The sequence below is a fragment of the Nicotiana tabacum genome, chromosome 10, assembly GCF_000715075.1.
Source record: "Nicotiana tabacum cultivar K326 chromosome 10, ASM71507v2, whole genome shotgun sequence".
Taxonomy (NCBI): domain Eukaryota; kingdom Viridiplantae; phylum Streptophyta; class Magnoliopsida; order Solanales; family Solanaceae; genus Nicotiana; species Nicotiana tabacum.
The window spans coordinates 45,928,219-46,000,307 of record NC_134089.1 but is presented as its reverse complement, the minus strand read 5'-3'; the positions used below and the strand labels follow the sequence as shown (position 1 = coordinate 46,000,307).

At 35.7% G+C, this 72,089-nt stretch overlaps 2 protein-coding genes across 4 annotated transcripts; one reads left to right on the top strand and one right to left on the bottom strand.

The window, feature by feature from the left end:
• The first annotated feature begins 35,630 nt into the window (after positions 1-35,630).
• LOC107766760 (regulatory-associated protein of TOR 1) lies at positions 35,631-53,743 on the top strand. Of its 2 annotated transcripts, none has more exons than XM_075222833.1 (23): positions 35,631-36,400; positions 39,731-39,833; positions 41,760-41,842; positions 41,921-42,079; positions 42,157-42,273; positions 42,411-42,571; positions 43,151-43,305; positions 43,393-43,537; positions 43,615-43,693; positions 43,801-43,902; positions 45,196-45,279; positions 45,370-45,480; positions 46,924-47,277; positions 47,370-47,559; positions 48,196-48,792; positions 48,899-49,219; positions 49,377-49,497; positions 50,134-50,258; positions 50,339-50,484; positions 50,889-50,990; positions 52,268-52,353; positions 52,724-52,808; positions 52,990-53,743. In XM_075222833.1, the coding sequence occupies exons 1-23, from the start codon at positions 36,065-36,067 to the stop codon at positions 53,326-53,328; spliced, it is 4,101 nt and encodes a 1,366-aa protein (XP_075078934.1). In that variant the 5' UTR covers positions 35,631-36,064; the 3' UTR covers positions 53,329-53,743. The 2 variants fall into 2 exon arrangements, with proteins under 2 accessions (XP_075078934.1, XP_075078933.1); XM_075222832.1 differs by having other exon boundaries at positions 49,374-49,497.
• Positions 53,744-56,328: 2,585 nt separating this feature from the next.
• On the bottom strand, positions 56,329-61,836 carry LOC107791855 (TOM1-like protein 6). Of its 2 annotated transcripts, none has more exons than XM_075222834.1 (9): positions 61,423-61,836; positions 60,258-60,336; positions 59,851-59,944; positions 59,412-59,521; positions 58,898-59,061; positions 58,702-58,783; positions 58,535-58,620; positions 58,107-58,388; positions 56,329-57,640 (listed from the first exon to the last, which is right to left on the bottom strand). In XM_075222834.1, the coding sequence occupies exons 1-9, from the start codon at positions 61,605-61,607 to the stop codon at positions 56,572-56,574; spliced, it is 2,151 nt and encodes a 716-aa protein (XP_075078935.1). In that variant the 5' UTR covers positions 61,608-61,836; the 3' UTR covers positions 56,329-56,571. The 2 variants fall into 2 exon arrangements, with proteins under 2 accessions (XP_075078935.1, XP_075078936.1); XM_075222835.1 differs by having other exon boundaries at positions 59,412-59,525; positions 59,855-59,944.
• Positions 61,837-72,089: the final 10,253 nt, after the last annotated feature.

Genomic DNA, 72,089 nt, shown 5'->3' with positions numbered 1-72,089 from the left:
TCCTAAGTTTACCCCGACATAAACATGATTTTAGCTAAGTACGGACTCTCGTCACCTCGTGTATACGTAGCATCCACAACTAGTAACAAATAACAATTCAAGCACCTAGGGGGATAATTCCCTCTTACAAGATTAGGCAAGAGACTTACCTCGCTTCCAAATTCACTTCTTATCCGTCAAACCACACTAATAGCCTTAAATAACACCAAGCAACCCAAAACTTGTCAAAAGTTGTACAAACTAATTAATATATGCTCAATAGTTCATAATTCACTATTGGAGTAATTTTCCAACCCAAATCGGAAAGTTCCTAAAAATCACCATGGCCCCACGTGCCCGGATTCTGGAAACTTTCATAGATAAATGTTACATATGACCTTATGAACTCGAATATATAATTTTTACTCAATTCCATAATCAATTTTGTGGTTTAATCCCATTTTTATCAAGCCCTAAGTTTTTCAACATAATTCCATAATTTCCATCATTTCTATGTTAAAATCTACCTATAAACTATGTATTAAACTCACATCGGGTAGAAATCACTTACCTTAAAATGCTAGATGAAAAATCTCTCTCCAAAAGCTCCAAAATCGTCCAAGCAAAATGTAAGAATGAGAAAATGAGCTTAATCCTGACTTTAAAAAGTTTATGCCTAGTGACCACTTATTTGCGATCGTGAAAGAAGCCTCGTGATCGCAAAGGAAAAGCTGCTCCTCGCCCCAAAGGCCTACTTCTTCAACACGGTCAGCACCTCATGATCGTAAAGGCTAGCCCAGCCAATGCAACACGAATGCGACTAGACCTTTGCGAACGCGAAAAACAACGACCTGCTGACGCCCCAGACCTAGTCCCTTCTACGCAAATGTGGGCCTCTTATCGTGAATGCGAAGGCCACAGGTCCTAAGCCTTCACGATGTGCTCCCCCTTCTGCCTGAGATGTGGTCGGATCTGTCGAAAATAGCCCGGCCTGAGTCATAGAATCCATGAACCACAGTATATGGCCCATGACCTCCTGAAATATTGGTTTAGTCATAAAATCTGTCGGGGCCGGCTCGGTTGCAGGCTCTTCATCCTGCTCCTCAATAACAGGATCCTCCACTAGACCTACTGGTGGTACAACAAGAGCAACTCTAGGACGCCCCCGTCCTGTAGCAGAAGTTGTGGCCCTCCATCGGGCTCTGTTGTGGCCTCTAATAATTGGGGGAGCATCTCCTCTGCCGCCGGGTATAGCCGTAACGCACGTTCTTAACATCTGTGAGAAAATAAGAGTAAAATACTTAGCATAACACCAACTGCTTGATAGGAGATGAAGAAAGTGAAGTTTCCTAACACCCTATAGCCTTTCGAAGATAAGTACGAACGTCTCTGCACCGATCCGCAAGACTCTACTAGGCCTGCTCATGACTTGGGAGACCTATATGAACCTAGTGCTCCAATACCAGGTTGTCACGACCCAATTCCTACTATAGTTCGTGATGGCACTCAACGTCGCCACCAACGGTGAACTATTCATTTAATTATGTATATTATTCCTTTTAAAATTATGGTTTTTATTAAAAGGGGAAATTAATGCATAAAAAATCATGGATATGTATATAAAATATAAATAAAACATAAAATGAAAGGGTGATAATATTAGGCAAAACCATAAACATATACTAGAAATTCACAAAACTCGTTGTCATAAGTGCATGAGCAATCTAGTAGAATATACAAAATCACTATACCTACTATTTGAAATGAAATAGACAGAAATGAAAATACAACAAGAAGGAGACTCCGGGTGCTGAAGATTGGAGCATGGAGAACAGCTCACCACTATGTCACCAGATAACGGGGATGCACGCCCGAATGGCCACCAGATGTACCTGCCTTAGTACCGGCACAATTAGTGGAGAAGTGTAGCATAAGTACGTAAATCAACTACCCAATAAATATCTAGTCTAACCTCAAAGAAATAGTGATGAGGGATCGACATCGACACTTACTAGTGGTCAATAAAGAAGGTACAAGAACTATAAATAGGCATGAATTACAACAGTAATAATGGAATAAGAATGGTAAATAACATGATCGTTTAACATAATGACAGTTTAAAAATCCCCATATATCATGTGATATCTCAACAAATAAGAACCATCAAGTAAATATCTAATCTCAAGTCATGCAATAAATATCATGTATATTCTAACCCCCTAGCGATACTACGCAAGAGTTATACCGAGGTCATACGGCCCGATCCATATTGTGTACATACACTACCGAGGTCGTACTACCCAATTCATGGATGCATCTCAAATATACTGCCGAAGCATTCAGTCTGATCCACGGGAATAGAGAAACTCTTTGGACTACGGTTCAAACAACTACAACACAAGGATGGCACACTAAGGAAGCATAATTTTTATCATCAGTCAAGTATTCCGCCAAAACTTAAGGTAATAAAGCTCGGCATAAGACAATCCTTAATTAAGTTTCAATTATTAATTTAAGTAACTTAACTAACAATTTAAGCTCAAATAATACAAATATTGCATGATAAAGTCCTAAGTCTACCCGGACATAAACATGTTTGTACGGACTCTCGTCACCTCATGCGTACGTAGCACCCACAACTAGTAACAAAGAACAATTCAAGCACCTATGAGGATAATTTCTTCTTACAAGATTAGGCAAGAGACTTACCTCGCTTCCAAGTTCACTTATCGTCCCTCAAACCACACTAATAGCCTCAAATAACGCCGAGCGACCCGAAGCTAGTCAAAAGTCGTACAAACTAATTAATATATGCTCAATAGTTCATAATTCATCTATTAGAGTAATTTATCAACCCAAATAGGGAAGTTCCTAAAAGTCACTCTAGATCCACGTGCCCGAATTTCAGAAATTTTCATAGATAAATGTTACACATGACCTTATAAACTCGAATATATAATTTCTCAATTTCATAATCAATTTCGTGGTCTAATCCAATTTTTACCAAACCCTAGATTATTCAGCATAATCCCATAATTTCCGTAATTTCTATGTTAAAATCTACCCATAAATAATGTATTAAACTTACAATGGGTAGAAATCACTTACCTTAAAATGTTACATAAAAAATCCCTCTCCAAAAGCTCCAAAACCAGCCAAGCAAAGTGTAAGAATGAGAAAATGAGCTTAATCCCGACTTTTAAAGAGTTTCTGCCCAGTGACCCCTTCTTCACGATCGCGAAAGAAGCCTCACGATCACGAAGGCAAAGCTTCTCCTCGCCTCAGTGGCCTTCTTTGCGAACGTGGTTAGAACCTCGCGATCGTGAATGCTAGCCCAGCCAAAGCAACGCGAACGCGACCAGAACTTTGCGAACGCGAAGCGCAACGACCTGCTGACCCCTAGACCCAGTCCTTTCTACGCGAACGCGGGCCTCTCATCATGAACACGAAGGCCACAGGTCCTAAGCCTTCGCGAATGCGACCCCATAATAGCGAATGCGAAGAAAAAAAAGTCTCTGCCCCAAGTCCTTCATCTCAAACGCGAGACTTCCTCCGCATTCGCGAAGAAGGAAACCAATAGCAGAAAATCTGCTATTTTGGACTTAACTCCGGATGGTCCAAAACACGCCCGAGGCACCCGGGACCCCGTCCAAAAGCACCAACAAGTTCATAAATATTATCCGGACCTGCTCAAAGCCTCAGAACATATAAAACAACATTGAAATCAAGAATTGCACCTCAAAATCAAATTACCAACCTTTGAACTTCAAACTTCTTCAACTAGCTTCGAATGCGACGAATCACACTTAGACAACTCAGAAGGACGCCAAATTTTATGCACAAGTCACAAATCACCATAAAAACCTATTCAAAGGCTCAGAATCCCAAACAGATATCGATAATACCAAAGTTTACTTCAAACCAAATTTAGGAAACTCTAAAACCTTCAAGGCGCCAACTTTCAATAATAAGCGCTGAAATTCTCCCGGATCACCCGAAACTCAATCCGAACATACGCCCAAGTCCAAAATTATCATACGGACCCATTGGAACCTTCAAATCTCGATTCTGAGATCGTTTACTCAAAATATCAACTCAAGTCAAACTTGACCACCTTAGGCCACTATTATGGAACTAAGTGTTCCGAATTCAACCCGGGCCCTTTAAAAATCAAACCAAGCATCCCCGCAAGTCATAAAATAGTAAAAGCACATACGTGAAGTCTTAGATAGGAGAACGGGGATATAGAAAGTAAAACGACTTACAATCTTCCTCCATAGCAGAGTTCTTGGATCCAGAGAAGTTAAGTAGAGCTAGAGTCTCCTTAATCTCAACATAATTACTTCCACGTTCAGATGTATTGATAAAAGAAATGTTCCTTTTGAGTATGAAGATATGAAAATAGGAGTTGATGCTGACAACATTTGGAATGTTTGTTGTTCTAGAAAGATTGCTTTGCTTCTTGTAACTAGTACAAAGTTTCCAAAGGTAACTTCGAGGATGCTTTCCACATCAACGTAGAACTTAGAATAGCATCACTAGAGGATGTCAATTTGGAGTTTATTTTCTTTGAAGCCATTTCGATATTCTTGAACGTCGTTGATCGAAAATATGAGATGGGAAGGAGAGATTGTCCCACCAAACGTGCCAAAATTTGTAGACAATAAAATTCACGTCAAGATAAAATAGGGACTAAAAATATTATAACAATATTAGTATTTTATTTCAAATAATCTGAGTGTTACAATCTCTATGAATCATCTGATTCTTCTTTCCTACGCAAAAATAGAATAAATTCAAAGGTCTTTAAGCTTGATCTTGAATTGTATGTGTTTCGTTCCAAGGGATTGAAGCTTGATTGTTGAACTTTTGTCTTGATCTTCGAATCCTTAGAATGCACCTGACTCTTCGAATCTTTACAACATTTCTTGACCTTCGAATCCTTAGAATACTTAAATGCTTGCAACTTTTACAAAAAGTTATAGTATTTGATCCACGAGTTCTCTCTTGCTTCTCGTTTGAATTCTGGTGTCTTTTTTGAGTAATGAAGATCTCTATTTATTATTGTGGAAGGGAAGAGTGTCATGAGGTCAAACTCTTTTCCTTTGATTTTATTGGTTGACTTGAATCGCCGACCAATCAGATTGAAGTAGTGACAAGGTCGTATTTGATTGGTCAGAACATATAACTTGTACACATAGTATAATTTATTGTCCTTTTAATTTAACTTGGCATGCTATGTCATTTTGACATGTGGCATGATTTTATTGGCTCTTCTGTTTGACTTGACATGCCACGTCATTTGACACGTAGCACCAAAACTGGCTTTCTAGGAAGATGACATCTTGGAATTAGTGAGGTGGACTCATCATTTGCAACCTAGTTAAATGGGCTAGCTAGATTTGAACTTATTTATTTAATCTATATTTATTGGACTATATTAGTCCCTAATATTTATTTGAACTAATGTGTCTTGAATATAACATATAGTCTAAATTATTTTATGGATTTAAATTCAATAAAATCTGCATGCTTATAACAGTTTTATTTGTTAGCATTCTAATTTTTATTTTTATGTTTGTTTAAAGATGGAGGAATATTTACGCTCCATCGCAACATTTGGTAGTATTGTCAAATGAGTCATGACACCTTCTGTTGTTACTTGTGCACGTAAACGACTCCTTGGCAAGTCGAAATCGCTATAAAATGTTTGGATTTCATTAGAAAGAATTTCACTTAAAGTTGTTTACTACTTTTCTATATATAATTGTGTGAGTTAACGTCAAATTCTGACATAATTCAATCAATTAAAGTAGTGGTTACAGTTTTCCAATATTCGAGATCAACCAATCACAGTATTAAGAAGAATAGAGATGAAGACATGTATAAACACGTGGATATGTGTAGGTTGAAGAATCTATGATTAATCAAAGGTAGCTGTTGTGGAATAAAATGACTAATCATAGAGAGTTTCAACTTTGTGTAATCAAAATGATTTAGAGTTGCTAATGTTATGTTAGAGGCGGATCTAAAATTTCAAGAGGATGATTGCATTATTATAAAGAGATGGATTTAGAATTTATATTGGACGGGTTTAATTTTAGGTTCTTACCGTGAACCCAATGTACTTTTAAAATAATAGGTTCAAAATTATACTTTTTGAAATTTTACTGATTTTTACATATATATATCTATACTCAATGTCGAAAACAGGATCGCTCGGTGCACTAAGCTCCCGTTATGTGCGGGGCCAGGGAAGGGCTGGACCACAAAGGTCTATTGTATGCAGTCTTACTTTGTATTTCTGCAAGTAGCTGTTTTCACCGCTTGAAACATATATATTTATACTCCATGTGGAAAACAAGACCTCCCGGAGTGGGTTTTGAACCGCTAATTTGACTTGTAGAGGTGCACCCAATGGGGCGGACCTAGAGCATAGAATACGGGTTCCCGGGAACCCACTAACTTTTGCATAGACTTTGTACTTATATTAAGAAATTCACTAAATATTTATAAATATATAATTGTGAACCCGGTTATTATTGCATATTAATATAAAATTACGGTAGGAACCTATAAGGCTCAAATCTTGGATCCGCCTCTGTGCACTTAATAATTATTGTACCATAATAGTCCTTGAGCATGAGTTCGCGCACATATATTTAAGTAATTTTGAAGAAATCTAATATTGTTATACACAATTTACGGAGAGGGGCATGAATTCACGAGAACTCATATCCTATGACCTAGATACGCCCCTCGCTAATGTAGTGACATATTTGTATGTGTCATTTTTTAGTTACTGTAACTGTTTACTTTTTGGGGGGTGGCGGGGGGGGGGGGGGCAATATTCAAAAGAAAAGAAGTTAGTAGATACTTTTAAGACGCTTTATACATGTGATTAAATATTGATTTCTGTAGATCGATTTTATATTTCATTAAGAATATTCTTTTAATTATTTTGGTCTTTTTGTAGGACAATTTTTCCTATTAGAATTATCTATATCTATATATGTATTAAAACAAGAAAGTTACTATATATAATTGCATTGTGGTTAAGCCAAGTGGCAAGCTAATAAATGCAAATAGTATATGGTAACTTTATTCTATATTTGACTATATTAGTCTCATATATATAACTAAATTTGAATAAAAAAATAATTTTGAATTTATAGATAAAAAATTTAAATTTGAATTAAAATAAAAAAAGAAATTTATCTTCTTCTTTTTGGGTCAAATTATCATACTTAATTCGGTTAATGATCATATGCAATCATGCTAGGAACTTTTGTTATCTTTTCTGATTATTTAAATACTATTGCGCCTATGGAAAAAAAAAACTATTCCACATAACTATAGAACTCTTTCACATTTAAAACCTTATAATTATAGTTCTTTAAAACAATATAGCTAGATTTGAATAAATTGAATTTCTTTTAAAATAAATGTAACATATAGGGTACACGTCTATGGTTATCCGGATAACAAAAAGAGTTTAAAAATCGAATAAAATTTACTTACATATATAATGAAGTAAACCTATATGTTGGAGAAAGAAACATCACAAAAATTAGTCAATATTCAAAAAAAATACTTTTTGAAAAACATTTGTTTGAAGAGTCAATTTGTATAAATGGACATCAAATAAATAACAAAATTTTGGCTATACATTTGCTATCATTGATTTTAATTTAATACCTACTAGGAATTGAAGGGTTAAGCTGAAACTTCTTCATTTAGCTGCAGTCAAGCTAGCATTGCAAGGGTTTAATATTTTTTTTGTTGAAGAATATCAGTTTTGAATTACTAGATTATGTGAAAAGTTATTTTTATCGAATTCAATAAGAGGGGCATTGGTTTCTAATAGTTTCTATAGCAATTTTCAAGTGTAACAAAAAGTATATTTTAAAAAGAAATGGTATGACATGAATTTTTTTTAAAATGTAAACAATTTATTTCAAAATGGGATTATTTTTTAAAATATAATATAATTTTAAAAATAAAAGGATAAGATATTTTTGAATTTTATTAGAGTTTTAAAATTATTATAATAGAAGTCATATTGTGGATAAAATCTGAAATCTTATGGAATATTTACATAAATATCTTGCCAGATTTATTGTTCATTTTATATAGCTAATATCCATAGATGATATAATAGCAACACACGATTATACACATATTATATATAGATTATATATAAATTACACATTCTTCAACTTTTTAATTTAAGTGGTAAGGCGAGCACTTATTTAGGTTGATTAGATAAAGTCAAAAGAAAAATATAGAAGAATTTCAACTAAAGACTAAAAATATGTATTAAGTTCTTATGTAGACAATTTATATTTAAACTCATCCTTTTATAGAGAAATTAATTATTATTTTTTGTAAAAAAAAAGACATAAAAAGAAGATAAAAGAAAATAAATATAGAAAAGATGTATGAAAAATCTAAAAACCAAAAATAAGAGATGACAACAAATTTCTTCTTCTGTTTCATCTATGTTAAGTATAAAAAATTTGGAAGTTGATATCATCGATTTTAAATATTTTTTTCAACTCAAATACATAGATTATAAGACAAAGATATCTTAGAATATTTTTTTTAATTTACATTGTGTGTCATTTTTAAAAAATCACTATTACTAACAAACTGATATGATATCTGAATTTGAATATAAATGCAACTTGAGTAGTTTGTATTGAGGTTAAGCCAAGTATGGTGTCAAGAAAAAACTACTTGGCAATTTCAAGACAATATATGCAATGTTATATAATAACAATCAACTAATTTAACATTTAATGATTCAAGGAACAAAATTTGTATATATATAGGCAGAGGCAGATGTAGAGTGTTGACAACAGGTTCAATTGAACCCATAATTTTTCACGCTGAGCAAAAATTTATATATAAAAAATTCTTAATATTATAAAAATAGTAGATATGAACCCATAACTCTAAAAATATAATGAGTTCAATGCTAAAACCTTAAAAATTGAATCCATAAAGTATAAATCCTAGATCCACCTCTGTATACAAGGTATTCCAAATTCAAAATCTGTGGCTAGAGATATCGATAAACTCAAAATGACGTCATATTGAAATAAAATTTCACCGGCTAAAGAATCATTTAAATTCTTAGATAGCCGACTAAAGTGAATTTTAAATTAATGATAATATCTTCACTTGCTTCATTATATATATATATAAAGTTTTAGAAATTGGAATGTCAAAATAGAAATATTTTTTGAAAGATAACATTAGAAATTGGAATGTCAAAATAGAAATATTTTTTGAAAGATAACAACATACCAAATAAGAGTTCAAGTCGTAGTAAAAGAGTCATGTCGTAACCAAAGAATCGTTCATATTGTGTCAATCTTTGTGCTTTGACATAAATACGAGTTATTATTTCACTTTTTGGCTATATATATAATTTTAGAAATTGGAATGTCAAAATAGAAATATTTTTTGAAAGATAACAACATACCAAATAAGAGTTCAAGTCATAGTAAAAGAGTCATGTCGTAACCAAAGAATCGTTCATATTGTGTCAACCTTTGTGCTTTGGCATAAATACCAGTTATTATTTCACTTTTTGGCTATTTTTAGGTTCCAATGACACCAATGAGAATGATGCAAAAATAAAACTATCACTACGAGATTTGAGAAAATGTTAGTCTTTTTTCATGTATTGTTTCGTAATTGATATCTAGCGATTATCTAGAAGGTTTAAATTTTAAGGTTATTTACATATCATTCAAATAACTCGGATATTTAATATGGTTAATGTCAAATATCAAAATGGAGTCATACTGGAAAAAAAAATTACTGGCTAAACAATTTTAAAATTTTTTAGATAGCCCTCTCAAATGAGTTTTGAATTAAGGATAATATTTTCACTTACATTATTATAAAATAAATTATTATTTAAAAATAATATTTTAGAAACTGAAATTTTAAAATAGAAATAATTTTTGAAAGATATCAACGCACAAAATAAGAGTTCAAGTAGTAGTAAAAGAGTCAAGTTGTATCCAAAGAGTCCTTCATAGTCTCAACCTTTGATTGTTTTGTCATAAATATGAGTTATTATTTTGCTTCCCCACTAATTTTAGGATCCAATGACACCGACGAGAATGGTATAAAAAAAATAGAATTATATCTAGGAAATTTGAGAAATGGTTAATCTTTTTCATGTAGTGTTTCTTAATTAATATCCAATGATTATCTATATTTAATAGAGAAAGTTTAAGTTTTAAGATTATTTACATATAATCCAAATAACTCAAATATATTACATGGTTAGTGTCTGCGCATTCGCGCGGATAATAATACTAGTAGCTAGTTATAAGAGATCACTTCTTCTTTCAGTCATGGGACAGGGTCTAGGCTCCACGTAGCAGGTGTAATACACTCATGCTTTAAGCTTTGTACTGCGCGCGAGCACATATTGTATTTACTTTGATTTTTTTATTAAATTCTGTATTCGCCTTAAATTTTCATAGTATTTCACATACTTTTACTTGGTATAAGCTTGTATTATATGTAACATCACATATGTATAGAAAATTTTACTGCCTGCTTCGGAAATAAGCATCTTTTCTGAGCATAGATGACAATTTTGTGAGCTCAGAATGCTTGGTTCATTAGCTGGCTTCAGCTATAGAACTCTAGCTCCCATTATTTTATTTTTTTCAATTTCCAATGTGATACTATATTTTTGTGTTGTTTCTGTTATCTCTTTGATAATGTAAGCCTTGAGGCTGAAATGGCATACTACTATAAATGTAAGTAGGGGTATACATAGGTCGGATTGGTTCGGATTTTTCAATTATCAAATCAAACCAATTGTGTCGGGTTATTAAATCTAAAAACCAAATCTAACCAATAAAAGTCGAATTTTTTAGTCTTGATTTTTCTCGGGTTTTTCGCGTTTTCTGGTTTTTTTGTTTTTTTTCTTCATAAAGTCTTCATAGCACAAAACATAGATTTTGTGCTTCAAATATTTCTTTGATCCTAATAAGACATAACTATATAAGGTGTTTTTCAAGAAAATAACATAAAATATGAGATGAATTATGGCATTGTACTAAAATATTCAACAATAAAGATAATAAAATCGCATAAAATAAATATTATAAATAAGCCATAATGAAAATAAACATAATCTAAAATTACTAAATTGTTAAAATAAGTACGAGTAACAAGTACTATTTTTAAATGACTAAACAGTATAAGAAAATAAGTTGTGCATTTTATCTAAATCATGGGAAAACTAAAAAAAATAGATATCCAACACTATTGTCATTTCTATTACAATGTAATTGAATGTCTTTTATTAACATTAATATTGACTATAAAACTTATTATAGCATTCAAAAATTATAAGTCCAAGTTTAAAATAATACGTTAAAAGATAGAATTATGAAAATATTTAAGAAACATTTATAAAATACACTACAATAAATAGTTTTATGTATAAATATATTTAAATCTTCTATACATTTAATATCGGGTTGGTTTGGTTTGATTTGACTTATTTTATTTTAATTAAAAACCAAAACAAACCAATTATTATTGGATTTTTTTCCCAACACCAAACCAAATCATAATCAAGTTTTTTTTTTTTTTATTTGATTTGCATTATTGATTTGGTGTGGTTTATCGATTTCCTCTGTACACTCTTAAATGTAAGGGAAGCAATCTTTTCATATAAGGTGGGAAAAGGGTTGATTTCAACCTTCTCAGATCAAAATATGTTGGTGAAAAAAATCGATACTTGTACAGGTGAGAAATAACAAGTGTCACGTGAAGTTAGTTGAGGTGCGCACAAGTTGCTCCGATACTATGATAGTATCCACGATTATAAAAGAAAAAGCAATTATGTCTTAAGCCTTTGAGATTTATATTTAGATTTTTGTGTGTATGTATGTGTTTAATTTAGCATAAAAATGGATAACAAGTGATAATGATAGAAGATGAGAGATGGATATATGCATGAATGACCTTGCAAAACAGATAATATGACTACATACAGAGTAAGAAATGAAAACGTCAATCAACTTTTTGGGCTAGAGTCCAAGCAATTTGTATAAAATAATGCAGTTTTGGTATATCTGCTGTACTTTATTTCCCACTTTTGCTTCTCTATTATTCAATATTACAAAACAAATTGAATTTTCTATTTTATTAGACAATGCAGATTTCATCTAATAAGATATAAACATAATTAACTTTGGCTACTCCACTAACCACGATTTGCCTGTCTGTACTTGCTTTTCGAAAACGCATAATGTTACGCAGCCTATGCCTCATTTGTTTTATTAAAATTAAAACGTTTGAATTTAAAGACACATCTGAATATTAAAGTATTATATTAAAATTTAAATACTGAATAATTAAAATTATTTTGTTCTCTACATTTGAATGTGTAAATGTTGTCTTTATTTAAAAATTAAAGTATAAATTCAAATCAAATAGTACTACTGAATTTAATATAATATTAATAAAATATTTTTAAAAATTATATCATGGTTGATGGTGATGATGGCTAGCAATGATGGTTGTAGATGCCAACTGGGTAGTAGTTGGTGGTGGTGTTGATTGATAGTGGTGATTATGCGTACTAAACGGTGGATGACAGTGGTAGTTAACGGTGGTGTTTGATGGTGGTAGTGACTCATAACAGTGATGAATGATATATAGTGGTGGTTGATAGTGCTGATTGGTGATTGTTGTGGTAATAGTGGTAGGTGGTGATGATTGTAAACGGTGACTAATGGTAGTGACAACTCATATTCATGCTTGGTAGAGGTGGTGGTTGTGGCTGAGGATGCTGGTTGTGGCTGAGGTTGGTAGTTGTCCATAATGGCAGGGGACAACAAAGTGAAAGTATATGAGTAATAGTGAAATATTAATTCAACAAAAATTGTTGAATTTATAACATCTTACTGATATTAAGACTATGTTATATATCTTGATCATTAAAATATATTCAGACCCATTAATTGATTATAAAATTCAAAAAACAAACAGTCTTAATGGTTAAGATCTGAATGATTAAGATTAAGATCTAAAAAAATGCACTTAGTAGGCGTTTGGACATAAAAATTACAATTTTTGAAAAAACAAATCACGCCCAACTATGCCTTATAAAAAGGACTAAGTAGTCGTTGCACATATAATCCGGTTTACAAGTCCGGAGTCGAATCCCACAAAGAACTAAGGCCTAGTTACAATTGTTCACTATCACTAAGAAGACAAGCTTGAATAGTTCCTAACTTATAGATATTAAGGTTCTTGTTTTTAACTAATTAACTAACAAATTAAAATAGTAAATTAACACTAGAGATACTACATGTTGGAGAAAAGATTAAGGAGGTCTAGAGTTATGATTTCCCCAATTGTCGAAATCTTTTCCGCTATGTCTTCTATAATTTCGCCTAAGTATTCTCTACCGATCATGAGCACTCTGCGTGTTGTAATTCACTCCCGAGTAATTACGACAATTTACTAGACATACTCTCCCGAGTTACGTTAGCTGACTTTAATTACAGCTCACTTAGATCGCACCCAAGGTTTCGTTATCCCTAATCCCACCTTTAAACTCTTGGTTATTGATTCCTCACATACGTCGGGAGTGATGTTGTTCAACAGCTACCTAACTATGCACTCTCTCCCGAGTAATACATACTAAATAGGCACAGCTAATTGAGGGTCCTTAATCAACCACAAGAATAATATAGTTGAACAAATAGAGAAAATACCACGGCTCAATTATATAAAAACATAACAAGAATTTATCTTACAAAAGGTTCCATCAAAACCCTAGATAACAAATTAGCTATTCATAATAGTATGTAAAACAACAATACTAAAAGTCATAACCAACAGTGAAAAATAGGAAGAGGAAGGAAAAACTCGTAGAAGAATTCCCCGCCTTGCTCCTATTGTGTCTCTGCCTCCTTAGGTCGAATTTGTGTCAAAAATTGGCCTCCTCTCCTCAAAATACCGTTTTTTCATGTATATATACCAAGTAGGGTCGGGCCCAAACAATTATACCTTCTCCTATGCGAAAAAGGACAAGTTTCCAGGCCTGGACGTCCGCGGGCGCGGTACGGGCGCGGTACTTTCCTAGTGTACTGCCTCAGTCCGCGTCAAGTCCGCGGTCGCGGTTTTGACTGCATTTTTCACCCTTTTCTGTTAGGAGTTTGGAAAAACATAAAACATGAAAGTTGTAGACCTTTGAGTTAGCTTTCCAACCATATATTGTGGAACTCAAATGGAATTTTTAGCAAAACGTTATGTATATTTTACTAGACAGTGCGTAATATGCCTACTCGATTCTTCGTTTTGTTGCTCTATCATTCGTTAATCCCCGAATACGATCCTGGCTTAATTCCTTGGGATTTTACTCAGACTTCAAAGCTTCAAATCACTTGAATTTATTCCATAACATCTACATAGCTCGGAATCACTCCTACAAGGCATAAAACACACAATTAGTGCAAGACACTAGCGATTAGAGCTCAAACTCAATTAAAGTGCAGTGAATTTGAGTGTAATAAGCGACTAAAATACGTAATTATAGCCTATCATCAACACCCCACACTTAAACCATTGCTCGTCCTCGAGCAATCAAACTACACTTTTTTTATAGACACGACCTTTTTAAACAATTCTCCTAACTCATCACACCAAGAGTATTTAAAATAAACTAAGCACAAAAGCATAACATCTTCACCTCAAGATTTGACTTACAACTACCATGCATTATTCACAACTCACCCACTTACTCTAACATAGAGGTCACTGACATTACCTTTCCCTCATGAATCAAGTGTCTCACACAACAAAAGAGAGTAGTTCCACACAATAAAATTTAAGAACACTTAGTAACTCAAGATAGAAAGAATTCACTCACTCTCATAAATAATATTCATATGCCTCAAAAGATGCACCATAGGCTTGCCCGTAGTATACTACTCGAGCTTACTCAGTCTAGGATCAAGTAGGACTTTATTTGGTTGTAATGTAGGCTGCGGGACGGGTATGATACATCTAGATATAAGAGTGACTACACCTCCCTAAGCACTTTAATACATATATTTTAACATTCAAACCCCCATACTTATGTCAAACCAAAACTCCACCTTCACATCAATGTATATTACTCCATTTTTCTTTAAGTACACTTACATCAAAAGCCACCACTTATCAAGGAATACTTTTTTTTCTTCACAACAATCCAACTATTTTTTTTCTCAATTCAAATGGTTCTTACTTTTTCAAAACAGTGCACCTTTCTCCTTATTTAATTAGTTCCACTCAAAAGTCAAACCAACCACCCCACACTTTAACTTTTACAAAGTTCATAAACAATTCAAGTGCTCATGAGAGGTTACAATGGTTCAAATAGATAGTTAATTCAAACAAATGGGTAAGGCTTGTAATGTGGTTGCCAAAGAAACAGGATTACAGGCTCAAAGGGGTTAACTACTGTAGACATGTGATTTTTGACCCTCCCCAAGATTTTATACATTTTAGCTTTTAAATATTCAGTTCAGGCCTAATATCGCTATTTTAATTAGTTTTGACCCTTTTACTTTATTTTCTCACAAAAAACAAAAATTATAAAAAATAGTTTCATTAAGGTTTTGTAGTCATTTTTAATCTTGAAAAAATATCAAAAATAGGTTTGTTTTAAACGGTTAGTGTTATTTTAATAGTTATTTTCTTAAGTAAGATTAAGTAGTATTTTTAATAGTTTATCTTGTTTGCTATATTATTTTTACATACAAAAAGGAGGAGGGAATATAATTAATTTTTTGGACTAATTTAATCTTGCTTGTAGCCCAATTAAATCAACCTCTTAGCTCATTAACTTAAAAGCCCAAACCTAGACACCCCTTTAGCATAATATACAAGAAAAATAAAAAAAAAAAACTAGACCTAGAGACCTAAGATGCCATCAGCCGTTTCTTTGAATAGGGAAAGACCCTTCATCTTCCTAAGGTGAACAACCAAAAAAAAATCCTAGAGAGAGTCGCCGCCACCCCCGTCTCCTCACCACCACCTCCTCCACGCCCAAAACTCGCCGGAAATCCCTGAACCTCCATAGCAGCTGCCTGTCACCCCACTCCCTCATCTCAAACCCGCCGGAAATCCACACTCTCACCACTACAGCTCGCTGGAGAAGACCCCATCGCCGCACACCTGATCATGATCTCCATTCCAACACCCTTCAAGCAGCGACTGCTTCTTCTTCACGCCATCCCCTACTGCCGACGACCACTCAAACTCACCGGAACACACCCCATCAGAGACAAAGTTCCTCTCTCCCCTCATTCTCAAACACATACACACACATATAGAGGAGAGATGATACAGTAAGGAACAGACAGAACAATGAGGAAATGAATTAGGAAAACCGCATACAAAGAAAATTAAAAAAAAAATTGCCACTGTCCGTCAATTTTGGTCGTTTTTTTTAACATGGGTGTCATCCGAAGTTGAGTTTGACTCAAGGTTTTCGTTGCCAACGTTGTTTCCGATCAGGTTCCTGTTTTCGCTTCCCGGCCAAATTTTAATCGGAGTTCGTTGTCACATTTTAATACTTACGAAGTTGATGTAGCAGAATCGGGGTTATTCTCTTCTCATTCATTTTTGTTTAATTTTAGTTGCTTGTTCAGTGATACGATTTTGTGATTCCTTCAGTTACACATGCAAAGTGCTTGTTTCGTTTAGTTGATTACTTGTAGATTTACTCAAATCAATTATAGTTGAGATATCTGACTAAAAGTTACCCTTGTTTATAGTAAAACTGAAAATGGGATCATGGAATTGATTTTGAACAAAGTTGGAAAATGGCTGAGGCGTTAGAATTTGAAAAGATGAGACTCTCGTCAGTTGAAATTAAATGAAATCTAGGATTTGGTCATAAGTTTATGCATAGAATTCGGTTTAATATCATTTTATTGTATTCCTATTATTTTTAGCCACTAGGAGCATGCTTAGGCCGACCACACTTGGGTAGGCAAGCCTTAGGATTTTCTTAGTATCGAGGCGAGAGGTCGTTTCTTTTAGTTTATTATCCGGGGATGCCCCAAAGGATCTGTGTATATTTTTATCCAGGGTATGCCCCGAAGTATTTGTATTTGGAGGCCAAAAGTAGAACTCGTAGTACTTTTATTCTTGTTTTATATTTATTTTTTATTTTATTAGGTGGGGACGACCTCGAGCCTCTTTTGATTGTTTATTTTCTTTTTGTGAGTTTTTACCTCAATTTAAATATCTTAAAAGCCAACTTAATCGAGTACGCAACCGTACTAGTTACGGGTTTTGGGAATGCCTAACACCTTCTCCCCGAGTCAAATGAACCCCCTTACCCGAATCTCTGGTGCAGACTTAGTTTTGGAGTCTCAAGTGTTTTGAAAGGAAAAAAAATATTTTTTTTTGGAAAAACGGTGACCTGACATACCGAAATCAAATGTCAGATGGCGACTCTGAGTCATTTCCTTTGGAACACAATTTTGTCACTTTTTAATTAAAACCCCTTTTTGAGCTTTGCGAATTTTTTTATTATTTTTAAGAGGGGTTTAGTGGAATTGTAAAAAAAAGGGTGTGACATCTCTGGCGACTCCGTTGGGGAGTTGCAGGTTCGAGCTGATACTTGATCTTGTTGACTTTTAGGATATTCGATTGAGGTGTTTGTTTTCTTTATTTGCTTTGTTTGTTTAGTTTGTTTGTTTTATTTTCTTGTTGTATTGGTTATTTGTTTATCACTTTTTCTTATATGTTTACTGCTTTATAACTGTCATCATTTGCATAACCATGAGTCTTCTTTCTGCAACAAGTCTTCCGGAGTACGTTTGAGCGTACACGGTCTTTTTGTGAGTCACCCGTATCTTTAGGGGGGGTGGCGTGAGAGCGTGGAGTGGGCGGACAGCTAGAGCAGCCACCATCGACCACGTGCCGCCCCGAATTGCCTTGTCTAGTGAACCCTCAAACTTAAGTCAGCTTTTAGGTCATGCTTATTTGCATCATGTCATTTACACTTAGCAAGGCTCGGTCCCAGGCACCGTGTCCCTTTATAGGAGACCTATCCAAATTATGTCAAAATGGGCTCATGGCCCAAAAAGGACATTCAATCATCCCTATGTGATACATGTTGCATCTACGAGGGTAGAAAAGTCATTTGGCGGACCGATGTTTTGAAAAGAAGGGTGAAAAATGAAGCAAGTAGGGCCTAATTATATTTTCTTTCAGAACTTTTTTGAGAAAAAACCAAAAAAAAAATTGAAAAAGAAAATCCAAAAAGATTTTACATTTTCCCATCATTTTCCAAAAAATCAAAAAAAGAAAGAAAAAGAGAATCCAAAAAGATTTTACACTTTCCCATCATTTTCCAAAAAATTTAAAAAAAAAGAAAGAAAAAGAAAATCTAAAAAGATTTTACACTTTCCCATCATTTTCCAAAAATTCAAAAAAAAAATCCAAAAAGATATTACATTTTCCATCATGTTTCAAAAAGACAAAAAAAATAATTTTTTTCCAAATTAGTGTCATTGTTTTAAGCTTTCTCCCATATCCAATCTTCCCGAACTACGTGAACCTGATTCTCGTCTTTCGGGACGTGATACGTAAGCAACTCACATAGGGTCCGGTCTTCCTAGTGAGTCTTAGGTTTTTGGCTTTGCGGGGTCTTAGCCAAATCTTGCATGTCTAGCCACTTTTGGCCACACCGGCCATTCATGCAAAATGGGGTCATTTTCGCAAAGTTATTCAATTATCCATGTCTTAGGATCTCGAGTCCACAACTAGGAGTCATATTACTTTAAGGCACGTCCTTTTTGGGTTTGCATCTTTAGCCACTTTTGGGCACATGGCCATTTTTGCAAAATGGGTCCTTTCTACAAATTAATTTTGGGCCATGATTATTGGGAGTTCAAATCCATATAAGCCTTAGTGAGGTATTTTTTCATGTCTTAGAGGTCACCTTTGTTGAGTTTGCATTAATAGCCACTCTTGGCCATGTAGGTTAATTTTCAAAAATAGCCCAATCGTGTCTTGCATGTATCCAATAGGAGGCGTTGTGGTCTCACATAGTGTCTCGAGTCATTTAATCTATTTGGTCTTATTTTTTCTCATTCAGGTATGAATTTATTCGCCTGAGCTCGAGCACGACAGATACCCCGGGACCATCACATTTGGGAGCTGTTTGATGAGACTTTTATTTTTGAGTCTGTTTTATATTATCTTTGGCTTTCTAGTCTTGTATGGTAGTATTCAGTCTTTTAGTTGGTGTAACAGTTTGTCGTAGTATAGTTGAGTTTGTCAAGTTTCGCGTCATCATATTTCTTATTTTGTATTTGAAAAAACAAAAAAATTATGAATGAAAAATCCAAAAAGATTTTTGTTTTTTTAGCTTATTTTGTCCATTACTTTTCCAGAACTACGCTTGATCTGATTCATGAGGGACATGATACGTAGGCAACCTACATAGGGGTTCGATCAAATCATCATTAAAAAAAAGGAAAAAAAGAAAAAAGAGAATGAAGTTGTGAGACGTGAGAAATGAGAAGAAAGAAAAGAGCGATAATCAGAAAGAAAAGAGGGGGAAAGAAGTGAAAACCAAGCGGTGTTAGAAAGGAAAATGAAGAAGGAAATAAGGTAAGACGAGTGAAATTTGGATGATGCCATATGACCTTATGACCCTCGAAGTCATTCTAGAACCGTTAATTGTGGTTAGGGGCATTGCACGCAATGTGATATTTCTATCTGATAAATGTCCTAACGCTAACATGTTGGCTTTGTTTGCTCCCCTTTGTTACTTTCATTATTATCATAACATAGGGTGGTTAGTTTGTGGCACCTTGACAATTCATTAATACAACACTAGGTCAAAGCGCCAAACAATCATGGCTAACAAAGAAACAGACACAAGAGTTGTAGACCCACCAAGGGAAATTGTTGAATCGGAATCGGAACTACAAGAGGAGGTCCGGAGGTTGAAGCATCAGATGGCGGAAATGTATCAAGCCTGGATTAAGGGACACCCTCCACCCTCATTCCCTACTAACTACACAGAAAACCCTGCTTCCATTCCACCACTCTCCCAATCCTAGATGCCCAATACCGTTGATCTTTCCCCTTAACATGCACCGGGCTTTACGCCTTACCACAATTACCCTAGCACTTCCTCCCAAAATTTTCATGCTCCACCAGCCAAAACAACCTCATACCCTGATCCGACATCTGCTCCTATTTTTGTAGCTCTTCCACCAGCTACCCTCCACCAACCCTCTAGTGAGCCCAAATTCCAAGCTCCAGATACCCAATACTATGCCCCGGAACCCACCTTCAAAGTCCCAAATCCTTCTCCTACACTCCCCACCTTGAGCCTCGTGTTGAAACTGAGAAACCACCCAAGAACGCGGAGCAAGATGAGATATTTAGGAAGGTAAAGAGTCTGAAGCAATCATTGAGAAATATGCAAGGGTTAGGAAGCCAGGTGAGTGTGGCTTATAAGGATTTGTGTTTGTTCCCTGATGTCCAACTACCTGTCGGGTTCAAGATGCCCAAGTTTGACTTATATGACGGATATGAGGATCCTGTAGCTCATCTGAGAGGTTATTTCAGTAAAATGAGAGGCACTGGGGGAAAAGACAAATTACTGATGGCGTACTTCAGCCAGAGTTTGAGCGAGGCATTTTTAGAATGGTACACTCTCCAGGACGCCAACAGGTGGTACACATGGGACAATTTGGCTCAGGCCTTTGCTCGGAACTTTTCAGTACAACGTAGACATTATCCCGGATCGCCTGTCCCTGACCAAGGTAGAAAAGAAGCCCAGTGAAAACTTTAGAGAATATGGGTTCTGATGGAGGGAGCAAGCTGCACGGGTCAATCCTCTGATGGAAGAAGATGAGATGGTTGAATACTTTCTTCAAGCCCTGGAGCCTACTTATTTTAGCCATTTAATCTCAGCCATTGGTAAGTCTTTCAATGATGTGGTAAAGATGGGAGAAATGGTGGAAGAGGGACTGAAGTCAAGCAAGATCATGAGCTATTCTGTCTTAAAAGCCACAACACAGGCAATTCAGAACGACATAGGAAGCTTGTCGGGTTAGAAAAAACATGATGATGTTGCCATGGTTGTCTTAGGATTGCGACATGGCCCAACGGATCTACCTCACCAATATACTCAGCCTCGACCCCAACCCCAAGCCTATCCCTGAGTTACATATAATCCACCTCAGTACTATCCTCCTAACAATGTTCGGTCCTTTGTCCAACCACTGGGTCACTCCTTATGGCAAGCATCAGCACCGTATAATACTCTTTCGCCTTCACAATATTTTCGAGAACCCAACAACCCTAGGAAACATGGGCATAAATGGGAACAAAGTCAAAGAAATAGTTTCACGCTAATTGGAGAATCCTACACAAGCTTGTTTGAAAAGTTAAAACAACCTGGCCTGATTGAGCTGCTCCCCGGCTATACTCCGGACCCATATGCAAAAGGTTTTGATCCTACTGTACAGTGCATGTACCACTCTAATGTCCAAGGGCATAACATTGAAAATTGTCGTGCTTTGAAAAGGGAGATAGAAAGAATGATTCAAGAAGGGATAATTGTGGTCCAGGACAGTGACACCCAGAATATCGCGCAGAATCCTTTACCTGCACATGATGATGCACACTTTATGGGGAAGATGCGTGGTGATAGGGAATATGAGAATCCTCTGGGGAACTTGCTGACTGAAGTTAATGATATTGAAATTGGTGAAGGTCCCAGTAATCTTGATATGCAGCCTAGTGGCTAAGATGTCGAGCTTGGTAATTGGAAAGACACTCCTTTCTTGGCTAGCCAGGGAGGAGTTTTGGTGGTTTATTGTTGTCATTTCTGTTTGTCTGAGTTATTTCAGGGTTGTAATCCGGATATTGTCTTGTGGCTCAAACTCTTCTTCTTCTTCTCATTTTGTTTAGTTCGTTTAGTTGTAGTAACTCGTCTAGTGTTATTTAGGATTGTTCTAGGGTTGTAACCCATGTCTATTTTGCTTGTCTTGTTCAAACCCTTTTCACCATCTATTTAATGCAATCTCCTATTTTCTGTTAGTTCTAGTCAGTTTTTGTTTAGGTCATTTTTTCTTTTATAGTTCTTTTCATGCCGACTCTAGTGACATGACATGCACGCATAATTCTCAGCCTGATCTTGAAAGTTAGTTTAATCATGAAGCAATGTCATAGTTTTGAATATGATAAAAGGATGCATTTGAGGAAACAATTAAAGATTCACGCATTCTGAGATGACCTGAACTTTGAGTTGAGTGAAACTGAGGTAGTAAGTTTGGGAAATCAAGAGGTTGATAAGAGCATACAACAAGGAAATGTCTCTCAAGCAGTTTGAGATAAATCAGTCAGTGCTGAAATGCATTCTTCCATACCAAGATAAGGTTGAGTCAAGTCTGTTTCGAACTGGCAAGGGTCATTCATTGGGACAAAGTTATTGCCCATTGGCACTTTTTGTTTGTGTTGTTGCCATCAATAGATACTATGTGTGATTTTATTGCTTATCTTCAATTGCATGTTTGTACTTAGCACTTTTAAGTTTGGTATGACGAACACATTTTATTCTGCTACCCAAACACTTTTATCCTTTGTTACCCATTTTGAGCCCTAATTTTTGTTTCATACCCCTCTTTTGGAATCAGAAATAGAGTTAGGAACTAGAAAGGGAAAAAAAGAGAAAAAGAAGAAAAAAAAGGGGAAAGAGAAAAAGAAGAAAAAAAAGGGAAAAGAGAAAAAGAAGAAAAAAGGAGAAAAGAAAAAAAAAGGAAAAAGGAAAAAGGAAAAAAAGAGAGAGAAAACGAAAAGGAAAAGGAAAAAAACAACTTTATCGTTTGAACTACGTTTGACCTGATTCTTGACACCTCAAGATATGTAGGCAACCTTACGGTTCGGTCGCACCAAATAAAATATTTCATAATCCCACGAAGTCAAAAGTGGGGCATTTTTTCTTAGAAATCCCATCAAAGCAAAAATCCAAAAAAAAAATTCCCAGACTCCAAGAAATTGGGGCAGAAGTTTAATTTTGCCAAAAGGCCTGATTCTAAAAGTTGTAATTTTGAACCCTTTCATCTTAAATTATTTTGAGCCTTCATGCCACCCTTTCTTTCCAATCCTGTCTAAAAGCCTACATTACGGTCCAGAGAAAGACCTTCCGACCAATCTTTGAGGATGCCAAATCAAGTGTGTGGTGAAAATATGATCTTTATACATCATGGGCAATACCTTGTTCTCATCGCAAAGAGAGAAAATGATAAATGAGAGAGTCTTATAGGTGAAAACCCTCATGGGCACCGTAAGGTGACAGTGAGTTGAGAAAAAGAGCAAAATGAGAGAGGCTTGATGGTGAAAACCCTTCAGGGCACTGCAAGTCGACTAAGCATTGTTGATCAAATGGGACAATTGGAGTACCGAAGCCCAGTTTCACAGCTTAGAGGCAAAACAAGAGTTGAACATTAGACTTGCTTAACAGATTAGTCCACTCTAATCCAAAATGCATGTCATAGTCATTAGAGTTGGTATCTACATCTGACAAGTTTCTACTCGGTGATTTTCTTGTTAGATGTCATCTCTTTCTGTTGTCCCCTTAACTCTGTTCTTCTTGCTTTGTTTAAGTTCTCTAGAGTCTGTTTTGTCAGAACAAGTAAAGAAATGACTTCAAAATCTACTACCAGTTTTCCAATTGCACAAAGCGGAGTCTGGCTAGCACATCAAAGTGGCATAAGTCGGGAAAGAATAGTATGCGAACTGAGTTGGTAACAATCAAATGCTTTGGGATTCATGTGAAATGCAAAAGTTTGGTAAATGTCAATTCATGAGCAAAATGCAATAGATAGATGATATTGGGATCGAATGGAGCAGAGGTGTTTTCTGTGATAAGGGTTGAAAGAAAATGGGTAGCCGATAACAGGCAAGTCTTCCAAGTTGAAATCAAAGTTATCTTGGCAAGTGCAGAAGCAACTGCCTTCAAGGTTAAGGCCACAAACTAACCACCGTGTTTTAAACTCACAAGTTTTCTTTATTTGAAACAAGGATGAAGGCTATGTTCATAACAAAGCTTGAATTTTCCAGGTGTAATGTCCCAATTCTTCTTGCACAAAGGTTATTGAGAAGATCACACATTACCCCTAGGAGAAGCACTTCCTAGTCTGGGCCTTTCAAGTTATATTTTGTTTTAGGAGACACACTTCCTAAATTGAGATTTTACCCCTAGGAGATGCACTTCCTAGTCTGGGTATTTCAAGTTATATTTTTATTTTTAGGAAACGCACTTCCTAATGTTGGTCATTTAAATTCATTCATAGGAGATGTACGTCCTAGTTGGAGTCATTGAAGTTTTACCCATTAGGAGACGCACTTCCTAGTAGGGGTCTTTCAGATTATACTTGTTAGAAGATGCACTTCCTAGATTTGGCCATTTAAGTTCATTCTTAGGAGACGCACTTCCTAGTTTTAGTCATTGAAGTTTCACCCCTAGGAGACACACTTCCTAGTCTGGGTCTTTTAGGTTATATTTTTGTTTTAGGAGACGCACTTCCTAAATTGAGGTTTTACCTCTAGGAGACGCACTTCCAAGTTTGGGTCATTTAAGTTCACCCCTAGGAGACGCACTTCCTAGTTTGAGTCATTGAAGTTTCACCCCTAGGAGACGCACTTCCTAGTCTGGGTCTTTCAAGTTATATTTTTGTTTTAGGAGACACACTTCCTAAATTGAGATTTTACCCCTAGGAGACACACTTCCTAGTTTTTGGTCATTTAAGTTCACCCCTAGGAGACGCACTTCCTAGTTTGAGCCATCGAAGTTTCACCTCTAGGAGAAGCACTTCCTAGTCTAGGTTTTTCAGGTTATATTGTTTAGGAAACACACTTCCTAAATTGAGTTTCACCCCTAGGAGACGCACTTCCTAGTCTGGGTCTTTCATGTTTTAGGAGGCGCACTTCCTAAATTGAGTTTCACCCCTAGGAGACGCACTTCCTAGTTTTGTGTCATTTAAGTTTATTCCTAGGAGACGCACTTCCTAGTTCGAGTCATTCAAGTTTCACCCGCAGGAGACGCACTTCCTAGGCGGGGTCTTTCAGGTTATATTTTTGTTTTAGGAGACGCACTTCCTAAATTGAGATTTTACCCTTAAGAGACGCACTTCCTAGTTTTTGGTTCATTCAAGTTTCAATCCAAAGAGACGCACTTCCTAGTTTGAGTCATTCAAGTTTTATCCTAGGAGACGCACTTCCTAGTTTGGTTTGTTCAAGTTTCTTCCCTAGGACGCACTTCCTAGTTTGAGTCATTCCAGTTTTATCCCCAGGAGACGCACATCCTAGTCAAGTCTTTAGTTTTACTCTCATTATTGCATCAATAGCATAGGTGATTTACAGTTTTACTAACAACTCACAAATCTTCCTAGTGCAAACTGGGGAAGAAAACTTTGTTTGTTTTGTTGTTTTAATTGCAGGCACCCACCTGGAGAACGAGGGAATTCGTTTCGGAATTATTTCAAGTTTTGGCAATCAAGCGCCCACCTGGAGAACAAAGGAATACAATTCAAGTTTTTGGCAATTAGGCGCTCACCTTGAAAACAAAGGAATACATTTCAAATTTTGGCAATCAGGCGCCCACCTGGAGAACACGGGAAGTCATTTCAGAATTCAATTCAAATTGGAAGTAGCAGAAGCTCGCGGCAAGAATGCGAGTCAACAGTCCGAGATAATCAATAGAAGTAATCTCAATCCAGAATAAAAAAACAAAACAAAACAAAAAAAAAAAGGGAAGTGAAGTGAATCTAAAATGCAGAAGCTGAGACAAGAGACGGATTGCTCAAGACATGACTAAAGTCACAAGCATGGTGTGTCTGGTTTGATCCGAAAAGCTGAAGAAGAATGAACTAGCACCTGCAACTAGTAAGCGTCAAGGTTCAAATCTAAAGTCTGCATGAAGAACCATTCAAGACTCAAGATCAAGCTTCAGAAGACTTATAGATAGGAATCTTGCAACTCATAGTTGACAGACTTCGTTAGTCTTTTTCAGTTTTTGATTTTGATGTAATAACAAGACCGCGGACCGGCACCTCGACGGAACGACACCTCGACTGGCTCTCCACCTCAGTATACTCCATCATTGTTCCTACTTCTGAACTACACGTGACTTGATTCCTTTATAGCCAAGGATATGTAGGAAGCTCAGATACCAGGACTCGGTCACATTCTCCTTCCTCTTAGTTTTGGTCTCCCTAAATAAGGGTCGGGTCAAAAAATCTATCTAGTCGTTCTTTGTCTGAAAATACTTCGTATTTCCAGTCAAAGAGGGGCAGCTGTAGACATGTGATTTTTGACCCTCCCCAAGATTTTATACATTTTAGCTTTTAAATATTTAGTTCAGGCCTAATATCGCTATTTTAATTAGTTTTGACCCTTTTACTTTATTTTCTCAGAAAAAACGAAAATTACAAAAAATAATTTCATTAAGGTTTTGTAGTCATTTTTAATCTTGAAAAAATACTAAAAAAATAGGTTTGTTTTAAACAGTTAGTGTTATTTTAATAGTTATTTTCTTAAGTAAGATTAAGTAGTATTTTTAATAGTTTATCTTGCTTGCTATATTATTTTTACATACAAAAAGGAGGAGGGAATATAATTAATTTTTTGGACTAATTTAATCTTGCTTGTAGCCCAATTAAACCAATATCTTAGCACATTAACTTAAAAGCCCAAACCTAGACATCCGTTTAACATAATATACAAGAAAAATAAAAAATAAAACCTAGACCTAGGGACCTAAGAAGCCATCAACCGTTTTTTCGAATAGGGAAAGACCCTTCATCTTCCTAAGGTGAACAACCAAAAAAACCCTAGAGAGAGCCGCCGCCGCCCCCGTCTCCTCACCGCCGCCTTCTCCACGCTCAAAACTCGCCGGAAATCCTTGAACCTCCATAGCCGCTGCCTGTCACCCCACTCCCTCCTCTCAAACCCGCCGGAAATCCACACTCTCACCACCACAGCTCGCCGGAGAAGACCCCATCGCCGTACACCTGATCACGATCTCCATTCCAACACCCTTCAAGCAGCGACTCCTTCTTCTTCACGCCATCCCCTACTGCCGACGACCGCTCAAACTTGCCGGAACACACCCCATCAGAGACAAAGTTCCTCTCTCCCCTCATTCTCAAACACACAGGTACACACATATAGAGGAGAGATGATACAGTAAGGAATGGACAGAACAGTTAGGAAATGAATTAGGAAAAACGCATACAAAGCAAATTAAAAAAAATCTGCCACTGTCCGTTAATTTTGGTCATTTTTTTTAACATGGGTGTCATCCGAAGTTGATTTTGACTCAAGGTTTCTGTTGCCATCGTGGTTTCAGATCCGGTCCCTATTTTTGCTTCCCGACCAAATTTTAATCGAAGTTTGTTGTCACATTTTAATACTTACGAAGTTGATGTAGCAGAATCGGGGTTGTTTTATTAATGGCGAAGATACCATTCTTCTGAGGTTCAATTCTTCGACTCTCTGTCATTCATTTTTGTTTAATTTTAGTTGCTTGTTCAGTGATAAGATTTTGTGATTCCTTCAGTTACACATGCAAAATGCTTGTTTCGTTTAGTTGATTGCTTGTAGATTTACTCAAATCAATTATAGTGGAGATATCTGACTAAAAGTTACCCTTGTTTATAGTAAAACCGAAAATAGGTCATGGAATTGATTTTGAGCGAAGTTGGAAAATGACTGAGGCATTAGAATTTGAAAAGATGAAGTTCTCGTCAATTGAAATTAAATGAAATCTAGGCTTTGGTCATAAGTTTATGCATAGAATTTAGTTTAATATCATTTTATTTTATTCCTATTATTTTTAGCTACTAGGAGCATGCTTAGGTCGACCACACTTGGGTAGGCAAGCCTTAGGATTTTCTTAGTATCGAGGCGAGAGGTCGTTTCTTTTAGTTTATTATCCGGGGGATGCCCTGAAGGATTTGAGTATATTTTTATCCGGGGTATGCCCCGAAGTATTTATATTTGGAGGCCGAAAGTAGAACTCGTAGTACTTTTATTCTTGTTTTATAGTTATTTTTTATTTTATTAGGTGGGGACGACCTCGAGCCTCTTTTGATTGTTTATTTTCTTTTTGTGTGTTTTTACCTTAATTTGAATATCTTAAAAGCCAAATTAATCGAGTACGCAACCGTACTAGTTACGGGACTTGGGGAGTGCCTAACACCTTCTCCCCGAGTCAAATGAACCCCCTTACCCGAATCTCTGGTGCAGACTTAGTTTTGGAGTCTCAAGTGTTTTGAAATAAAAAAAATATTTTTTTTAGAAAAACGGTAACCTGACACACCGAAATCAAATGTTAGGTGGCGACTCTGAGTCATTTCCTTTGGAACACAATTTTGTCACTTTTTAATTAAAAACCTTTTTTGAGCTTTGCGAAATCTTTTTATTATTTTTAAGAGGGGTTTAGTGGAGTTGTAAAAAAAAAGGCGTGACAACTACGATACATAACAATTAGACGGGTAAAATATACATATCTGGCTCAACAAAGAAACGCCTATATCACTTCCAAGACTGAATAAAACTACTATTTCGCTTTGCAAACACACGGACCAAGTTCTAGACATCAAATGCAATACACTGAATAACGCAAAACCTTACACACACATGGCACATAACTCACTCAGGATTGGATTCATATACACTCTAGTTAAAGCAGTTAAGCAAAGTTAAAATCATACAATTTAAGGTATTTCTACAAGAGTCATAAATTGAGCCTAAGCGTCACAGCCAAAGTACTCACTATTCTCAAGCCATAACCAAGTCAAGAGATATTGCTTCAATTCAAAACACAAACACAATGGCTCCTACTCCCAAAAAAACTGACTACACCCTGTTCAAATAAAACCCTTGGAAAAGAACCACGGTACAAAAAAAAACAAGGGAGAATTATTACACTACCTACAAAGAAAATCCTTTTTTTTCTTTAGACTTAAATCCCTCAAGAAAATTGTCTAGGATATCCATCGTCGGGAAAAGTCCAATTTTTTTTTTCTTTTTTCTAAGAAATAAAAAAAATATTCAATTAAACTAACACAACTAAAATAGCATAGAAAGTCACCCAGATAATCTTCTCACCCCACACTTAAAATTATGCATTGTCCCCAATGCACATCATACTAATAAGAGGGTAAAAGAAAAGCCCTGGTAGGCCAAAGGCCGAAGCACTAGCAGCTCATGGGGTACTCAGACTTCTCCTGGGCTTGGTCCTTCGTTCGGGTACCTCACACTTAGTTCCAACCATCAGCTTCACTGTTGTATCCTTCCAATAGCTTTACTTTCCATGTTCCTAGAAAATAAAAAATCGGCACTACAAAAATAATACAATAAAAAAAATTATCAAAAAAAATAAAACAAAACAATAAAGTTGGGTTGTCTCCCAACAAACGCTTGATTTAACGTCGCGGCACGACGCGAATCACTTTTTGCCTCCACTTCGAACCTATAAATTGGACCCCAACTTTTAATTCTGCTCTATGATCATGCTCTTGGGGTGGTGGAACGAATTTGACTGGCCCAATAAAATAATGTAGTATTTTGCACTTCTTGGCCTTTGGATGAGATGTGTATTCCCGATTTTTTGGCAAGAAGCATTCTAGAATGTAGGCACCTTGTTCCTCATTCCTTGACTCCTCAAGTGGCTCGGACGACTCTATTTCCATATCATCATTCAAACACAATGTGAAAAAATGCTTGGAGTGTGGACCAATGTGCTCAACTATAAGAACATTGGAACTGTCTACATTCTCAACACTAATGACAATAGAGTCAACTAAATATGTATCCTCAATATCCTTGGTTGACTCTAGTATCTCTTCTACAACATCGACATCCTCAAAATCTAGTGCGATTGATTGTTGGTGTTCTACTTTGGCCTTCTTCTCTAGCTCATCCTCATATTTTTTTAAATCCTCTAGTATAATGGCTATTTCTGCAGCCAATTCATGCGCATATTGGCTACTATCCACAATATCAACTTGTTGTGCTTTACAAGGTTCAATTAATTTATTCGCTTGCGTCTCCAAGTTGTGAATAGTTGCCTCTTGCCTTTGTATCTGCCGTGTTCTCTTATCATATAGTTCCATGCAACACTTTAACATATCTTTGATCTCTTTTCAATCATCATCCCTGGGTTCTTTGTTCTTTTTAACTTCACAAGAAAAATAAGGACCATCAAAGTAAGGGGTTGGGGAAAGATAAGAAATATAAGCACAACCATGAAAGTGACCATCTTGACCACCACACATATCACACACATTCCACATATAAGATTGAGTTGGTGCACATAACTCGCTCTAAGGAATATTTTGATAATTTTGCCCTGGGTGGTTTCCTCCACAATATGCATGAGTATCAAAAGTAGAATTACCAACGTCAAAACTCTCATCATTCCAAGATGCCATGTTCTTTTTTAAAAAAATTAACAAGTAAAAAAAAGGCAAATACAAGAAAGCAAAAATAAAATTTCAAACTTGCAACCTAGCAATATATATACCTACAGATAAACCGTTAGTTCCCCGGCAATGACGCCAAAATTTGATCACACCCAACTATTCCTTATAAAAAGGACTAAGCGGTCGTTGCACATATAATCCGGTTTACAAGTCCGGAGTCGAATCCCACAGAGAACTAAACCCTAGCTACAGCTGTTCACTATCACCAAGAAGACAAGCTTGAACAGTTCTTAACTTATAGATATTAAGATTCTTGTGTTTAACTAATTAACTAATAAATTAACACTATAGATACTACAGGTTGGAGAAAAGATTAAGAAGGTCTAGAGTTATGATTTCCCCAATTGTCGGAATCTTTTCCGCTACGTCTTCTATAATTTCGCGTAAGTATTCTCTACCGATCATGAGTGCTCTGCATGTTGTAATTCTCTCCCGAGTAATTATGACAATTTACTAGACATACTCTCCCGAGATACGCTAGCTAGCTTTAATTACAGCTCACTTAGATCGCACTCAAGGTTTCGTTATCCCTAATCCCACCTTTAAACCCTTGGTTATTGATTCCTCACATACGTCGGGAGTGATGTTGTTCAACAACTACCTAAATATGCACTCTCTCCCGAGTAATACATACTAAATAGGCACAACTAATTGAGGTCCCTTCAATTAACCATAAGAATAATATATTTGAACAAATAGAGAAAATACCATGGCTCAATTATATAAAAACATAACAAGAATTTATCCTACAAAAGGTTCCATCAAAACCCTAGCTAACAAATTAGCTATTCATAATAGTATGTAAAACAACAATACGAAAAGTCATAACCAACAATGAAAAATAGGAAGAGGAAGGAAAAACTCGTAGAAGAATTCCCCGCCTTGCTCCTATTGTGTCTATGCCTCCTTAGGTCGAATTTGTGTCAAAAATTGGTCTCCTCTCCTCAAAATACCATTTTTCATGTATATATACCAAGTAGGGTCGGACCCAAATAATTATACCTTCTCCTACGCGAAAAAGGACAAGTTTCCAGGCCTGGACGTCCGCAGCCGTGGTCCGGGCGCGGTAATTTCCTAATGTACTGCCTCAGTCCGTGTCAGGTCCGCGGTCGCGGTTTTGACTGCGTTTTTCACCCTTTTCTGTTAGAGGTTTGGAAAAACGTAAAACATGAAAGTTGTATCCCTTTGAGTTAGCTTTCCAACCATATATTGTGGAGCCCAAATGAAATTCTGAGTGAAAAGTTATGTGCATTTTACTAGACAGTGCGTAATATGCCTATTTGATTCTTCATTTTGTTGCTCTATCATTCGTTAATCCCCGAATACGATCCTGGCTTAATTCCTTGGGCTTTTACTCAGATTTCAAAGCTCCAAATCACTTGAGTTCATTCCATAACATTTACATAGCTCGGAATTACCCTTACAAGGCATAAAACACACAAGTAATGCAAGACATTAGTGATTAAAGCTCAAACTCAATTAAAGTGCAGTAAATTTGAATGTAATAAGCGATTAAAATACGTAATTATAGCCTATCATCAGTAGTATTTGGAGTTAAGTTGAAAAATGGTATTTAAAATTTGGAATTATGGTATTTGAAATTTGAAATTATGTTTGGACATGCATTTCACTTGAAAAAATATTGCAGTTTTGTGAGTAGGGAAACAAAAATTCCTAAATATTTTGAAAAAATGATCAAACCCACTTTTTGATTATTGAAAAACTCGTTTTCAAAAAAATTCCTAAAACTTACAAAATTTCATGGACAAACATATTTTTGAAAAGAATTCGAAAAAAGGAAAAAAAATCTATGGACAAACGGGTCCTTAATGATTGAGATCTGAATAATTAAAATTCAGACATCTATTAAATACAAACAAATGAGACTTAAATAAGATTTAAATAATAATTATATCAATCTAAACACAAAGAGTCGTCATACACATAGGCGAATATAAGATTTAAACTTCATGATTTCGAGTTAAAAAATTTATCAGACTCTTATTTGATATACTGAATTCAAAATCTATTAATTATATTTATTTAGTGAATTTCTTAAGCTGTTGAGTTCGGATGAATCCATAACTCCAACACGACATTCACCCTAGGTCATATGAATCGTTGTTTATCGAAACAATTTACGTGTGTTAAGTATTTTTTGACGATACATCAAATAAAAGATCATAAGATGATTAAACCTGCTAGCTTGAAGATCAATATATAAGGTATAACCGCAAAATTGCCAATTCAATTCATTTACATGACATTTATTATAATATTTATATTATGAAATTATGAAAAGGATGATCCAAATAAATCACCACAAATAATTGAGAGTATATTAAAGAGAATATAGGCACCAAAATGGACACATAGTATTATTTCAGTGGACAACTGGCTTTACAATGGCTTTTGAGCAACAAATTGAAGAGACATCCAAATTTAGTTTGGAAAATCCACCGTGCATAAAAACCATAGAAAAGTTTAAATGCATTTTAAAAACATGAAAAACGTGGGATAATGAAAATTAAAGATAAAGTCACTGGCAATTCCCTATCTACATGCTAGTATTAAATCCTAGTCTAGTAGTAGTTACTATGATTTTCTTTCGTTTTTCTTTAACAATTAGTGGTGTTTTCGCATCAACTTTCAATATCAAGACCAAGTTATTTATACTCTGCAAGTTAACCAATACTTCATGATCCATTTAATTATAAAAACCAAAGACTGTTTAGACTTTTTTTTTTGAAAAGAGAGGGGGGGGGGGGGAGAAAGAAAAGAAAGTGTATTGGTAATTGAAAACTTGCAATTCAAACCACTGTTTTAAAAGGCGATGACATGAGGCAAGATGTTTTAGTTAACGTGGGGCTAGTCGTAAACCCCGCCCCAGGTGTTGGATTATATAACGCAGCGGAAGCAATTCAGGTATCGAATCACATGTAATCTAGACAACTAGCACATACGGGATTTCACGGATTACCTCTTGAAGCGTGAACAAAGCTCCTCTATCACACGAGTCTCCAGTTCCACGACAACTCAATGAAATCTCCACTACCAGCACAATCATGATCCTCGAACGTTCCATGCTCTTCTAATGTGTTGCGCAAATAATATCAATTTCGTGTAGGCAAAATTTTTAGGAAAATATGGCTGAATTTTCGGCCCGATCCTCTCTCACCTCTATGTGGAGAAATTATGTATTTACAACCCAAGTTTTAAGGATTAACTTTCCAAAACCTGTTGGGTTTTCTTTTCCACCAAAAAAATAATTCATTTATTTCATATTATTTAGGCACAACAGGGACCACCTAATTTAATTAACAAGGCTTCTAATTATGAAATTAATTTTTAATTTTTGAAATTAATATCCACCATAATAATTTACGAATTATTCCACTCTGTAATTGCACTCCTTATTCAATTTCGAAATTCATCCATTAAATCTTATTTAACTCCCCATGTTAAGATTCTAATACTAATCAAATTGATTATTTTCTTTAGACTTTCACTTAACTTATTTCATGTGTCGGATACAAAATTCATCGTCTAGGTTTATACATAAAACTTATAAGTTTTCATAAATATGTATCATCAATCTCTAAATGGAGACATGGATTCCATCAACTAACTATTACTTCGCCAATATACATTATTATTATCCAATTTACCAGGCATATTGACCTACGAAAGAATCTCGCCTTTTAATAAATCAAAATAATAATAATAATATACAAAGTTAATAATAATTATATCAAGATTAAGAGTATAGGTGTATTTAATGGCTAGAGAGTTTATTTTATTAAGTCAATATAAAATACTTATCTCTACTTGGTCCGTTCAATACATACAAAATGTACTAGCACAAAAAATTAGAATTCAAATCATTCCCATAATCAAGATAAATTATATTTAATTATGTGCTACAATCATTCGTGATTGTTTGTCCAATTTCATTATTAGATTGTGAATTCAAACTTTATACTTATAAGAACTGATGATTAACTACATACACTAAATCAGCTACTATATTTATAGGACACACACTAATATATGATCTATTTAAAACTTTATTAACATTTATTAAAAATTATTCCATAATAAATACTATATCCAAACCAAACCCATGGTTAATAGTATAATCCAAACACCATATATCTTTAATTGTTTTAATTTATAAATTAATAAAATAGCAAAATAATTATCAAAAAATATAAAACACATTAAAAACCTAAGAAAATTACAAGGGATTAAAAAACACATAAAAATAAAATATCTGACATCTTTTATAAATTTAAATAATGAAATAGTGTTAAAATTACAATGAGATAAAAATCAACTAAATCATCTTATCTTTCGAACGATTAACAAAATCATAATATTTTTAAAAATGTTATCAAATTACAAAGTTTACCTCTTTAAAAGTTAATAATCATTAAATTCCATCAAATTATAATTTAAAATGTTACTCCTTGTGAGTAAATATAAAATTGCTTTCACAGAGCAAAATAATAAAAGTTTAATAATTTTGAAAGACATCGAACTAATTAAGATATAGCAAGTGAAGATGTAAAATTTGACTCTTCAAATGATACTCACCCTCGTGATATTCTTGATTAGCAAATAAATAATACTATAACCCATTATTTTGAGTTACTCTCAACCTTTATATTTTTATTAATGAATAGAACTTTAATCATTCATTCATTAAAAATTTTGAGATTCAACAATACTAATCAGGTAATAGACGCATAATTTGCATTAGCAACTGTTACACGAGCCCCATGCATTGAGAATTAGGCGTATTGCGTACGCATAACGTAGCGCTTATGGCCTAAGCCTTACATAACTAAGCCCAAAAAAGCCTTTTAAAACACTGATTTAGACTAGTATTATTATCACGAATTCATGCTAATTTGTGATGAGATGATAAATACATTTCATTTCTAATTAGAAATAAAAAATGAGACATCCAGTCACACCTTAGTCGACGAGTGAAATGGTACATTGTGTATATACGCTTGTACTCGACTCTGTAATTTTTTCCCTTTTGGTATATTTTGTCGAATTGCTTACTTTTTCTTATTATTTATTTATTTATTATTTATTATTATACAAAACTACAACTCTATTCTCTTTCTCTCTCTTTTCTCGTTTTGTTGCTTCAACAGCCGCACTGTCCTTCTTCTTCGTTCTTCTTCTTCTTCTGCAAAATCACCAGCATCTTCTTCTAGGGTTTCTTGTAGGGTTTTCCAGAAGCTTCTCGAAGCTGGATTCTCCTTCCTTCTTGTTCCCCTCTCTCTCCATCGCTTTTTCACCGGTTCGATTAATCCCCAAAATACCCTCATTTTTCTTGCGAATTATCATTTATCGGATAAAAACGGTAACTTTATACTTTCTTGGTATCTGAATCGATCTGTGTTATGAGTTTTACTCCAAAATCTGTTCGATTAGGGCAAGGTTAGGGCAAAATTGCACGATTTAAAGGTTTTTGATTGTTGATAGTGTGATTTTGAATGGCATTGGGGGATTTAATGGCGTCGAGGTTATCGCAATCATCAGCAGCTTTGGATGAATTTGGCAATCATCACGAGGATGAAGCAGAAAGGAGTAGTAACAATGTAAGGGATTTGGATACTACTGCTACTGCTAGTAGTAGTAGCAGCTATGTTGTTGGTGGTGGGGGTGGAGTTGTGGGTGGTGATAATAATGCGATGACGACGACAACGAGTATGGCTTATTTACCGCAGACTATTGTGTTGTGTGAGCTTAGGCATGATGGTTTTGAGGATTGTGTTCCTTCTGGTCCTTCTGATACCGGTTTGGTCTCTAAATGGCGGCCTAGGGACCGTGTAAGTTGTGCCTCTTTTCATTTGTTTATCTCAATGTAGCATGAATTGAGTGGAGCATTTATATTGTTGAATTAATGCGTAGTTGATTGATTGTTTGGTTAATGTAACAAGGAGTGTACATTAGTGTTGCAGTAAAGCATCATACTTGTTTGTTGTTCCTTGATTTGTTAGCTGGTTTTCTTCTGAAAGTTGAATGCTACTATGCAATTGTAAGTTGATAAGACGTGCTTGCTTTGTTTCTCTAGAGTGAACCTTATGCTACAGCATTGCCTTAAAATTCAAATAAATTGGAAAAGCGCCGATGTCTTATTAAATTGGGTGCCCTGAGATTTAATCTAATAATAAAAGAAGTTTGTCTAACAGCCAGTTGGAAGATGGAGGTTCGAATGAGAGATTCCAGCTTTTGCAGTTAGTGATTTCTACTCTGTGATCTGCAAGGAATTGTCGGATATTAGATTTAATTTAATGTTTCGTGGTTGACGGTGAAGATTAGTACTGTGTGGGAGCATGAGTGATCATCTGTCATCATTGCAGGAGTATCTACCTTTGTGTATCCAAGTAAAACTGAAGCTTGTTTTCATCTTGGATGTTAAGTTGGGGAGCTAGACATGAGTTTCCATAAAACTAGTTGCTGATTGTGCTCTTTTTTGATGCCTTTGGCATGAACTAATGTGGAAAATTACTTTTTTCTTACCTCAATTTAGAGCACTTGGAACATGTGGATAGTGTCTCCCAGAATTGCAGGAACATCAGAATCAAGGTTGTTCTGACTAAGACATTAAACATATAATTCCTTAAAGATTAGGAGGATTGTTATGAGACTAAATGCTTATGTTGGTCTGTTAAAAAATGTCCTCGCTTTCTGTTGAAATGTCATGTTTTGACTTCTAACATAGTAGGATAACAAGGAGTCAATGGGGCTAGAATACTTAGTGGGGAAACTTATTGGGTCATTGTGTGTTTTTTATTTTAAGTGAGTCTCACATTGGTTGAGGAATGAGTGGTGGTCTTCTTATCTGGGCTTGGTAATCCTCCCCTCATGAGCTAGCTTTTGAGGTTTAGTTAGGGTCAATGTCCATTTCCTTCACATGGTATGAGAGCTAGACACATCGCTCCCTGTTGTTGTGTTTCTCAATGTTAGGCCCCTATCTTATGTTATCCAAGCTTCATTTGTCCAATCCTAGGCGTGTGGAAAGGTGTTATGTCCCAGAAGGGAATGAGTTGTGGTCTCCTTATATAGGGAAATCTTCCCCTCACGGGCTAGCTTTTGCACAATATTCACAATTTTTAAGCTTTAGAACATTAGACTTCAAGAGGCTTATTAATTGCTGATCACCATTCTACCAGCCTCCTTCCCAAGAGTGATTCCCCTTGTGGGTAATCATTTGGACTCTATGTGTCAATGAAGACACTTGTTGATTTAATGGGAGGGATTCAGTAGGAAGTTCTTCTGGAAAGTCTGAAAGTAGAGCGTTTGTTTAGAGTACAGTATGTGGTAAAAGACTACTTTCTTGCTATATAAATAGTCTTTTGAGGGATTAATAAAGAAATGCTATCATTCAATTTGGGACAAAATGGATCGTTGTTTTTCCAGGAAATAGCCCGAAAGAAAACAACACAAGGAAAAACGCAATGGGCTTAATATATTTTAATATCAAAAGCAAATATTAGATGTAAGCACCAAGGCTGTCGCTTAGCGGGAAGTGAGTGAAAATCATGGAAAAACACGATTCAAACCCATGCAGAGACAAAAAAACTAAGTGATTTCTTTCTATATGTCTAAGCCTTAATATCTGTTGATGGTAGGTAGCAGGTACCTAGTAATATCGTCAAAGTGTCTGCAAGCTTGCTGGGACAATAACATTATCTTGTGTTATTAAAAGCTAATCGCTTTGTCGCGTAAAAGCAATGAAGCAACATCTCGTGAGGGGTTATCGCGTCATAGGTGAAGCTATCGCTTCAGAGATATGTGCGCTTCAATCAAGGATCGGCAAATTGATCCATCAAACGAAAAGGGGTCGGTTCTTTGAATATCAACTTTGCAATTGTGCCCTTTACTTTAATGGAGTGTACACTTCACTTCTTGCTTTCGCTTCAAGCTCCTAGAACCTTGTCGCTTCTTTTGCGCTTTTTGCTTTTAAAAACATTAACATCATAAAAAAAGCAAGTGTTAAATAGCTATATTGAGTGACACGGATAGCAAGGATTCACATAGCCGAAACAAACTAACTCGGGATTGAGGCGTAATAGTAGCAATAGTTGTTTTGAGAAGAGCAACAACTACTAGTATGACGCCTCAATAGTAGTATTAGTAGTAGTTGTATCATAAGCAAAAATTAAACAACAGTTGCTGTCGAAGTCCTCATACAATTGACTTTGTGAGGTCCTTTTTTAGTGTTAATCTAGATTTTTAAAATGAAATGAGCTATAGTTTGAAGAAGTAATTATTCAGTTATGCCCCTCCCATAACCAAATTAAAATGACTTTGTGAGGTCCTTTTTTAGTGTTAATCTAGATATTTAAGATGCAATGAACTATAGTTTGAAGATGTAATTATTCCTTTATGCTCCTTCAATAACTAAAATAACATGCATTATCAAAAGAAAATAACTACAATGAAATGCATAATAGCATAGAGATAATACAAGCATTAGGATGAAATCTGTAAATTTTGGGTATACTTGAGTTTACAATAAAAAGTGCCATAGCCTACATTCTGAACTAATATTGCCTTTTCTTAAACAACTAAAACATTTCATTAATTGTTAGGATAAAGAAAAGGGAGTGTGGTAAATAAATACCATGTTGGCATAGAAAATATGTGCATATGAGTATAGGACTGCACTACAGTCATCCACAATATTCTTTAATTTGTGAAAGGTATTACCTCCCCTCAAATCTGAATTGAGATTAGCTAGACGAGAAGCGGAGGCTATTACGGACCAAATTTCATTCCAGGCACTATGATGAAGTGTGTTCCCTTCAATAATCTTTTCTGAATGGTGTACCATGGTTCTCTCGCGTTATTGGTATCCAGATGAGATTGTTTTCTTCTTTGCAGAAAGAGACAGCTTAGTGCTGGCTGATTGAAACAACAGTTTTGCAAAAAAGTCCAAAAAAGAGTTTGGATTCATCAAATGTTTGATAATTTTTTTTCTAGTTGCTGCTTGTTACTTAATATTTAAAGTATTCCTTGACAGATGTAATGCTTGATGAACTGTATTTTACAATCTCACTAATATAACTTGCATTTGGAACTTACCCTCCACGCAGTAAACACACCCAATGTTTTACCTTGTTGTCCATCTTAGCATGCAAAATTTTCTGCAGATGAAGACGGGATGTGTTGCCCTTGTTTTGTGTTTAAACATCAGCGTTGATCCACCTGATGTAATAAAGATATCTCCTTGTGCTCGAATGGAGTGTTGGGTTGGTATGTTTCTCCTCCTCCTCCTCCTTCTTCTTCTTCTTCTGCTTGTAATATAACCAGCTACTGTTCTTTTTGCTAATATTTTGTTTTAATGAATATACTTTATTTCATTCTATTTACATTTTGTAATTTTCAGCAATACCTTTTATATCCTGAAGGATGATTGTCCATGATGATTGACCATAATATTCCCTTTTCCCCTAAGAAAAATAATCTCAGTGGTAAATTTGTTTTAAAGTGAGACCCTGCTCTTCTAAAGGATTATAGCTTTTCAATCTTCTTACTTGCATTGTGATAGAGATATTTGCTGAAAGGACTTAGGACTATAGATACAACTTCTCAAGAATTAGCTATTGGTAAAGTGTACAAAGGCGACTTGAATTTGATATGTTCCAGGAGGATTTGTTAGGAAAGCAACCTGGACTTTCAGGATAGACTTCTCATGAGGCCAAGGAAGTTTCATTCCTCAAAGTTTCCTTTTGTTCCTTGATAACAAACCGTATTAAACTTCATGGTACTATGGTAGGATCTCCACTCTCGTATAAACTTTAAATTCATAAGGGCAATATTTAACTCATGTAGAACCTCAGTTAAAGCACTCCATCCAAACCAAAAAAAAAGAGAACCTCAGTTAAACTTCTTTAAAATCTGGGTAATTCTATTAATACCCGGGGGGGGGAGTCTGCATAAAGGATGTGACATGCCATCAAGAATGTCTGCTTTTCCGGTAGAGATTGGTTGCATTCTGCGACCTTTCTGTCAGCAATAGTAGAATATGTCATGGATGCAACCAATTTATAGATCCTTCTGAAACCTCATCTTTCTTTGAAATTTATCCATGCTTTAGAACTGTGTCGTGACATTTGGCTTTGAAAGATAAGCAGAAACCTCCAGTGTTGGTGGGAGGTAGTAGGTACCGTGGAATAAGTTGAGGTGCATGTAAGCTGACCCGGACACCACTGTTATAAATAAAAAATACACCATAATTTCAGATGAAGATGTCGTATCAGTGATTCAGAGAAGTACCATTTTGATAAGTAAGATCCATAGGAACAGTCCCTCAAGCAGCTCCGCTACATTGGGAAATTTCAAAACTACCTAATCTAGGCTTCTCCTAGCAAGGTTTTTCTTCCCCTGGCTGACATTTTAGTCTGTCTTAAAATGTGCTTTGTCCCTATGGCATATTTCGATCGAGTAGATTTCGGGCATTGTTAGCATTCAGAGTCTAACAGAGATGAAGACCTCGAGCTGAGTCGCTGGTCGATTTCGCACAGAGAAAAAGGTAAGGAAGAAAGAGAACAAAGTACCTGGATTTTCGTTCCTAGTCTTGTAACTTTCTGCCTTTTCCTTCATTTTCCTACATCTTCTGCTTCAGTTTGTCTTCCTCGTCTTCTCAATGTGTCTCCGTCCTTTTGTCTTCTTCGCTTTGTTCAAAGCATTTGCCGGACTTTAACTGGATCCAGTAAGAATCTCTTATTGCTATCAGCTTCATGTCTCATGGAGTCATGGTAGGGGTAAATGATGGATCTGTTTTTGGTAAGTAAGTGAAGCAGCCACTAATACTTGCATTAGGCTAGGTTGATTACATCACACCCCTAGGTGTGCGGCCCTTCCCCAGACCCTGCGTGAATGCGGGATGCTTTGTGCACCGGGCTGCCCTTTTTTTTCCAGAACTTCAAATTAAATAAAAACAATTGATGACGGTTCTTCTTGGCGGAGTCTGTTTTACTTGAAGGAATGTGGATGTTTTTATCTCAGCAAAATTTCATTGTGCAGGTATCATATTCTCTGAGGGGTTATAAGATATAATTTGATAACTAGGCTGTCCTTTTTTTTTTTTTTGCTTTCCAGCTTAATTTTCTAAGATTAGTGCTTGAAATTCTTTAATAGGCTAGTAATTAATGGTATTTATTACTGCTTGTTTTACAGATCCATTTTCGATGGCACCTCAAAAAGCACTTGAAACAATTGGGAGAACTTTGAACCAACAATACGAGAGGTGGCAACCTCGGGTAAGAAAATGTTTTTGCTACTAATTTGATGGTGAATGAGTAGTTATAATGACAAAACATTTATGTAACCATATGCAGGCTAAGTATAAGATTTCCTTGGATCCTACTGTTGATGAAGTCAAGAAACTTTGCACAACTTGTCGAAAGTATGCCAAGTCAGAACGAGTTCTTTTCCATTATAATGGACATGGTGTACCTAAACCTACAGCCAATGGTGAAATTTGGCTATTTAATAAGGTTTACTTTCTTACCCAGATTGCTTTCTCAGGGCTGTGGGTGATATTTGTCTTTTCTTATTTGGGTGTTTGTTTTAGAGTTATACGCAGTATATCCCTTTGCCAATCAGCGACTTGGATTCCTGGTTGAAGACACCATCGATCTATGTGTTTGACTGCTCTGCTGCTGGGATGATTGTTAATGCCTTCATAGAGGTTTACTCTTAATTGCTAGTTTACGTCATGTATTTTGTGTCTTCATAGAAAAAGAAAAATTGTACTTCGTGACGTGGTACTGATCTATCCATTCCTACTGGCCCTCTAATTAGTTTCAATGCAATTTGTTTGATCAGCTTCAGGACTGGACTGCTTCTGGTTCTTCTGGAACTTCTGCAAGGGATTGTATTCTGCTTGCTGCTTGTGAAGCACATGAGACGCTTCCTCAGAGTGCTGAGTTTCCAGCCGATGTATTTACTTCCTGCCTCACCACACCCATCAAAATGGCATTGAGATGGTGACATGCTCTCAACAATTGTTTATGCTTTCTTCTTTTTCCTCTTTCTGCCCCTCTTTCTTCACTTGTCCAATTCTTCAGTGGATCAAGCACAGTTGTAATTCTTGGGTGATGGAAAATTAGTATAGTTTCACTTTTCATTTTCACTTTGTGATGTTACATAGTTCCTCTCTTTCCCTCTCCCTCTCCCTTTCACTTTTTTTCTCCTCTTTTGGAAAAAAAATTATAGGTTCGCCTACATGTTCACAGTTAATGATAGCCTCTGTAGCAACAAAAAAAGAAAAAAATAACAAGAAAATAACGGTTATCTCTCGGGCCAATCTGTTTAATAGGAAATAGATAATGACATCTTAGTGAATTTTCATAATGTTAGTGTTCTAAGTAAATGCTTAACTATCTTTTACTTGCTCGTATGTGTTGTTACGTCCTTAAACCTAATGTGCTACTTCTCTCTTTTTACATTGATGCATTTGCTTCTGCTAAATAAGTGGCATTTGTTAAAGTGTGATAGCTACATTTTTTTTCTTGCAAAAATTACTAGCCATTTAAATCTCACTATCTTGTGTGTTTGGCTTCTAGGTTTTGCACCCGTTCATTGCTCCGAGAGTCGCTTGATTACTCTCTGATTGATAGAATTCCTGGCCGGCAAACTGATCGGAAGACACTTCTAGGCGAACTGAATTGGATTTTTACTGCAGTTACTGACACAATTGCCTGGAATGTTCTGCCACATGGTAATGGAATAGATTATTTAGATTGATGCAGATATCATGATTTAAGCGTGTTAATTTCTTTCTGAAGTATGAGTTCCAAACATGCAGAGCTGTTTCAGAGATTGTTTAGGCAAGATCTATTAGTTGCTAGTTTGTTCAGAAACTTTTTGCTTGCTGAAAGAATCATGCGCTCGGCAAATTGTTCACCGGTTTCATACCCAATGCTACCACCTACTCATCAGCACCATATGTGGTAACTACATTAAATAGTTACTCATTACTAAAATTCATATTTACCCTTCTCTCACTTGTGGTCTACATGTATGATAGGGATGCATGGGACATGGCAGCAGAAATCTGTCTTTCACAGCTTCCAATTTTAGTTGAGGATCCCAATGCAGAATTTCAGGTGGGCATATTGCTTTACCATCTGTTGATATGTATGCTCATAGTTCCAACTTCCACAAGAATATTATATATAGGACTTACATATTGCCTGTGTTTGTATGTCTTCAGCCAAGTCCATTTTTCACGGAGCAGTTGACAGCTTTTGAAGTATGGCTTGACCATGGATCAAAGGATAAAAAGCCTCCAGAGCAGTTGCCCATAGTGCTACAGGTAGGAAATTTCTCATGGTCCAAATCAAATGAGGAGCTCTCCTTGGTTCTTCTTGCCATCTTGTGGTGACTTTAAGTAAATTTTCTGGGATGTAGGTTCCATCCGCCCCGCATCTCCTGTCAACTCCTATGTCTTTAATAATTTGATGAAAAGGTGGGATAAAAATATTAGATACTCCATGCTGTTGTCAAATTCATAAACCATTTGGATCAATAGCTTTTGTTCCATATTTATCAACAAATTCAAAAAATTGTTTTTCTTTTTTATTGACTTGATAAAAGCGCTGGCTGCTGTCTCTTCTGTCTTTGATAGAAAATATCAAAGAATGCTTTGGCATGTTGCTGTGGAATGCTTGAAGCATCTCCCTGTGTTAGGTTGAGATGTGGGAATGATTTAACTTTTTCCTGGTGGCATTGACTCATTTCTAAGGCCGCCTAATGCTGGTTTAATATTCTTGGCACAACATGTGTTTTCCAGTTCTTTCGTAGGCTTCTTTTTATGTGAATATTGAACTTTCTTCCCATGTCTCCTGAAAAGAGGAAGTGATCTATCCATGTCCAGTAGATTAGTGCACTTTTTTTTTTTTAAATGATTGTGGTCAATCTTACTTTGTATCTACTTAGAAATCAATCCGATGCGAGTTACTAAAGTTTTGGGTTAGCAGCAATGCTTTTTGTAGTGTCATTGTTGAGGTTAAAGAAATGCATCATGTCTGTCGGAGCAGATATTGCTGTTGGTATTATTTGCTGGTTGAGCAGAGTTTTTGCATTTGAATTATGAAATAGGTGTTGATTTACTTAATGTTTGTCCTTGTGACACTAAGTGGGCGTTTGGACATAAGAATTGTAAAATTCCAAGAAATGGTGAAAGTTTTCAAGTGAAAATGGTATTTGAAATTTAGAGTTGTGTTTGGACATGAATATAATTTTGGGCTGTTTTTGAAGTTTTGTGAGTGATTTGAGTGAATTTTGAAAAACAGCTTTTTGGAGTTCTTCAAATTTTTGAAAATTTCTAAAATGCATCTTCAAGTGAAAATTGAAAATTTTATGAACAAACACTGATTTCGGAAAAAAGTAATTTTTTTTTTGGAAAAAAGAGAAAATTTTCTTATGTCCAAACGGGCTCTAAAGATATGTACAGAGACATGATAACTATAGTTCCTCAAATATGAGCTGCTAGTGGTCTTTGCTATTTTGGCTGGTCATATTAGGCTTTCTTTACATTCAGTGGTTTCGCTAGCTTTGTGCATTTTCCCCCTTGCATGCCTCTGTAACCAATCTTCTTTGTTATTAGGTGTTACTTAGTCAATGCCACAGGTTCCGTGCACTTGTACTTCTTGGAAGATTTCTCGATATGGGACCTTGGGCTGTAGATCTGGTAAGGTGGCTGCACGTTTCCTCTTTCTGTAATTGGTTGTGGCATCTACTTTGTGACTAATATTTAAGTCAACAATTTGCTTCCTTCCAGGCCTTGTCTGTAGGAATATTTCCTTATGTTCTTAAGCTTTTGCAAACCACCACTCCTGAACTTAGACAAATTCTCGTCTTCATCTGGACGAAGATCCTTGCACTAGATAAGGTACATGATTTGGTTGTAATTCATCACTTGTGCTGTCTAATATTTCATTTCCTATGTTTATTTTTTCTTATACGAAGTTCTCCTTTTCTCTCTTTTTTGTTGTTATTATTATCTAAGAAGCACACACACCAAAATTTGGCTTTACAATCAAACACCTGCTGACAGTGGACTCCATCCATGTCTTATTGTTTTTCTATTTTTTTTTTAATTTTATGTTGTGACACTTTGCCATGTTTTTGGAGATCAATAGGACACGAGTTTGTAACTTTTTGTGTTATTTAAACTGTTAAAGTGCTTTTCTTTGGTGTACAAAGCAGACTTTTGAAAGAACGGAGTGATACTTTCTGTGATGAAAATAGACCTAAAATCTCCAGCCTCTTTCATTGAACTAAGCTCTAATTGGAGAGCAAGAGGTGGAGATCTTGCCGCTGATTTCCGATAGTTTTGTGTGTTACTTCCCCCCCCCCCCCCAATATTTTAATTCATTTTTTTGGGATCAACTGGTCTATTGTTAAGAATAGAAAAAAAATAAGTAAAGGCTGATCAATATTTTTTACAAACAATTCTTTGATCGATAACACATATAATCAATTCTTCCAAAATTTAAGCCAAATTCTAATCCAAAAGCAGGTCTATCAATAATTTCTTTTTCTTTTGTTATCTTCTTATTTTATGGGATTTCAGAAGACCCGGAATATATATATATATATATATATATATATATATATATATATATATCGAATATAGCTTATATATTAATAATGATTAAAAAATAACAAAAAAACCGAATATAAAGAAATTTAGGACACATGCAGTAGATGATCAATCCAAAACATCAATGTCAAATAGAGAAAATATTTGATTATCTAAATATCTAACAATGAAACTCTTTCTGCTCCAATTTATCTGGTAGTAATTTTTAGTTCGTTTGGTAGCTCTAAAATTAGAAATAATTTAATGGTAACTCAAAATTTCATTTTATCACACAAATATTACATAAAATCTTATTACTACGGGATTCAATATTTTTTATTTTTAAATTCGTATCTTCAAACTTGTCACATAAATTGAAACAATGAAATAGTAGTAATTTTATTTCGAGGATAACTGTAAGGTGTAGTAGTATCTGCTGCTGTGAACATAACGGATCAAAATGTTGCTAGATCTAACAAGCTCATATAAACACGCTATTTGTTGATTTTACTCAAATTTAGCTACTCTAATTTTGGAGTCTGTTACAGCTGTGGAGTATTGTTTTCTGTTTTTGTAAGTTATGATGTCATAAGCTCTTCAGCAAGTAAAAGTGGTTTCTTTTGTCATGCCACCTTACTAAATTTTCTCTCTTTGTCTTAGGTTGTTACCTGTATTTATCCTGTATTAGTTATTTGTTCTGATCTTCTAATTCTGCACTAATTAGATTATTGTTTTCCTTTGAGTCAACAGTCTTGCCAGGTTGACCTTGTAAAGGATGGAGGACATGCGTATTTCATTAGATTTCTTGACAGTGTGGAGGCTTATCCAGAGCAAAGGGCAATGGCTGCATTTGTTTTGGCAGTCATTGTGGATGGTCACAGACGGGGTCAGGAGGCCTGTACTGAAGCGGGTCTTATACATGTCTGCTTGAAGCATCTTCAGGGATCGACCCCTAATGATGCACAAACTGAACCACTTTTTCTTCAATGGCTGTGCCTTTGTCTGGGAAAACTTTGGGAGGATTTCACAGAGGCACAAGTGCTAGGTTTGCAGGCAGATGCACCAGCAATATTTGCTCCTCTGCTGTCTGAGCCCCAACCTGAGGTTTGTTGTTTAATTTTCTGTTGAGTGGATGCAAGTTGGTCCTCAATTAAATATTTGGATTTTGACTAGTAGTTTAAAATTTATTATTTCAGGTCCGTGCTGCAGCTATTTTCGCTCTAGGAACTTTACTCGATGTTGGATTTGTCTCAGCTGGGGATGGTGTTGGAGGGGATGAAGACTGTGATGATGAGGAGAAGGTTAGGACTGAAGTCAGTATAATAAAGAGCCTTCTAAGTGTTGCTTCTGACGGAAGCCCTTTGGTTCGAGCAGAGGTTGCTGTAGGTATGCTGTTGCTGACTGTTCTACCTGAAGAGTGAAGACTGTTCATTTTGATACACTTACCGTGTTTCCACCTTCATTTCCCAATATTTGGTCTTTATTTGCTAGAAAGAAAAATATTTTTAGTTGCAGTATTATTTGGAAACATTTGCCTTTAGAGACCTGCCTTTACAGTTCTGTATGATGAGGTGCCTTATGCATGGTATCAGTCCCTATTATGAATTTTGTTTATCTTTCACTTTGATGGTGGAACCTGATGCCAAAAATATCATTCTTTATCATCATGTCACTTCTTTGTTCAAATATCTTTAATTTGCTTTAAAATAGGAGAAAGGAAAAGAAAAAAAATGATATCCATTTCTGAAACTTTTCTCTGGTTGTTCAGTTGTATTCTTAGCAGTGCAAGTAGTTCAGCCTGAAAGTTGCTTCATCATGCTTGATGAGTTCTGATTCTTTGATGCAAAATGCGAGTATCAGCTGCCTTACAATCATGTCTAGTTCTCTGATTTTCCCTCATTAGTCCTTTCTTGCTTTTGTGTGTACACCCTATAATATTGTACCTTTTTAGTGTAATCACTGCTATTTACAGAAATTCTAACACTGGTAGGAGTTGGGTTCATGTTCTTTTCATCTTTGCAGCTTTGGCACGTTTTGCCTTTGGGCATAACAAGCACCTGAAGTCAGTCGCCGCTGCATATTGGAAGCCTCAGTCCAATTCCTTGCTAACTTCCTTGCCTTCTTTCGCGGTCAAGAGTTCAGGTAGTGGGTATACAACCCCAACTCACTGTATTCCACATGGAAGTAGAGTTCCGTCTCCTATTCCTCCTTTACTGAGGGTGGGGGGTGACAGTCAGTCCATATCTCGCGATGGGAGAGTCTCGACTAGCAGCCCCCTTGCAACACCCGGCATCATACATGGATCCCCTTTATCTGATGATTCCTCTCAACATTCTGATTCCGGAATCTTGAATGATGCTGTTACCAATGGTGTTGTAAATCATACAAGACCAAGGCCTCTAGACAATGCACTCTATTCTCAGTGTGTACTGGCTATGTGTGCCTTGGCAAAGGATCCGTCACCACGTATTGCAGGTCTTGGCCGGAGAGTCCTTTCCATTATTGGGATTGAACAGGTTGTTGCCAAATCAGTTAAGTCAACCGGTGAATCCACAATAGCTCCAAACACCGGTTATGCTGGATTGGCTCGATCTTCATCTTGGTTTGACATGAATGGAGGTAATTTTAGGGTTTTCATGGAAATTATTGTCCAATTTTTATTATTTTTTATTGAAGTGACTCTGGCCTCATTTAATACCCTTTTTCTAATATGCTGTTATTGCAGGGCATTTACCTCTGACTTTTAGAACTCCTCCTGTTAGTCCCCCGCGGCCCAGTTACTTAACAGGAATGCGAAGAGTTTGTTCTTTGGAGTTCAGGCCCAACCTTATGCACTCTCAAGACTCAGGATTAGCTGACCCATTGTTGGGTTCTGCTGGAGCTTCAGAACGCAGTTTTCTTCCCCAATCAACCATCTACAACTGGAGTTGTGGCCACTTCTCAAAGCCACTTCTTACTGCAGCTGATGATAGTGAAGAGATGATTGCTAGAAGGGAAGATAAGGAAAAGTTGGCCATTGACCTCATTGCAAAATGCCAACATTCTTGTGAGTGTACTTCAGTTCGCGTGTCTTTCCCTTTTGTTTCCATTCCTTCTTTCGCTTGAGTTTGTCATAATTGTTATCATATAATCCTTATCCAATTTTTTTAATATAAAATGAAGTCTAAATTTTAATATGAGCAATGCTTTTTCTGTCTCAGCAGTAAGCAAACTACACAATCAAATCGCTAGTTGGGATACTAAGTTCCAGACCGGCACCAAAACTGCTTTGCTGCAGCCCTTCTCACCTATCGTTATTGCAGCAGATGAGAGTGAAAGAATCAGGTAGAAGAATCTTATCGAATTACTTTTTCAATATGAAACCAAAAAAAAATTAAAAAAAATCAAAAGGTCAAAAGCCATTATTCCTGTAATATCTTGTTCACTATGTTCTTGAAAATACTGGAAGGTATAGGTTGGTTCAGGTGCTATCTTAGTTGGAGCTGCACAATCTGCAATTTCAACCTAGTCTGTCAGTAAACAGTCAATATCAAGTGGAACTCCTGAATGCAAGTAAATTTGTAAAAGAACACAAGACCTACTGGAAGCCCCCCCCCCCCCCCCAAAAAAAAAAGAAAAAAAGAGCGTGGTTAACATTTCTTGGAAAAAGAGCGCGTTCGCATTGAAATGTTTCCAATTTCTCTTTAAAGTTGGTTTTGAGTTAGGTTTCTTGTTCGGTTTTAGCAAATTAATAGATCAAAGGGTAGTTAATGACGTTTCAATTTGTTCCATCAGAGGCATCATTGCTTCGCTGTACCTGTATCAATTCACGGGCTTTTTAATGTTTCTGACCATTAAGTTTGAGATATTAAGTTGCTTTGATGCGGTAAAAGAGCATCGATTAACTAAAATTTTATCTTCCCAAATATGTATTTGTATGTGATGCATAGAATATCATGCCCCTTATGTCTTTGTGAACAGGATATGGAATTACGAGGAGGCTACCCTTCTTAACAGCTTTGACAACCATGGTTACCCTGATAAAGGAATTTCAAAGCTTTGCCTTGTGAATGAGCTAGATGAGAGTCTGCTCCTTGTTGCTTCAAGTAAAGATTTGCTGCCACAGATGTTTAATTTATATTTATCATTGATGCCTAAAATCTTAACAAACTTTCATTCATAAAAGGTGATGGGAACATACGGATTTGGAAAGACTATACTGTAAGAGGGCGACAAAGACTAGTTTCTGCATTCTCTTCCATTCAAGGTCACCGACCTGGTGTGCGTAGTGTGAATGCTGTTGTGGATTGGCAGCAGCAGTCTGGATATCTGGTAATACTGTGTAATATTAGCCATTTCAGATATTAATATATGAATGGACAAGTACCTTCAGTTCCATTTGGTTAGATGTGATCTTTTGATAGGTAAATAGTTTATTAGGAGAAAAAAACATCCAAGGGGGATCCATTGTGCAATCATGCATAGAAGACCCGAGCAAGAAACTCAAAGAAACATCCCCTTCAAAGTCTGAACAAGATATATTCTTAAAAAGGCCTATGGATTGTAATTGTAATTTTTCCATTTGTTTGGACGCAGCATACTCTTTTGTGTTACAATTGCTCTGTTTCCCATTTACTTGGATGTAACATATCATAGTTCATCGAGTTACTGCACTATCCTTGTCTCTCACATTTGTGCTATTATGTACTAATACATCCTTTTCAATTTGTTACCAGTTTTCATCTGGTGAAGTTTCGTCAATCATGGCTTGGGATCTTGATAAAGAACAGCTTGTTAATACAATTCCAACATCCTCAGATTGCAGCATCTCAGCATTGGTGAGTTTTCGGCATTTCTCCTAAGATTTTATGGAACTAATATATATGATCAATTACCTTTAGGATTCTAATGCTCTATGTGCACACTAATTTTTAAATAATAGATAAAACATTAGGATAGATTGCCCAGCATAGTGATGCTGCATGAGATACCAAAAAACGCATGTTTCTTCAATTCCTATTTAGACATTTTTGGTGGCGCAAATGTCTCTGGCAAGTTGTATGTGCCACTTGATATGTGACGCCTGTACTGGATAAAGATTTGCGTGGCATTTGTTTGTGGGAAATTTTCTGAAATCTTGCTGAACGTTTCCCAAACGTGTTTGGTAAAGTGTTTTAAGAAGTATACCCAAAACTTTTTTAAAAAAGCTGTTATCTGAAGAAGTATTTTGAGGGTGTTTCCACACAAAGGTTCTTTTCTCACTCACAAAGCACTCCAGACTTCAAAAAATTATAGACTATCCAACGTGTTTTCTTTATGCACAAACTTTTTTCCAGTATATATTTTTTTGCAGAAACTTTTTCCGGAAGATATAGAAATCTTTTTGTGCCCATGGACAATACTTTGAAGCAGGATGTTATGATAACTCTTTAAATCATTAACTATTATAGATAATATAAACAGTATACCTATGTAGGAAGGTCTGTTGTATTGGAAGCTGGTTTGTGGAAAAGAGTGGTCTAATCCATTGCAATACATTGGACCAGGGAATGGCATTGATTTATTCTTCTAAGTTCATGCTAAATTTAGTTTGATGTTATCAGCTAAGTTTGATAGAGATGAGCATCAAGTGCTGATACTGCCTCTAAAAGGCATAGCATGAATACACGATGATTCAGTTTTGGCCAGAGGTGTATGCCTCTTGAACTCTGTGAACTGTGAACTGTCTTATAATATGGTAAGATAAATAAACCTATAAGGCTAGAAATGAAGAACTCATCCAGCTTTATTTGTAATGCTTAGGCTTGAATGAAAGGGAGGTTAGGATGCTCCTGTTTTAGGTAAATAGACATGGCTAGTCTCCTGAAAGGAGGTGGCCGTGGCACTATATACACACACAACTTTTTCTTCTATTCTAGTCTTTTCACATTACTTTTTCTTCTATTCTAGCCTTTTCCTCCCCCCCCCCCTTTCAGTTATCCACGGGTTCTATTCCGCAGCGCTTGTGAGTGTTTTGCACTTTTGGACGGGAGACAGCATATGGTTTCTTAGAATTTGAATAGTGTATAGATTCTAATCTGATGGATGCTTATTGTATCTCTCTGATGTTGTGCAGTCTGCTTCTCAAGTTCACACGGGACACTTTGCTGCTGGCTTTATGGATGGATGTGTCAAACTATTTGATATTCGAATGCCTGAACTGTAAGTATGAAGCTTACTAAATGGTGTGATTTTCTTTTCTGCTTTCTTGCTATGCAGGTTCTATAGGATAATTGATGCGATGTCATGGAGATTGCATTATCCAACTTTTAGTTTTGTTTTGTCTCATTTGGAGAGAGTGTGGGTGGTGTAGGAGAACCATGTCTTTTGGAGTGTGATTTTAGGGTTTTTTAGAAGATATCCATCTTCTCGTTGATTTTACAGTTGTTGAGTCCAAATTCAGTACGCCAAGATGGGTAACCATTCTAGTAATTCATCTTGTATGTTAGCAGGCGGATTTACATGCATGTGTTATTTTTGCGTGAAACACTAGTCTCAGTTTCCATTTAATGCTAAAATTATATTTGTTTAGGCTTGTTTGCGCATCACGGCCTCACACCCAAAGAGTGGAAAGAGTTGTGGGGATCGGCTTTCAACCCGGACTTGAACCAGCAAAGGTGATCACTGTTATCTTCGTCACATTTACACTTTCAAATTCTTTTCTCTTTGTTTTTGGCATACCATTAATCATTCTTAATAAAAGATAAAACCTTTAGGTTTCATGTTAAATATTTTATCCTTGTGATATATTTTTCTGGAAACCAAAGAATGCCTGAACTTTTTTTTCTTTTTTCTTAGATTGTCAGTGCCTCTCAAGCTGGTGATATTCAGTTCCTTGATATGAGAAATCTGAAGGAAGCATACTTAACAATTGATGCTCATAGGGGATCGCTAACAGCTCTCGCTGTTCATCGTCATGCACCCCTTATAGCAAGTGGTTCGGCTAAGCAGCTAATAAAAGTTTTTAACCTGGAAGGTGAGCAATTAGGCACCATAAGATATTTGTCCACCTTCATGGCTCAGAAGATAGGTTCTGTAAGATGTCTTACCTTCCACCCCTATCAAGTGCTGCTTGCTGCTGGAGCAGCAGATGCTTGTGTTTCAATCTATGCTGATGAAATTGCCCCGACAAGATAATTCAATGAGAACATTCAAGATTGAGAAACAAAGTGCTTACAGACTTAAGTTGAGGTGGTCAGCTGCCAAAAAAAAGTGACGGTTAACATCTGTGAAACGCTGATCAGCTCATTGAGGTCTTTGATATTTCCACATGCGGCGTGACAAGGCGGGATATATAGGGAAAAGTTCAACATATTGGAGGAGGCTTTAGCAAATAATTTGATAAATAGGTAAAGAAAGGTGTAAATATCCGTTATTCATTGTTTCTATTTTGTAATTTTCTCCCCCCTTTTTTCCTCTCGGTGTGCTGCTTTAGTTCAATTTCCTCTCTACTTTTTTTTTCCTCATCTCATCCCTTGGTTCAATTTGTACAGATGAACTACTCTTTATTTCCATAATTTATATAATGTTGTTGGCAAGCATTATTCCTTGACTTCCATGGTTTCAGTTACAATCTTTAAACGAAGCTGACTTGCTAATCAATGGAGCAAATTTTGTTGCAAATTGGATAATAGTGAATAGCATTAAAGCAAAGATTGCAGGACAAAAAGATCACTTGGACCAAGATTGGCATGACTATTTAGAAAATTGTTGCACTGCAACTTTGATGCTACGAAACAATCTCTACCTCCTGTAACATATTTCAAGGAAGCTGACGATGAGAATGAAAATTGTATATATACTCTCATAGTAATCTTATCCATAAGCAAATCAAATGTTTGGCTCTTTGGAAGCATACATATTTGAGATGCTGAAAATAGATGCTAGAAAGATGACGAAATGAAAAAGAGAAGTCAAACTTGAAGTACAACTTGCTAAGAAGATTCCAAGAAGTTAATGACAATATTCCCTTAAATTTTCCTAAGAATAGTTGAAAAAATGCGACAGTTTACACACTGTTAGAATAAAACTACCACTGTGACTTAGGGTCTGTTTGGAATGCCAAGTACTTGGTAATTACATAGTATAGTAATTATAATGACCCGTTTGTTTGCCAAAACGTAATTACAGTATAATTCTCACCGTCATATTTACTTGGATAGGTGTAATTACATAATTAAATAAATATTTTTTTCAAATTAACCTATAGAAATATATAAATAATTATAAATTCATAAATAATATCTTAAAAATAGTATCTTCCAAATAAATAAATAATTACTTAGATGAATTAATCAAGATTGCAATAACAATTTAATTTTTTTACTAACTCATTAATGTGTGATCAATACATGTATATATAACAAATGCTGGATATTACTTATAATAAGGTATTTTAACTATATTTACGTAAAATTAGATAATTATTAATTGGTAACTTTTATCAGAAAAATTATCGGTATCTTGACTATCTTTCAAATAGATAATATCTTAACTTAAAATAATAATAATAGTTTCAATTATAAATTGAAAATTTTACCAACTCGTATGAGTAAAATGAAATTTATGATTTGTTGTGCTTTTTAAATAACAAAATGATAAATAGGAGTTTAAAGGGTACTTTTTTCTTAATAATTATTTTATAGGTAATGAATAGAAAATGAAGCTAGTAAAATACGAAATTGTATTTAATAACAAAGAATAACGAAGAAAATAGAAAAAGAAGCAGCAAAGTGTGAGAAGTTGCAAAATTATATGGAAGCATATAAGCAACATGTTGGAAGGTTAAAAATGAGAATAAGAGAAATACAAAAGAAATTTTGGAAAAAAGAATAGTACTTACTATATTTGAAAAAGAAAAATAAAAGAAATTAGAAAAATTACATTACGTTGTAATTGCACAGTGTCGTTACCACTAATTCTCACTCCCCCTTGAGAATTGGAAAGTGCAATTATACCCTCTCAATTACTTTCCATGTTGATCAAGTAATTACTTGGCTAGACAAACATGTCAAACTATGTAATTACATCCAATTACACCTGTATACAGTCAAAATCAAGGAGCCCGATTTTGAAGTCTTAAATTTGGCTATGAGTCCGAGTCCGGCTGACTCGAAGTAGGGGTCGGACCCGACTGAAGGACATACACCTCGAGAAAGCAGGTCGAAGGCCTAGACGACCTTCATCGAGGGCAGTACAATCTCGAAGACACTCAAAAAAGAGCAGGAATTTCTCAAGGACACGTGGGTTGGGGCATGAATTATAGGATAAGATCTATACGAAATAGTACAAATCCGTACTAGGTTGTTATACAGTTGTACCATTAGAATTCTTTGCCATAATGGGGAATGGACTATATTGGGGGTTTCTCCTCCCATATAAAGGGGACCCCAATTATTTGTAAAACACATTATTCACTACAATAGAATATTCTACTCTGCTTTTCTTGTTTACCGTGCTTAACAAGTGTTCTTCAGCTTTATCGTTTTTACTTTATTAATCATACTTCATTGCTCTTAGTTGACCTCGAGACCCCCAAGAAAGTCGAGCTCGATTTGATTCATCAATTCTTCTTACTTAAACTTAATATTACTTGTCTATTCACCAGTATTAGAATAAATCACATATCTTTAAAACCACAAATCACATTTAATTGTTACCCCCATTTTTCGAGGTAAACAACACCCAAATTCAATTCCTATGTGACTTTCAACCAGACTCTTAATATATTTGATAAGTTAATGCGAACAAAAATTTATTCGCTATGTAATCAAACTTGTTCAACCAAACATGATGGTGAAAATTACATTTTGACAAACAAACAAGTCATTATAATTATTATACTATATAATACAGGGCGTATAATTACTACCCTAGTAATTACACAGCCAAGTAACACATGGCTTTCCAAACAAACCCTTAAGAGTTCTAGTTATGACCAGCCGAAAGCAGCCCCTCTAGATGATGCCTTATAATCATCCTTTCAGACTATTCTCGCTTATGTGCCGTCATGGCTGATATGCCTACAGACACTTGATGCCCGCAAATAGCCATGCCTCGAAATAGTTAAGAATTCAAGTAAAACCAACACAAGTTAATCCACAATGAAGGGAGGGGAAAACATCAACTCCATGGAAATTGCACAAACAAATATCAAACCTCATCACCCTAAGGGGTTAAAATAACTGTGGCATAACATAAGCATCAAATATGTAAAATGCCAATGGCTAGAATCAAATCAATCTTATAAACTATTCCATCTGCAAACTTCAAAAAAACCGAAAAGAAATCAATTATTAGGGGCGGGGGAGGGGAGGGGGAAGGTCCACTCATGTACATCATATTGACAGCATGGTATAGAAGATGTGCCACAAATACTTGTCATTTTCGTCCGCCAACCATACTTTGGCTGTTAGTTCCTGATACACCTGAAGATGAGTTGTGTCTTTGATCCCCGTTACCAAAAACATTAAGATCTTCAAATAACCTATAAGATGGAATGAAGGGTTTTTGTCCAGCAGTAGAGGATGTCGTCTTGGGGCTAGGCCGAATCTGTGCATCCCCATTGATAGCTACACCATTGCTTCCCATAGTAGGAATTGAGTTAACATTCTGTACAGGTCTAGGACCTTGCAAAGGCATGGATGTGTTTTGTGGAGTTGAGTACATATAGGACGGTCTAGTTGAATGATTCAGATTGCTAAAATATCCGGGAGTTGATGCCCAAGGTGGAGGCGGATAAGCAGAGTACTGTGGGAATTGAGTCTGAGCACGTGGCGGTAATTGTTGAGGCTGAGGATGAAGTTCTAGCTGAGTTCTAGGTTGTTGGTTCAGTTCAGTTTGTAAAGGACATTGTGGAAGCTGTTGCGAGGTATGCTGAGATTGTAATGATGATTCTTGGGGATACTGTGGTTGAGGCCGAGGATGAGGTTGATGCAGAGGCTGGGCTTGAGGTTGGGCCTGGGCCTGGGTCTGGAACTGCGCTTGGGTTGGGGTTTGAAATTGGTGATGATATTGAGGTTGGGACTGAGGTTGGGACTGAGGTTGAAACTGAGGAGGAAACTGAGGTTGCGACTGAGATTGAGGTTGGGGTTGGGGCTGAGTCTGAGCCCAAGGAGCTACATAACTGTTAAAGCTCTGATCTTGATATCCAAGATAAGCTTGAGATGCATATGGATTCCCTTGCGTGGTTGAGGCAACAGGCTCCTGATGCGTGCTATGATTGGCTGAAGCAGAATTTTGTGGGGTCTCGGGATATATACTTGATGACAAGGTCAGGCTCAAGAGATCAATTATATCTTGTTCTTTCGTGGGCATAGCAGTTGGAGGCGGATCTCGAAGAATCAATGCATTGCTTGTGACAGGATCCAATGATTCTCCCGTAGAATTGCTATTATAGGCAGAGACCATACCTTCACTTGTTTGCGCTGCTGGACTTGTTTTTGAATGTCTGCATCAGCACAAGCGACAACTTCATTAGAGAAGACAGACCCAAAGCTGTAAATACATCATAAATCGCAGTTAGTACTTTTGACTTCCAATAACATTTAAGGGCAACATAGTGCACTAAGCTCCCGCTATGTGCGAGGTCCGGGAAGGACCGGACCACATTGGATCTTATGTATGCAGCCTTACCATGCATTTCTGCAAGAGGCTTGCCGTGATTAAATCCAAATAAAAGTCACTAGCCTTTATATTGAGAACTACCCACCCCCCTTCCTTTCTTCAACCATCTGAACCTTTTGGAAAACCAAAACGACAATTAAGAAGTACAATAACGGTCACAACTACATAAAAATTTCCTTCCTATGAAAGTAATAGCCTGAAAATCTTGATCTCTGCCATGCATCCACAGCTCTGCATAAGAGCAATGAGTTGTTTTATATTGGAAGTAAATGCAGGTTTTGTATATTTACCTTCGAGCTAACTGGGCAAAGTCATCTTCTTCATCTTCCTCTTCATCAATTTGACCTGCTGTTGGTGCAAGAACTGGTGCAGAAGGTTTTGCATCTGCTGCTGGAGTAGGTGGCTCAACTTCAGCAGGTTTGAGGCTTGGATCATGCATTTCTCTAGCTGAGATGTTGTTGTTTGGGACTTCAGTTGGAAGTGGAGAACCAGAAGCTATTGCGTCATGTTTAGCCAGCACCATTTGGAGGTTATCATTTAATTCAAGACCCTGAGCCAGAAGTTCTTCATCCCTAAACACAAACCAGAGCAACTTTTAAGAGGTGATGAAAATATGCTGATAAAGAAAGAAAAGAAATAGCAAATACCAGCCTAGTTAACATTTGCGTCAATATCTTTCTCATGAACACACCATAAGAAACAAAAGATGGAGAATTACCCGGTGGTGGTCAACATTTGCATCAACTTCTTCTGGTTAGAGCGACACTGGTAGACAAGATCAACTATAACTTCATCTTGTACAGCCTATACAAAACAAAGATAGAAAAGGATTAAAGAGGTTCCATTAATGAGGTGAATGAAGGAAGAGTGAGAGAAGTTACTTACCAAGCGATCGCCTGGAGTCACGGCTTGTAGCATATCAGCCAACAGATCAGCAACTTCCTTCATAGAATTTATGCTGGACAAGCTGCAAGGTAAAAAAGTTAGGACAAAGGATATGATAAAGTAAATCATAACAAACCAATTTATATAGTGCAACAACATCGGATCAATAGGCCTGACATGGCGTACGTCAACTTACCTTAAGTTTTCCATATCTGCTGCCATGGCCTCGTCAAGTCTTGTTGAGGAATTGCTTGGCATTCCATAACCAGGTTGAGGTTGTCTTGGTGCAGGATGAGTAACAGGTGGAGTAAAAATTGGAGCTGTATCAAATGAACGCTTGGGAAATTCAACGCCAGCACGCTGCAATGATCGTGACACAAAAATGGTTACTAGAAAAGGAACTTCTCCAATAAGTGTTTAAGCATGACATTCACTCGTTCGCCAAATTTTCCACCCCTCCCCATAGGAAAGAAAAACAAACGAAAGAACCTAAGGCAAAAACATCTCAACAATTCCATTAAAAATATCAAAACACAGAAATGAATTGCATAAATCCCTTTCTCAACTGATCATTGGAAAAAGAGATTATACATATCAAAAGTAATGTTTCAAGCCAACAAATCAATGTCATACGAGTATCTCAGTGGAATTACAAGCCTATAACTCATAAAAGAAGATTTTGAACTAAAACTTTATATCGAGTTACTAACCCTCAATTCTTCGTAAGCCCAATAGTACTGGGGATACTTTCCTCCAGGGCCACCAAATGCCTCTTGCCAAGAGTCCAGTAGTACTAGTACTTTATCTCTAACATGCATATCTGTCTGCAAAACCATCAAAAGAGTGGCAGGAAAAAAGTTTAAACGTAAGGGTCAAGTGGACACTCAAAACTGAGATCAAGTAATGCACAAATCGCAATGACCAAAAAGCTAATAATCTTCAATAATGGTCCCAAGCAGCATGAGAACACATTTCTAGCTTAAAAAGGTATTACATTGGTAATAATTCTAGTTCCGTTATAAAAATGTGATAACTAAAGTATAACAAGAAAGTATCCCATAATCCATATATTACTAAATCACATAAAAATTCAGCTTGAGACATTCTGTGCATCTAATCAGAAAGAACCTGAGTACTTTGGACAGAAACTTGCCTTCTTCTTTACAATTTTGACCATGTCTTGCAATATGCTTCTTTCAGCTATTTGAAAGTGCACATTATCGCCACAGTTCTTCACCATTGTCTCCAAAAGCAGTAGGGGAAGTACAAGAAAGGAATAGTCATTAAATTTAAGCGCAGCTAAACAGCCTTAAAAGAGATTGAATATAAATAGCAAGTAAAAGAAATAGCAAGTCTGGGTTTGCGTTTTTGCTCTTTTTCGAGGGTCTTGTAACTATCTTTAACCTTTAGGATAATCTTTATGCTAAAGGTTTTTCTACTTAATTTATAAAACTTGTTACCTTCTCAAAAAAAAAAAATAACCAGAAAACCAAGAAGTCAAGTTCAAAAATAGAATTAGTGAAATTATATAAAGGGGGAGGTTCCAACAAACTTACCGTTAAAGAAAGTAGCTGAACTTTGGGGTTCTTGTGCTGCAACCTCTTCTTCACGGCTTTTACAACATCTTTTGCTAACCTGGTATAGTGTAGCGAGAGTTAAATCAGACCTTAATTTGTCCTTCACTAGCTATATGAATAGAGTTTACATCAACTTCAAGCAATGGAGAATATTGCACAGTAGCTGAAACAAGGATGATAATACGCCACATAATTGGGTTACGTATTTGTCAGTCCTTTAGTTCTGGTTAGAGACTTGTATACCTATGTGGGGGATAAGTTTGATGTTCAAAGAACTAATTATTGACGAAGCAATATATTTTAGTACTAACAAAATGGGCATGAGTCGACCAGAATGGATACAGACGATTCATATAGACGATTCCAACTAGTTTAGGACTTTCTTAAAGACAGGATACAGACCATTCACCTTTCTTAGACAATAATTCAAGACTCCATAAAAATCTAAAAAAGAATAAGAAACAATTAAGAAAATGCTCCCCTTAAAAATTCTTGGGTACACACAGGTGAAGCTGGATAATTCAACAACTATCAGAACCTAAAAAGTATGGAAAAAAAAAAGTTTCTCTAACTATCAAAAGCTCAGACAGGGCAAATAAAAATACTGTATAAATTTACTAAAATAAAGTTCAGTTCTTAGCTGTATAAAGCCCAAACAAGACTTCAAATTCTCAGAAATCAGAATTACCCATCAATAGATATATACTAAAATGCAAACCCACATGAGAAAGGAAACAGCAAGATGATAAAAACCTTTTTTTCTCCGTTGACTTAAAAGAAACCAACACAAAATAGATATACAACCCACATAGAGTACTTCAAAACACACACACAAAATTAACCATCAAACAAATACAAAACCAAAATCCCACATGAAGGAAGCTTACGAGAAAAAATATTAAAAAAAATATATATATGAAAAAAGTCAAGTTTTTCACTCCCACCATCCAACAACAAAGAAAAAGCAAAAATTCACACAAAATTAACCATCAAACAGATACAGAAAGAAAAACCCACATGAATAAAATTACAAGAAACAAAATAAAAAAGCAAACCCCATATAAAAAAGTCAACTTTCTCCCTTCCCAGAAAAAGCAAAAAAATATACAAAAAAGGGTATGCAAAAAAAGAGAGGAAAAATTACCAATGGTTAGAATTGATGGTATCACAAATATCAATATTAATAGTCCAATCAGGACCAATCAAGAACTCGCTTGTTGCCTTTTCAACACGAACTGCTGCTGATGAAGATGAAGATGAAGAAGATGAAGATGAAGCTGCACCCAATGATGATATCATTCTTTTTTTCCTCCAATCAGGACTAAGCATTCTTGACAAACAAAAACAAAAAAAGAATTACAGAAAACTCTGAGGGTTCTTGAATTCTCTATATACCCATTTTTGAGAAAAACTCTTTTTCACTTTCCTCTTGGTTTTTTCTCTTTACGGGAATTTCGTCTTCTTTTCCTTCTTTCCTTTCCTTGTTGTTCTCAATTATATCACCTTCTTTGGTGTCTCTTCTTTTCTTGGAACGAGTCACGCGTGATCCTTTATGTGTGTTCTCCACTCGCGCTTTTTTTGGGTTTTTCCACTCAAACTAAACGGAATTCCAATCCCGTGAAGAATAAAGTCTTTCTTGTTATGATAAAATCAAAATACGGTGGATGTCTACTCTTACTCCATGATCTTTCTCTCAAATGGTTAATGACATATTCAATGACATATTTTCTATGTTCATGACATATTCAATGACATATTTTCTATGTTCATGACATATTCCATGACATATTTTCTTCACTTTTCATGCCTATATAAAGGCTTTGTAATAGATAAGAAAATACACACAATTGAAGAAGAAAATTTCTTCCTTTCTCTCTATCTCTTTCTTGTTCATATTTTACTAAATTGTCTTTATTTCTTGTTCATGTTTTACTAAATTGCTTTTATTTCATAACACATTATCAGCACGAGTCTCTAACTAATTGTATATATATATATCTACAAAAAAAATTCTACATCCGGAAAGATTACAATTAGAAGTCATACATATGATATCACATGGTTAATTGTAAAGAGAAACTACATATGAAGTAATGAAATGTAAGAAGGTATGATTATCTTATACTTGTCATTCCTTTAAAATCTCATATGCACACAATTTCGTACTACACCTGTATTGCATAAGCACATATTAATATTACATCTTTTATATCACATGAATGGAATAAAATTTTCGAAGTTCTATATGTGAAAATCATAGTAGCAGTTAATTGTTGATTTGATGCATGTCATGGTAACCAAGGATATTTTATATAAATTGTCCTATGCATATTTATGTGTTAACTATCTTCAATCTGTCCTGCCGCTTTAAACATTTTCTTTTACTTGGATGAATATTTTTTTCCTTTTGGATTTTTATACTTGCATATAGTACCAAAAAAAGGATAAAAAATAAAATAAAATTGATCATACTGATTAAAAGCATAAATCATCTTGAAGAAAACAAGAAATACTTCACATCTTTATCTAGGTTGATTAATTACTTCTTTGAAATTTGGAAAACAAATCAGCTATTGAGAAAGTATACTTCATAATTTATGGTCGTATCATTTGAAAGCAAACAATGATTAGTATGACTACTAGAAGAAGTATTTTTGAGTATCCATGACCTACTTGATGCTTGCTACTGACTTACCATTTTTAAGTATTTTATATGAATGATGCACAAGCTACAACTGGTAAGTTGTTACCTATAATGTCACTTTTCAGGTAATATAAATACTGAATTTATGTATTAGTATATATGTGTGTTGTTACCTATATGGTGTACTTTTGATAAATTTATTCACTAATTGCTTGGTTAAATTGAGTGAAGGAAAGTTATGGCGTTAAATCAAATTCAATAGGTAGAGTATACCCCGAAAATAACAATATTTTTGAGAGAGACTCAATAAATATTATGACAATAATTTTATGATCCTTTTAAACTCTAATAGAATTTAGAAAAAATATTCTGACTACAAACGGTTGTATTTCATATAGATGCTACAAATAATTAATAAAGCTTTACGCTGATTTGAGATTTGTACACTTATTTAAGAAAGCAAATTTGATTTGCTAAGTTGCAAATTAGTTGTGTATAACTTTTTTTGGCATGTGATTGAAATTAAGGCTTGAGAATGAATCTCAATATTTATGCCATTAATTGAGGAATAGACATCGGGATCAAGTCCTGATGCTCCATAATGATAAGAGTTGGGTTTGAGTCCCAATTTATTATGGCCTAACATGCCTTTATATTGGTAAGACATTGGGTTTGAGTCCCAATGTACCATATTGATGATATAATAATGACTAAAGAAAAATAATATATTTTTCATGAAAAGGCATAAAAATTGTCCCACTTGATTTGCTCCATTCTTAAAGTGAATGTGATAACAGTGCATAATAAGTTTCAATGAAGACAAGTAGTTGAACAATGAACGTGAGCGTTCCAAATATCAAAATAATAATAATCATCACTATGATTATAAAAGGAGAACAATAAAGGTTCTCAAAATAGTCCTTCAAAATGTGAAGGCAATGCTTACCATCAAATTGGTATGAAAATAATAAAGCACGTCACTGATTATGATTCATTCCTTGAAGAGAATGTGACTTGTGATAAGCATTGAGAATGCAAACCCATTCCTAAAGTTGAATGTGGCAATATGTGATAAAAGCAATGAATAAAGACATGCAATTCATGATTATATGAATACCACACAACTCACCTCTAAGGGAGGTTTGAGTAAAATAAAGAGAATAAATATTATTGTGTGGTTACATGAATATGTCATTGGTCGCGTACATGTGATATGCCAAATATTATTTTGTCATGCCTTATAAAAGTTATTAAAGGCAAAATTAAAGCAAGAAATGATTTTGCTTGTGATGATTTTGACCATGATAATTTATTATGATATAATTTTCTCCGTGAAGGAGACATTTACCATATGAATGGTATGATAAAAGATCTTGTAGTATAAAAGTTGTTAAGAACTCCGGAAAAACTAATTTGTTATACCCAGATGAATAAATTTATTCATGACATTGATATTGTAAAGTCTCAAAAGAAACTTTTTGAGTTTCAAATATATAAGTCAAAGTGATTGGCATATTGAGACTATAATTGAAAGGAAGATTGAATATCTTCATATTTCTATAATCATACCGGGTAAATATGAAAGGCTACCCGATCTTCTTTCTATTTGTACTACACAAATATAAGCATGATGCTGGAATCATATGCCACAAGTAAACTAGAGGTTTACTAAAATAAATATTAATTGGCATGACCGGTTGACCATCTCGGTTCAATTATGATGCAAAAAAATTAATTATGAATTACATTGACATATATTGAAGAATAGAAGATTCTTCAAGAATTCTCTTGTGCTGATTATTCTCATGATATACCAGTTAAAGGTTGGGATTGAATCCTTTGATTTCTAGAAGGAATAAAAGGTGATATATATATGGGCCCAGTCGCCTGCCATGTGGACCGTTTACTATTATATGATTTTAATAGATGCATCTATTTTATGGTCACATGTGCATTTGTTATCAACTTGCAGTTTGGTTTTTGCAAGATTGCTTGCTCAAATTATTAGAGCACAATTCCAGAATATAAATTATGATGATTTATCTTAATAATACTGGTTTAAATCCAAGTTGGTTTAGCAGAAATTGTATGCCTCCAATTATAGCTAAATCATTGGTTATGAGAACAAAACTCCCAAAAACAAAATTTGGTATGAGATTTATTATTTAATATACAGCAGCACTTGTACGCATCTAGCCAAGTTATAAAAATTTCTCCCTATCACAATCGGTTCAGGGTCAGGAACCAAATAATTTCTATATAGAAATATGGATGTGCTATATGATTTAATTATGCCACCAAAATGCACAAAGATGAGTTCCCAAAGATGGTTGGGAAATGTGTTGGTGATCCCAACATTAGGGGGAGAAAATGGGCAGCTGAGAAAGTGATACGTGAAATGAATTATTATGAATACATATAAATCCTCGTACAAGAAAATATAAACTTGAAGTTCAAGTGATAATTCATTTACAAATTATTGTCAGACGCATTTGCTGACCCAAAGCTAAATGTCATATTTCAGCTGCTAATGCTCGAAATAGAATAAAGTCCATGAGGGACAGAGTCTATGGCACGCATGAAATGTAACAGACCAATCGGTTCCAAAGATAAAACTCCTTGAAGAAGGAGAGGGGCAAATATTCAAAATGGTCATAATAAGGAGGCAAGTGCCCTAGAAGAGCACCACGACATAACACTTCATAAGACCTCATGGGAGAGGCTCAGGTACCTGAAAATAATGAAATAAAGAGATCTCAATAAGTTATGTCGTTATTGGGTAATAATGGAACCGACATAAAATGATTGTCGACAATATTGTTAATATAATGTAGCGCTCAATATGATTAATATTGACGAGGATCTTGAGATCAAATCTGTCATGAAATTTGGACGGATAAAAGATTGGCCAAATTAAAAAATACGCAATGAAATTGACTTCACTTGAAAAATGTGAAATTGGACGGATAGTCCAACACCTGAAAGTATAAAGTCAATTGAGGTATAAATGTGTTATTGTGCGAAAGGTTCAAGTCGATATACATAAAGACGACTTGTGGCACAAGAAAATTAGTAAATATCCTCACATTGAATATTTGGAGACATATTCTCTTATAGTGGATATAGTCACTTCAAGTTTTAATCTGGCAATATATGAAAAACTTGATATGTGTATAGTGGATATCATTGAAAGATTTAAATTGTCTTGGAGCATATTAAGGTTTCCAAGAAATTTATTAAATAAAGCTTCAAAAATCCTTATACGGATTGAAACAATCAGGGCCCATGTGGTATAATCGCCCGAGAGAGTACTTGTTAAAAGAAGGGTATAAGAATAATTCAATTTGTCCTTGTGTCCTTATAAAATGATATGAATTTGAATTTGTTATAATCGTCATGTATGTTGATGATTCAAATATCATTAGAACTCCCGGAGAGCTTCCTAAAGCAGTAGACTGTTTAAAGAAAGAATTTGAAATGAAAGATCTTGGAAAGACAAAATTTTGTCTTGGTCTACAAATTGAATATATGAAAGATAGAATTTTTGTCCTTCAATCAACATACACTAAAAGGATTTTAAAGAGCTTCTATGTGGATAAAGCACATCCATTAAGTACCCCGATGGTTGTGAGATTACTCGATATAAATAAAGATCCACTCCGACCTCATGAAAATAATGAAGAGCTTCTTGGTCCTAAAGTACCATATCTTAATGCAATTGGTGCGCTAATATATCTTGCTAACACTACAAGGCATGCCATAACTTTTTCAGTTAATGTCTTAGCAAGATATAGCTCCGCTCAAGGAGAAATTAAAATCAAGCACATATTGCATTATCTAAGGGGGATTACCGATGTGGGCTTATTTTATGGCAATGATTGTAATACCGATCTTGTTGGTTATGTCGATGTGGGGTATTTATCTGACAAACACAAGGCTTGATCTCAAACATGTTATGTGTTTACATGTGTGACACTGTCATATCTTGGCGATCGACTAAGCAATCAATCGTGGATACTTCTTCTAGTCATGCTGAGATAATTACTATTTATGAAGCAAGTCGAGAATGTGTATGGTTGAGGTCTACTATACATCTTATTCGAGACAAATGTGGTTTGAAGTGTGATAAACTACCCACAGTTTTGTATGAAGAAAATACAACATGCATAGCTCAATTAAAGGGAGGATTCATAAAGGAGTTAGGACAAAGCACATTTCACCTAAATTATTGTTCACACATGATATTCAAAAGAAAAATGGTGATATTAATGTGCAACGTATCTGTTCAAGTGCTAATATGGCTGATTTGTTCACCAAATATCTACCGGCGTTAACCTTCAAGAAACTAGTGTACAAGATTGGGATACGAAGGCTCAACGATGTGAACTGATGATCTCATCAGGGGGAGTTAATACGCATTGTACTGTTTTTCCCTTACAAGGTTTTGTCCCATTGGGTTTTCCTTGCAAGGTTTTTAACGAGGCAACCAAAAAGCGTATTTCTAAATATATGTACTCTTTTTCCTTCATTAGGATTTTTTTTCCATAGGGTTTTTTCCTAATAAGGTTTTAACGAGGCACATTAATTATGGACATCCAAGGGGGAGTGTTATGATAAAATCAAAATATGGTGGATGTCTACTCTTCCTCCATGATCTTTCTCTCAAATGGTTAATGACATATTCAATGACATATTTTCTATGTTCAATGACATATTCCATGACATATTTTCTTCACTTTTCATGCCTATATAAAGGCTTTATAATAGATAAGAAAATACACACAATTGAAGAAGAAAATTTCTTCCTTTCTCTCTATCTCTTTCTTGTTCATATTTTACTAAATTGTCTTTATTTCTTGTTCATGTTTTACTAAATTGCTTTTATTTCATAACATTTCTCATGTTTTAGGGTAATTCCTCATTTTATTCTTAGCAAATAGTCTTATATTTATTCTTTTCATAATACTAAAAATAAGTTACAACCAAGAGTATAACGGATATTAACTTTAAATTATAATAAAAAATAAATATATAAATTTGGATTTTATGTCTTAGGTATATTAATATGTTAAACTCATTCGATCAACACTTAGCAAATGATTCACTAATGACACAAATTAATAATCCTGAAATAAAGTGAAGGATGAAATTTAGAGGTTTCGTAAAGTAAAGAGTATGTTTTATTGAGTCGAGGCCTTTCGAAAACCGCCTCTTTTATCTTTACAAGATAAAGTAAGGTCTGCATATATATTAGGGGCAGAGTTATAGTGTCTAGATCGGATTCCGCCGAACCCAATAAATTTGGTTCGAATCCTTTATTTGTCTTAAATTTTTTATTAAACATATATAAATTTTTAAGTTAGAATCCAATATTAAAATAATTAGAACCTCGAACCCAAAAATTTAAAATTTTGGATCTGTCTCTAACTTTATACTATCCTCCCTATATTTTACTTGTGGGAATAACTGGGTGTGTTGTTATTGTAAAGTAAGGAGTATAATTGGATATTTTTTTCTTGTTTAGATCATGTCGAAGTTATACTTGTTAGACTGCAACTCCAATAGTAATATGTTTGGCTTTATATTTTTTCTATTTTGAAATGATAGAAGTTGTGATAGTGGGAGAAAAAACGTAAAATAAAGGAGGAATTTTGATATGATCACAAGTTGCAATCGTAACTCTACACTTTCGTGATAAGATAAATACACGTATTAGGCTTCAAGTCAGACCTATATATAGTCACAGATAAATACATACTACTATATGATATCTCCTTTATTTTTTCCTTTTGCGATAATGAGTAAGCTTTTTATTCTTTTTCCCTTTTTTGCAGGATAATGAGTAACTTTACTATTTTTGCTTTTCCACACACGATTATCTTCCCTTCAAGAATATTTTTCCAAAAGTTATCTTCACTTTACAACGTTCTTAGTGTTGTAGGGTAGTTCTTTGTAGGAGCAAAATGTTTCCACGTATGGGTTTGCATTATAAATTAATTTTCTTTCTTCTGTGTTGGATTGTAACTTAAAGACAAAACATAAATCTTTTTATTTTTTGGTTATACATTAATTGGGATATGCATCACGAATTGCTAATTGAAGGGGAAGCGCATTTTTCAAAATCTTTTTATAGGGTAAAATCGGTTTATATTAAATACTCGAATAATAGAACGATACATGAAATCGGAGACAGATGAAAAATAAGGCAAGTGGAAACCAAGACTGGGGAAAGCAGTTTCGGTTGGCACCAGGCAGACCCCGAAAAGAATATTGCTAATGAAGATAAACGAATATTTTCCACCCGGTGACATTCAACGAAGAATATTCCTCAGTATTAAATACACACTCCGTTACAGAGAATTTTGGCATTCGTAGCCTTTCATTACACATTCGTCAATCGGTCCTATAATTGTCATTTCAGAAGGGCTTGATCCTAGAACCTTGTTCCCTAGGTGTAGCTATAAATAGTGACTTCAATAGCTATTGTAATACACGAAAATTCTAACAAACTTATACTACACATTATTCTAAGCTCAATAATACTTTATTTTCTGTCTATTGATATTCTTATTGCTGTCTTCGGAAGCCTTGCTCCCGGAACCAAGCTGTTTGTTGTCTTATCTCGATTTCAACGCTAAGTCTTGCATTTTATTTAATTTATTTATTATTTTGGGATCAAATCGATTCGTTTGTCTATAAACTATGTTATAAATTCAACTGTACCGTTTTACGGATTAATATTTTGGTGCACACCGTGGGACTTAGACAGTTGCGTAATTGAGTTGATCCTTGCATCTATTACTAATCTGTTTGATTTTTTGTTTCTTAACAAAAATCATAAAAGATGGCAGATAACGATGTCAGCATCACACAAAATGTTGAGGCACAAGGAAATCCACCTCAATACGAAGATTCGATCAGTGACACCCGCAACGAGGGGGACGTAACCACACTGATCCATGGCGGGCAATATCCATGACATGTATGTGAGACGACTCCTGATGATGCCGAAGACGAGCACGTTGCGAAAATGGTAAGGATATTGAGAGAACAACAAAAGGCCATCATGGGCCATCTCTCACGGCAAGACCAGACCATGAAAGAATTGAGGCAAGCATTGTCGGGTGCTTCCAACAACGTGAATAGAAGAGGTACAGTTCCTCCCGATGCTTCCGCAAATCAAACAGCGCAAAAGATTGATAACTACACCCCAAGGGGTGAGGTCGGCTTCGACGAGGTCGGGGGGAACGATATCGGATATGGTAACAACAACGGGAACGGTCCCTTTGAAATCGAGCTCATGTGATTTATGATGGAAATTAATGCCCAAATGGACCAAATTTCGGGCGTACCGCTAGTGTTGAAAGGACCGGACTCAAACCCAACTGCCGTTCAAACCGATCACGGCACCAGAGTTAATCCCGAAGCGGTTCAAAATGCCAGACGTACCAAAATATGATGGGAATTCGGATCCTCATAAGCACATCACCACCTACATAATGGCAATGGAGGGAAACTACTTAGCTCCGCACGAGATTGAGTCACTCCTGCTGAAAAAGTTCGGGGAAACCCTCACGAAGGGGGCCCTAACATGGTATTCACTTTTACCCAAAAACTCAATAGATTCCTTTGAGTTGCTCATGAATTCTTTCATCAATGGCCATGCCGGGGCCAGGAAGGTATAGGCCCGAAAGGCCGACATATTCAGAATTGCGTAAGGAGAGTCCGAATTGCTGCGAGAGTTCGTGACAAGGTTTCAGAAGGAAAGGATGCTGCTACCAGCCGTGCCAGATGAATGGGCAGCTGAGGCATTTACTAAGGGGCTGAACCCGTGGAGCTCTGATGCTTCCCAGAAACTGAAAAAAAACCTGCTCGAGTTCCAGCCAACTACATGGGAAGATGTCCACACTCGCTATGAATCAAAGATAAGAATAGAACACGACCAGCTCGGTTGCCCAGCATCAACCAATGATCGGGATTGAGAAAAGAACAAGGAGAAGTCGAAGGATGATTTCGACACAAATCAGTGATCTTCTAAGGGACGATTTTTGCCCTACAAAAGGACCAAAGGACGTGGCAGAGGTTTTCGGTCGGCGGATAGGTTCGTTACTGACATGAAAACCGATAGTGGTTGAAATAACATATTATTGTAGGACAAAGAGATATCAGGCTCTCGAAATTCCACCTACCCAGACTGTCCGAGTATAATTTCAATATCAGCATGGTGGAGCTGGTATCGGTGATGAGAAACATTAAAAAAGCACGATTCCTGAGGACGATGAGATCCGATCCTAGTTAGAGGGATCCTAATCTATGGTATGAGTATCATGGGGCTAATGGCTACTAGACTGGGGACTGCCGACATCTGTGTGAGGAGGTGGTGACGTTGCTGAAAAATGACCATCTCAGAGAATTCTTAAGCGACCAAGCTAAAAATAACTACGACCGCAACCGAGATAACGTAGAACCCTCGAAGATATGAGAAGATACTCCTCGACTAACGATCAATATGATTTTTGGGGGACGAGATTAGTGGTGTAGCCTTTTCAGTAGCAAAAAAAAGACAATGGTATCAGTGACTCATAGCAAAAGACTTCGGGAAGTCGTCGAGGACAATATCACTTTCATAGTGGAGGACATCGATGGACTCCTACTACCGCACAATGATGCCCTGGTAATTTCTCTTAATGTTTTAGATTTTAAAATTAAACGTGTTTTGGTGGACGTAGGAAGTTCAGCCAATATCATTCAATGGAGAGTGCTGGAGAAAGCTAAGCTAATCGAAAACATCTTTTCGGCCACAAAGCTCCTCACTGGGTTCAACTTAGCTAGTGTGACAACCCGAGGGGAGATCTTTCTGTGCACAAACACCGAAGGGGTTATGAAGACTACCTTGTTTGAAGTAATAGACGGCAACATGGGATACAACATTATTCTGGGCAGACCATGGCTACACGAGATGAAGACTATGACATCAACATACCATCAACTCCTGAAATTCCCAACCCCGGAGGGAATTAAACAAAGAAGAGGAGATCAACCGGCAGCAAGGGAGATGAACGCGATCTCGGTTTCTAGCAGTAAAGATAAGGAACACACGGAATAGCAATTACAGGAACCGACACCCGCTCCCAAATCAAACGAAGTTGACAAAGGGGAGAAGCCGT

Coding starts and splice junctions, on each gene's coding strand:
- LOC107766760 (XM_075222832.1), top strand. CDS start 36,065: ATGGCATTGGGGGATTTAATGGCGTCGAGGTTATCGCAATCATCAGCA. Junction 50,991..52,267: donor ATTGCAGCATCTCAGCATTG/GTGAGTTTTCGG, acceptor GATGTTGTGCAG/TCTGCTTCTCAAGTTCACAC. Junction 52,354..52,723: donor GATATTCGAATGCCTGAACT/GTAAGTATGAAG, acceptor ATATTTGTTTAG/GCTTGTTTGCGCATCACGGC.
- LOC107791855 (XM_075222834.1), bottom strand. CDS start 61,607: ATGCTTAGTCCTGATTGGAGGAAAAAAAGAATGATATCATCATTGGGT. Junction 58,621..58,701: donor TGACTCCAGGCGATCGCTTG/GTAAGTAACTTC, acceptor TGTTTTGTATAG/GCTGTACAAGATGAAGTTAT. Junction 57,641..58,106: donor TTTGCCCAGTTAGCTCGAAG/GTAAATATACAA, acceptor GTGCTGATGCAG/ACATTCAAAAACAAGTCCAG.